General features: G+C 35.2%; 3 protein-coding genes across 4 annotated transcripts in view; 1 reads left to right on the top strand and 2 right to left on the bottom strand.

Annotated features, from left to right (window-relative positions):
- The window catches only part of LOC114294104 (AP-5 complex subunit beta-like protein), a 10,457-nt gene extending 3,958 nt beyond the window's left edge, over positions 1-6,499 (top strand). Inside the window, exons 2-3 of the mRNA XM_028238215.2 lie at positions 3,660-4,099; positions 4,742-6,499. Coding sequence (XP_028094016.2) covers positions 3,660-4,099; positions 4,742-6,236 — 1,935 coding nt within the window. The 3' untranslated portion in view covers positions 6,237-6,499. The remainder of the gene's footprint in view (positions 1-3,659; positions 4,100-4,741) is intronic.
- Positions 6,500-17,056: 10,557 nt separating this feature from the next.
- LOC145802152 (serine/threonine-protein phosphatase 7 long form homolog) lies at positions 17,057-20,757 on the bottom strand. The gene is made up of 6 exons (XM_082894818.1): positions 20,652-20,757; positions 19,621-19,697; positions 18,889-19,512; positions 18,656-18,767; positions 17,746-17,947; positions 17,057-17,060 (listed from the first exon to the last, which is right to left on the bottom strand). The coding sequence occupies exons 1-6, from the start codon at positions 20,755-20,757 to the stop codon at positions 17,057-17,059; spliced, it is 1,125 nt and encodes a 374-aa protein (XP_082750944.1).
- Positions 20,758-30,491: 9,734 nt separating this feature from the next.
- On the bottom strand, positions 30,492-66,195 carry PRP40C (pre-mRNA-processing protein 40C). 2 transcript variants are annotated; one of them, XM_028228481.2, is made up of 17 exons: positions 65,869-66,195; positions 65,439-65,657; positions 65,221-65,349; positions 58,639-58,872; positions 57,433-58,081; positions 57,183-57,346; positions 56,703-56,740; positions 55,918-55,996; positions 51,012-51,476; positions 49,368-49,451; positions 46,087-46,227; positions 45,865-45,971; positions 43,004-43,127; positions 40,876-41,019; positions 37,900-38,046; positions 31,906-32,028; positions 30,492-31,004 (listed from the first exon to the last, which is right to left on the bottom strand). In XM_028228481.2, the coding sequence occupies exons 2-17, from the start codon at positions 65,643-65,645 to the stop codon at positions 30,693-30,695; spliced, it is 3,147 nt and encodes a 1,048-aa protein (XP_028084282.2). In that variant the 5' UTR covers positions 65,646-65,657; positions 65,869-66,195; the 3' UTR covers positions 30,492-30,692. The 2 variants fall into 2 exon arrangements, with proteins under 2 accessions (XP_028084282.2, XP_028084284.2); XM_028228483.2 differs by having other exon boundaries at positions 65,181-65,349; positions 65,869-66,016.
- Between the last annotated feature and the right edge of the window lie 5,894 nt (positions 66,196-72,089).

Below are 72,089 nucleotides of genomic sequence, written 5' to 3'. Positions count from 1 at the left end.
TGCATTGTTCCTTTTAGTTTCCCTCTCGCATTCCAATATCCCATTTTTGTTTTCTTGAGAATCTGTGTGCACTGTTTGTACTTTGTTGAGTACAAACATCATTATGACTACTTTGATGGATTCCCATATAATATGCTAGAATTTCTTTTGATGATGACATTTGGTAATATCTTAAGAAGTGAGTGTAATTATGTAACAACTTAGTTACATAATAATGACTACTAGACTCATGCCAATTGTAATTACCTCTTAGGTTGTTGTAATTATATCAAAAATGAAATGTTAATATTTATTAAAGTAATATGTTTAGCACCGGAACCACTGGGTCTTATTAGGAGGTCAAGGATCACAACAAGACCCCAACCTCTTCCCAAGCTATGACCTTTGATGTACCTAAAAAGGAAAAAATTAGTTGCTCGTGTATTAAAAAAATCTTTTTAATCAATAATAAAATACTACTTTACAACTAATATTTTGATGATGGATATAATAATTTTATAAGAAGGAAAATAATCACGTAAGATTGATGCATATGTTATATGCTCAATTATGATCCCAAATTATTTCATTTGTATGTTACAAAATTGATTAAGAGATTTCAACATTGTAAGAGTCTTTTACTTGTTAGGATAATTGGGGAGCCCATGAATGTGCAACAATTCAATCTGTTGGGAGAAACTCTAAAGCCAACACACATTCCAACATTACTAGGATCTAAGAAGTATGGATATGGACACGGGACACAACACGGACATGGGACACGACACGAGACACGTCAACACGCTAATTTTCAAAAACTGCAAGACACGACATGTGGGGGACACGCATGAAATATATAATTTTATATATTTATTATATGTTATATATATGAATGTATCATTTAAAGATAATAAAAAATGCAATATGACACTAATCCCTATAAATTAGTTTCACATGTATTTGTTCAAACTTATAATTAGTTTCACACGTGTCTAATCGATGGACACGTGTGTTTAAGAGATACACATGTGTGTCCTCCATGTGTCCAAAGAGTGTCCGGATCTTTAAAAAATAGGACACATTTTTTAAGAGTATCGGACACGTGTCGGGGAAGTGTCCAAAGAGTGTCGGTGTCCGATACGGACACAACCCGGATACGTTACCTTCTTAGAAGTGTTCTTGCTTTTTAGACTAGGACCCCCTCCTTTTTACCTTTTTCCCTATAAGTGGTGAGTCCATCCATTGTACACTAGGACCCACTCTTTTTTACTTTTTTCCTGATGTAAGACTCTACCATCACACATTAATGTGTACTATGCTACAGGTTAGGTGTGTACCCAATATTTTTCCTCCCAAACACACATTAATGTGTACTAATTGGGAGTTGTTTTTTTTAAGACTCTACCTTCACACGTATTCCAACATTACTTTGTTTCATGCCTCTACCTCTTAGAGAGAGAAAGATAGCAATGTCAATAGATGTTAAGTATTTGTTTATTATGAGTTGGTAATGTATTGTGCTCAAATGAGAACCTGTATTGTTATATGTGAGCTTAACCTATTATTATTTTTAATTATTGTTTTAGATTATATGTAAATTTTATTTCATAGATCAAATGAGCTCTACTTGTTATATTTCTTTAATGATTTTTTGTTTTTTTCAATGAGCAATGGGATTTAGACATTGGCATTTGATGCACAGTAGTGTCCAACTTAAAGTTTTAGCAATTATTCATTGCTCATATTTCCACTACAAATTAATTATGTTTGATTAAGACTTTTATAATAACATGAATTTCTAATTAGATACGAAATTCTTTTTAGTACTTGTTACGTGTCATTTTTTGTTTTGTTTTGTTTTGTTTTGTGAATGGTTAGTGCAAAAATTAGAATCGATTGGTAAGTGGACCAATTTAAAATGATATTGACTTATAGGGTAAAATACATTGGACATGTTTAGAGAAAATACAGTTTGCAACTCACGATGTTGGCATAATTACATTAGGCTCCCTTAAGATTTTAATTCACATAACACTTACTCCCTTTTCATCAATAATTCCTTGGTTATATGGATAGAAAAATGATGTTTTCATCTTTTTTACACCGAAATGTATATTTTTTTCTTGTTTATCCTCGTGTCTTCACACTATTTGCATTAGTTTCAATCACTTTAGCCCTCCTAAAAGGGAGGTCAATGTAATTATATTAAAATTGTGGGGCTACTTATATTTTCTTCAAACTTCAAGGGAGATTAGTGTAATTTACCCTCATTTATATGAGTTCTCTAACATATTGAGTATCCATAAATTTATTATTATATTGCAAGTTTGTAAATAAAAATTCCAAATTAAGACCACCAAGAACTAATAATGGAAATATTTTGGAATGCAAAGAATCAAGCCAAAAGAATAGATGCTTAATGTATTCCTTTATTAGATTAATTGTATTGTTCGAGTTTGAACAAATTCAATCTATAAAAAAACATTACATCAAACCTACCTTAAACTAAGTGCAAAAACTAAGTGCATTGTGAATTTGGTTTTATTTACATTTTTCATTCTCTACGATTTTTATTTATAAATGTAAAATATTGTTTAGGTATTTTTACTTAGAAAAGATGCTTTCTATTTAAGTAATTTCTCTAGATTCCTATTTGCTTTTTTATTGATTTTTTTAAATTTCTTATATGAATCCGTCCATATGATTATCAATACATCAAAAGTTTACATGAATATGATCCTAATTCAGTTCATCTTACCAACTAGGTCTCATTTTATAAGTTGTATATGTTCCTTTGTTATATAGATACTTTATTAAGCTAAATGCATGAAAAAATTTAAATCATCCCAATTTTCCAAACCTAGAGAATTTGGAACGTTTTGCAACAACCCTATTTAACGGAAGATGAATGCATTTGTTAGATTCTGATAGAATTAATGGCATTTGGGAAAAAAAAGTATGTTTCATTAATCTGTTAATTTTATGCTTGTAATACCAGAAAAACTATATTAAAAAAATATAGATGGACAATGAAATCTATCTTGTGACTCAAAAGAAGAATGAAAAGGTGAATAAGGCCCCACCCCCATATGCGGAAAGATATGATAACTAGATTTATTAATAGACATGGAATTTTAGATTAAAAAAATGTCAATATTCGTTATTTTTCTATTAAGCAATTTCTGAAATTACATGGTGTAATTGAAGATATGTATGCAATACTCTATTTTTGTTTATGGGGCCTTGCTCAAAGCCATGGTTGTAACTAGAGCTACTTGTTTCTCATTTCTACACTTTGTTAAATCTTTTCTTCTGAGTATGTGGCACATATTTTTTGGAGAAATGATAGTTACACAAAATTAAAACACACAAAATGCACAGAAAGTATGAAGTGTGGCTGAGATCCATCTTAGTGTTATGTGAGTCATGTTTAAAACAAATTTAAACCACACAGTGATTCTGTGCATATAGCTTCGTTGGTTGGTTTGTAACATTACTGTTGGAAGGTGGCGGTGACCTCATCCTTTTGTATGTACTTAAGAGTATAGTTTAAGCTATGGGACTCATACTTTTTCCGTTTTTTCTTTCTTTCTTTCTTTCTTCGCCCCACGGGGGTGTTTCCTGTGAATGTTGTCATAAATTCTGCTGTAATATTTGTGTTTCCTACTTTTGTTGCACAGAGGACACTAGTGGAACTGACATTAGAGTTCAAGGGATTGGTTCCAGTTATTGTTGCTTTGCTCGACCGCTTTTTGGGCTGTCATAAGCATTGCTGGTTGGGAGAGCACCTGCTTCAGACCTTTGATGAGCAGTTGCTTCCAAAAGTCAAGATAGATTATCGATTATCATCTTACTTCCCGATTTTTGATAGAATTGCCAAGAATGATACGGTTCCTCCTGGTGGATTGCTAGAGCTGCTTATCCAGTTCATGATTTTCCTTGTTGAAAAGCATGGCCCAGATGTTGGATTGAAATCTTGGTCTCAAGGAAGTAGAGTTCTTGGCATTTGTCGAACCATGCTGATGCACCATCATAGCTCTAGATTATTCCTTGGACTATCTCGTCTTCTTGCCTTCACTTGCCTTTATTTTCCTGATCTGGAACTTCGTGATGATGCAAGGTACAAAAAGGGAGTCCTTTTTGCATTGTTTATGAGTTTTTATTAGTTCCTTCTAGTTTTATGTTTCAAGGGGTATTGAAGTTGACCACAAAAAGCATAAAGATTTAAACGACCCATGAGAAGAAAAATTACCCATCATTAACGCTCCGTTTGTTTTGGCAAAATATATTTTCTGGAAATCATTTTCATATGTTCTGACTTTTGGTGTGACAAAAAACGGAAGGAGATGAAAAACGTTTTCCGTGGTCGATTGAAATCAAGCTTATTTAGATAGAAAAAATTTCACTTTTAAAAGCCGGAAAACATTTTTCATACTTAAATTTTACTAATGCCACCACATTACTACAACTACTATTGCCACCACCACCTCCACCTCCACCTCCACCTCCACCTCCACCTCCACCTCCACCCCACCACTGCCACAACCATTGTCGTCACCCGACAACCCCACCACCACCTCCACTACCACCGCCCCACCTCAACCACCACTAACATAACTACTAGCACATTAGTTTCAAGATTGCAACCAAACATAGGAAGGCATTTTCTTTGGAAAACATTTTCTATAAAAGGTTTTTTGTTGAAAATATTTTCGGTTGGAAAATCCTTTATTTTGTCCTTAAGAAATGTGGCATTTTGCAGGATCTACCTTCGGATGTTGATCTGTATTCCAGGAAAGAAGCTCAGGGACATACTGAAAAGTGGGGAGCAACTCCCCGGTATAACACCATCTCCCCAGTCAAGCTCTTACTTCAGTGTGCAATCTCCTCAACCCTCTTTCGATCTTAAAAAATCTAGGACAATTTCATCCTACATCTTCATTGAGCGGGTGATACCACTTCTTGTCAAACAGTCATGGTCCTTGTCTTTATCGACTCTAAATATTGGTGTTGACAAACCAGCTTATCTAGAGGGCATTGGATACAGTGAACCATTGGCTGAACAAAGTGTGGTTGATGAAGACACTACTAATATCCAAATTTTCCCAGAAATAGAAAAAATAGATCATCCACACGAGCTGTTACGTGTGATGGATTCAAAGATATCAGAGATTATTGGAATGTTGAGGCGGCATTTTTCCACTATTCCTGATTTCAGACACATGCCAGGACTCAAGATAAGGATACCATGTAGCTTGAGATTTTTATCTGAGCCGTTCAAACGCATATGGGGCATCGATTTGGCTGCTAACGGTTTGGATGGACTAGATGCACTTCCTGCCTTCTATGCAACTGTGCTCCGTTTTTCTTCTTCAGCACCATATGGGTCTATTCCATCAAATCACATACCTTTCCTTCTCAGTGAACCCCCTATAAAAGATTATTCTTCGGGCCTTGGGGATTCATTAGCTATTGTTCCTATAGAAGATGGTTCTGGAGAAGAAGAAGAAAGCTTCAAAGCAACTGTGACGATTGAATTGGAACCACGTGAACCCATTCCCGGTCTTGTTGACGTTTCCATTGAAGCAAACACAGAAAATGGACAGATAATCCGCGGGCAGCTTCAGAGCATCAATATTGGCATAGAAGACATGTTTCTTAGGGCTATTATCTCATCCGACATACCAGAAGATGAAATACCCAGTTATTATCTAGACTTGTTCAATGCTCTATGGGAAGCATGTGGTTCTTCTACCAACACCGGGCATGAGGCCTTCCCACTGAAAGGAGGGAAAGGAGTAGCTGCAATTAGTGGGACCCGATCAGTCAAACTGCTCCAGGTTCCTGCGGCCTCTTTGATTCAAGCTATCGAGCACCACTTGGCACCTTTTGTTGTCAGCGTCCTTGGCGAACCACTTGTCAACATTGTGAAGAACTGTGGAATCATCAAAGACGTTATCTGGAAGGATGATGTGGCGTCAGATTCTACCCTCGATGATGCTATCTCAGGTTCTAGTTTCAGTAAGGGCCCACTTTATCTCAAATACGTTGAAGACGAAGGCGAAAGAGAGAATCATGTTCACATTAGCAAGAAAAACATGGGCTCTTTTCTCGTTTTGATTTTCCTTCCACCGAGGTTCCATCTCCTTTTTCAAATGGAGGTATGTGATGTTTCAACTTTAGTTCGAATTAGAACCGATCACTGGCCGTGCCTAGCTTATATCGATGATTATCTGGAAGCTTTGTTTTCTGAGTAGGAGATCCATTCATTTATTTTTTGTATTTTTTTTTTTTTTCTTGTTGCTAGTTTTGTTAGTTACTGCGCTTTATTCTAATTCTTTTCCCTTAATATTTTCTACATGGGAATTACATTTTGACACTCAAAAAAAATATTGTAAATACTCTCTGAAAGTGTTCTGTTCTTGTATAATAACTTCCAGAAATGTATTCTTTTTCCAGGGTGTTTTTCCATTTGCTCTGGAAATTAATTTAGTATACATTTGATTTGAATTTGCAAGAATTTTTTGTTGTTTGTAATCACTTTGCACTAGTCATTTGAATGTAACCATTGAAGAGGGTGGCCCCTTTTAATTTTCTTTTCCGTCATCTTTTATTGAATTTAGTTGCAACAATTAATTCTCATAATTCAACTCTTGTTTCAATGTACTCCTCTCATCACTCACTATTAAAAAAATTGGAAGAAAAGTGTTCGCATGAGGGCTATGTGAGCAAGTTTTAGAGGGCATCAAAAAGAAAAAAGAAAAAAGAAAAAAATTTATGAAAAAATGAATGAGTGAAATTCACTCATTAATTTTTACATAAAATTTTACTTTTGTTTGTCAGGTTTTAATTCCACTAAATTTTGAACAAGGCCCTTGAGCGCTTATTTGTTTTAATCAAAAGGGGAAGGATTAAAGTAAAATTCAATTAAAAAGTGAAATTTACTCTTTATAATTTAATTGGATGGCATAAAGCTTTGGATTTATGAATTATGCATTAGGCTTAAATTGGATGGCAGAAATTTCAAAGAACTGACATGAATTATGACAATGGGATAATGTATTATTGTTGTTTTTTTTAAAATAATATTACACTTATTATATTTTTATATTACATTTTACAGACATTCTCATCAAGCACAACATAATTATAGGTAAATTACAACTATATCTCATGAAATTTAATTAAAATGCGAATTGTCTCTTTAAAAAAAAAAAGAGAGTCAAGCTAAGGAAAAAAAATAATGGGAAAACAATAATGCTATATACCCCCAAAAAATATAATCCCCACTCACATGTGATTGATCCAAGAAGGAAAGAAAAAATAACAAAAATAAATAAATATGATTGGTCCACATCAATTTGAAAGTCATGGGGACCCCAACTTTGGGGTCACAAGCATTTTTGAATGGGAAAAAGCTTGGGACCCCAATTTGAAGACCCCATTATCCCCAAACGTGTGTGATTGGTCCATGTGATTTTTGTTTTTTTTTTCCTCTCTCTCTCACATAGAATAATGTGGGAGTTGTGGGAGTGAAATTTTTGTGGTCTCAATTATTACTCTTAATTTATTTATTTATTTTTCTTTTGAAAAACTACACTGAGGTGTAGTTTCCCCCCAAAAGAACACCAGCAATTCTCATCTTTTTTTATCACATTTTAAATACCATTCACATATTGCACAACAACTAGTAATGCAATGAGTCTCACATGAGCTATACTAATATTCAATGATTACGGGAGTAAATTACAAATATACTTATTAAGATTTATTTAAAATACAAATTATTCGAGAAAATTCTATTTTTACACATCAATTTATCTCAATATACACATTTAATAAAATTTTATTTTAACGACAGTTATACCTTAAAATAAAATAAACATAAAAACGTAGCCAAATTTCAGAGCGTGTAAAAGAACAGAGTGTGTAAAAGCTACCTTTTAGTCTCTCTGTCTAAATCAGTTTGCCTCGCCGGAAATTCGCCGAAGTTCCATAACTCTTGCCATTCACTCCAACTGAAAAAACAAAAGTGTGTGTTTTGTTCCTTAAATCTCTACTACACACACCACACGATCGTTGATTTTCAGTTTTGTTATTTGATTCTCTGTTTCTTTTTGCTATCTCTCTCTCTCTCTCTCTCTGTTCCCTGTTTTCTTAGCAACCAAACAAAAGATTTTCAATACCCTTTTACTTCTTTTGCTTTGGTCTGAAAATTAGAGAGAAAGAAGAGCATATCTTTTGGAAGTTCATGTGGTAATAGAAATATATTTACTGTTCTCTTCTGTGCTGTTTGTTTGGTCTCTAAGAAAATATAAGAACTAGATATACACTGGAATTTACTGGTTTTGTTTATTTGGTTTCGAGATAACCTTTTTTTTTTTTTTTTAGATCACATTTATTGTGGCTTAATTTAACTAATTTAGGAATTTCATTTTCATTCCACTTTTCTAGTCAATCAAACAGAGGGTTAGGTTTTAAATTCGGTGGTAAGACTTCTTTCTACCACCAACAACAAACTCTCCAATTCTCTTATGCTTTGCTCTCCTTCTTCTCCTCTGTCGCGTTGTCTTTCCTCTACTTCATTTTTGCGCGTCTCTCTCTTCTCTCTCTCCCGGTATCTTTCTCTTGCGAGTCTATCCCTCTCCAACATCATCCTCCTATTTTATCTCTCTAAAAACTATTGATTAACATGAGGGGTTTTGCTTCAAAACTTCCAAAGCAGCACCAAAAATTGGGGCTTTTCCCATATTAAGCCAATTTATCATCTTAATTCCCAAACTAGGCCTAGTTTGGACGGAATTCCCAAACTAGGCTAAAGCGCTATTACAAATCACGCTTTCATTGTTTGGGGCCGAAAATTTGATGAACAGTGAAAGCGCTATTAGAAAGCTTTTAATTAAGAAAGCGTGGTTGCAAACCACGCTTTTAACATAATTTTTTTTTTTTTGAAGAAAACGTGGTTCCAAACCACGCTTTCACTCTGTATGTCGTTTAATTTGTTTTCTGAAGAACCACGCTTTCACTGTGCATATTCATTTTCTGAATAAAATGTGATTCACAATTACACTTTCACTGTTCACTAAAAGAAGCATGGATTGAAACCACGCTTTCACTATTCACTACAACAAGCGTGGATTGAAACCACGCTTTCACTGTTCATTTAAATTTTTTATTTTTATTTTTATTTTGTTAATTTTTTTTTCTGTTGTCATTGTTTTGGTGATAATGTAATTCATTAATTTTTTTTTTTCTTTTGTCTTTGTTTTGGATTAGAAGGTGTAATTCAGAAAATTTTTTTGTCTTTACTAAAGCCGTTTTCATGTAAATTTTTTTTTGTTTTTTGTTTTGGGTTAGAAGTGATAATGTAATTCATAAATTTTTTTTGGCTTTACTAAAGGCGTTTTCATGTTAAATTTTAATTTTTTTCTTTTGTCTTTGTTTTGGGTTAGAAGGTGCTATTCATAAATTTATTTTGGCTTTACTAAAGCCGTTTTCATTTAATATATATATATTTTTTATTTTGTCTTTGTTTTGGGTTAGAAGGTGATAATGTAATTCAGAAAACCGGTTTAGTAAAACTGTTTTCTAGCCATTTTCATTAAAAAAATTTTTTTTTTCCTTTTGTCAATGAATAATGGTTACATTATTGGGTTCTCACGATTGAGAAGATGAACAAGTTAAGAGAATGTGTATTTCTCCTAAAATAAATTTTGTCAACATTTTTGTAATAAAACTTAATACATAATATACGAAGTCACTAATTTACTAAATACTCATACAAGCATGAAAACAACATAACTGAAGTTGCAAATGTAACAATTTTCAGTTACATAGGTAGTACAGACATAAGTCTCCCACCATGAACTGAACACACAATACATACATCCTAGACACCCTAAACTGAACACACAATACATAAACGTAACAGTTTGACAGACAAACATAGCACTTAGTCTAACACAGACATTACATATTAATGCATGACCTAATATTGCCGAAGTGTAGACATTAACACCTAATTCGCGTTGAAATCGGCAGGTGGCTCAGAGTCTGAATAATCTGAAAACTCAACGTCAGAGACAAGTTCAGGATCCTCCATGATACCCTTGATAGCCGCAGCATTTGGTTCTATTCTGTTCTTCTGGGTATCCTTCTTAACCTATGAAGCATGGGTACTTCGAAAAACATGACGTACCCATACCGGGTACTTACCGGCGTACCGTACCTCGTATGGTACTTCTGCATACGTACCGGGTACACGAAACACGTACCCAAGTTTTTCTTCTTAATTTTTGACGTACCCAAACGTACCGAGTATATATCCAAGCCGTACCATACCGTACCTCAGTTGAAACAATATTTTCCTTCCACTACAGAGATAAAACTCATTTCACTAAATTTCTTTTTTAGTTTTTGTTTTATGCTTAGCATGATTTTAAAATTAAACTATGGTTTGTAAGTTGTTTAATATATTAACATTTAATTTTGATTTATACTTTTCCTTTTGGCATTAAATGTTAATTATAGGTTGGACCGTAATAAATTAAACCATTTAATTAATTTTTGCAGTACTCTAAATTAAAAATAAATATTTTTTTTACAAACGTACCAACCCGTACCCGTACTCTATTTTTTTTGAATTTTACCTTATCGACGTACCTGTATTGTACCAGTACCCGTACCCGTACCTGTGCTTCATAGTTCTTAACTATGTATAACTGCATATCACGGGCTAACCTACGGCGCATTTGAGAAATCTCACGTTGTAGTCTTTCACATAGTCGATCAACATTATCAGGATCTTCCTTTTGGATCTCAACAGAACGTGCTTTTGGCACCTTCAGTCGATTTTTCCGACATAATCTTTCCATTTGCACTCGCTCTATAAATAGTGCGGGCCACTTCAGAAGTCTAGCATCTGCTAAACCATATCCTGTTTGATTATCTGATGGATCCATACATGAACCTCCTTGAACTGGATAATACTTGGGCATAAAAAAATGTCGCTTCCCAAACCTATCACGATAACCACAAGCATAATCTAAAACAGGTATTCCCACTCCCTCCCATGAATCGTCTTCAGCATCGCCACGTCCCCTTCCCCCTCCTCGCCGTGAACTGTTACCCTTTTGCAAGTTCCTACCACCTCTGCGATTCCCACTCCCTCCCATGAATCGTGTAGCCATGCTATTTTTTTAAAACAAATGAATGATAATTTCGTAGGGCGAAATGAGTTGTAAGATTGTGTCTTCACCTTTAGTCGTTTATATAGTTGGTTATGAACGACTTTAAAAAGATGCCTCTGCATGACAATCCCACATATACGAACAAGGTATGAGTTGTCACTAGAATGAAAAAACAGAGAAGGGCAAATACTGTGTACCAAGTCACGTGACTTGACAATCCATCTGCATATACCGACAAAATAAGGGCATGCTCACTGTAAGGTAAATCAGTGAATTCACTGTTGCCATGTGACTTTCTGAATTGAGAATCCCACATATATCAATAAGAGATGAGTTGTCACTGTAATAAAAAAAATCGAGAAAACCAAAGCCTGTGCACCAAGTCACATGACTTGACAATCCATCTGTATATACGGACAAAATAAGGGCATGCTCACGGTAAGATAAATCAGTGAATTCACTGTTGCCATGTGACTTTCTGAATTGAAAATCCCACATATATCAGTAAGAGATGAGTTGTCACTGTAATAAAAAAATCGAGCAAAAAATCGAGAAAACCAAAGCCTGTACACCAAGTTACATGACTTGACAATCCATCTGCATATACGGATAAAATAAGGACATGCTCACTGTAAAGTAAATCAGTGAATTCACTGTTGCTATGTGACTTTCTGAATTGTCACTGTAATAAAAAAGGAAGCTTATGTAGGCAATGTTGTGTTTCACTTAGCTATGCATCATTTGTTGTTACGACCAACTATTTGTATTTCATTGAAAAGTATGACTATTTGAATTTTTATTGTCATTTGGAATTATTTTAAAATCAACTTTTGAATATTCAATTTGTAGTATTTTGGGAAACATTTACAATCTCAACTTTTGAAATCAACTTTAAAATAATGGTGGATCTTGTGAGTGAAACGTGGGTTAGGTAAGAGTACTTGGCCACCAATGTTTGTGAATATCATGGTGCATTCAAATCTGTCCAGAAAACTGGTGTTACACAGTAATTTCGGAAGTGTTGTTCTCTTTGGGTATAAATCCAAAAAATATCAAATCAGCGTCATTAGAACTGGTTACAAGTCTAGTTCTTACATTTTTGGCCTTGCGTTGATTGCTATTCTATACTAACAGAATCGTCAATTTCTTTAAAAAGGTGCCGAAAACAATTTGTTTGGGTATAATTAATTGTAAATAGTGATTTTGACAAACAAATCAAGTAAAACCAATTGGGTTTTAAACTTAGTCCTCCAACTAGACCAACCACTTGGCTTTGAGCTTGTTTGTCCAGCCTCCCAAGTTTAGTTTTCTGTCAACCCCCTATTCCTTACCAGAGTCATCATTTTGACTGGACTTCCAGGAATTGGAAGGGGACTCTTTCTTCTTTCCTGATGGAGATTGAAATTCTTTACATTGAGAATCCCTATTTCACGAGCCCCAGTTAAGGAAAGCTTTTCACCGAGCTACCTGTTCTATTTTATGTATTGTTGAAGGCGGTAGTTCGTTTGTCTGAACTTTATTAGTCCTCCAACTGGACCAACCACTTGGCTTTGAGCTTGTTTGTCCAGCCCCCCAAGTTTAGTTTTTTGTCAACCCCCCATTCCTTACCAGAGTCATCATTTTGACTGGACTTCTAGGAATTTGAAGGCGACTCTTTCTTCTTTCCTGATGGAGATTGAAATTCTTTACGTAGAGGATCCCTATTTCATGAGCCCCAGTTAAGGAAAGCTTTTCACCGAGCTACTTGTTATGTTTTATGTGTTGTTGAAGGCGGTAGTTCGTTTGTCTAAACTTTATTAGTTCCCCAACTTGACCAACCACTTGGCTTTGAGCTTGTTTGTCCAGCCCCCCAAGTTTGGTTTTCTGTCAACCCCCCATTCCTTACCAGAGTCATCATTTTGACTGGACTTCCAAGAATTGGAAGGCGACTCTTTCTTCTTTCCTGATGGAGATTGAAATTCTTTACGTAGAGGATCCCTATTTCACGAGCCCAAGTTAAGGAAAGCTTTTCACCAAGCTACCTGATCTGTTTTATGTGTTTTAAGTATTCACATAATTCAACATACATTAATCCATTCATTAATCCAGAACATTCATTAACTCATTGCAATTCAATAAAGAAAGTCAGGAACTAATAAATACGCAGTTATAAATATAATTATTTCATAAACTTCAGGTTCATAAAACAAATACTTGAAATACATCCGTACGTTAGATGAATAACAACATTGTCTTACACTCCAGTAACGAAGATACGAGACAACATACAAACATATATGAAAGATAAAGGTGTTTGATTTCTCATTCCTTATCTGACATGTAGTAGTCAGAGAGATATTTTTCATTGTTTAAGACATTATTTCAATCACTGTCAAATCTTTGTTGCTTGCTTCTACCAATTCGATGGCTAGCTGAAGCATAAAATGTCGACATCTCCGCATCAACATTCTGTTGTTCTCCTTCTTAATTCGGTAAACTACTTTTTCATAGTCACTCACATTTCGTCTAGCCATGGTTAATGAACGACAATGAGATACTGGTGCCCCAAAGTTACGTAGATCATTAAACAATCCTTCTTGCTCCGTTACCCTGAACGCCCATTCTGCTCGGATACCAGCATAATAATCCTTTGGACTCGAGTACTTTTCACTCTTGTAGTCATAAGTAAATAGAGGTAGCAGCCACACTTTCGAATTTCTTTGCCGGCGTGAACTTCCTGCACCTCTTGAAGACATTGTTCATAAAATGAACAAACAAATAATAATAGTAATTGTAGATATATTATTATTGTTATGACTTGAACAAACATCATACTGGGGGTATCGCTATTTATAGACATCATAGTGGGGGTTAACTAGAAATGATCTAGTGACGATAATGCATGCTAGGGCACTATGGAAGAAGTGATACCCATGATATTATTTTATGTTATTCATTTCATGCAATCCTGAGTACCCGTGACTTTGTGTACCTGTGATGTAGTCACGGACGTGGTTGTCAGATAAAATTATAATTGTAGGCTAGAGGATCACAATGCAATCCTTTCATATTCGAGCAATGAGTTGTCAAATAAAATAAAATGCAGTGAGTTGTCACATCGCCACATGAAACTATTTTTTCATGCTTACTTTTTTAATACAGTAAGTAGTCACTTGGATTTGATGATTTCAGTACAAATTGGCGTTTTCAAAAAATTATAAATGAAATCATAAAATGAAACAGCAGCTTTAATTTTCTTTGTTTTAAAGTAATATTGTTCATAAACAACTATGAAACAGAGTGCAAGTAAATACACAACCGTTCAACTCACTTCGACCTGCAAAACTATCGTTGTTTTTTTCACCAAAATTATAAATTGGTCACCTGATATGTAAACACGATTGGAACTTTGCAGCCTATATTTTATCTTATTTTCACTTAATGAACTTTACAGTCATCCCATTTTCTCCTCTTTGCATTTTCTGTTTCTTTTTATATTCGGTAAATTACACTTCACTCCTTCAGTCCATCACATAATTATTTATCAACACTATTGCCATGTGGTCGTATTAATGTGACTTAGATGAATTCTGAAATGTGAGGAAAAAACAAAGCATGTAAGTTGCGCTGCACAAAGTCACATGCATCACGTAATGTGAGAAAAACAGTCACAACGTATACAAGCATGGCAAAGTCAGCAAGTCGCATGCATTACTGCATCACTGCATAAAGTGACATGCATTACTGCATCACTGCATAAAGTCACATGCATCACTGTATACTGCACAAAGTCACATGCATCACTGAATCGCTGCACAAAGTCACATAGCATCTGAGGAAAAAACAAAGCATCCAAATTATTACGTCTGTTCAAGTCACTGGCGAGCATCACTGAGAAATGTTGGACGTATCACTACACCGAGCTACAATTTATTATCGTACCATACCTACTGTGCCCATGTGAATTATGCAATTCATAAAAATTTTGAGGGGGTGTCAGAACAAAATAACAAAACAATTAGACCCTTTGTGTTTAAAAAGCCACCCTATGCAGCCCCAAATTAACTTAAATCAACACATAGTTAACTTCAAATTACATTGGTCAAATTTCTCCAATTAAATTAAATGAAATATGTAAGGTAAAAAATGAAATTAAATATGTTGTCAAGGCAAAATAAATTGAATTATATTTGTAAGCGAAAAAATTAAATTAAATTTCCAAGCGGATTTAAACTTTGCTTAAAACCTTCAGATATGCACTGAGTAGTAAATAAAAGTCGAAGTGACAACTCCTATGAAGTTGATGCATAGTTGTTCAAGTCATCAAAGTTGACGTGACAACTCTGATGCATAGTTATTTACAATAATTTCATAAATACAGCTACCATGTGTATATATGGTATAAATATTGCATCATACCACAACAAAAGTTTTATAGCTATTTCGAGCGATATCATCATGAAATATACGGTGGTTGATCTATATTCAGTAATGGGTCGCTATTGGGTTGCAGATGGAGATGAATTTCAATACCCATTAAATCCAAATTTGCGTTACTCACGTGCCACCGTCAATACCATGAGAGCTGAATGGGAATTTCGCATAACTCAAGCAAACGTTCTCGCTGAGTTATGTCGTGAAGTTAATATTAAATTTTCTCGCCGGTTAGCCATGTGTATGCCAACTGACACTTCACAGTTGTTGCAAAGGGCATTGCATCATATCCGCGACGATGTTAATCGCATGACCCAACGTTTGCAAAGGTCCTCACTAATGAAGACCGCAAATGAGCGTGCCGAAAATGAGTTAATGGATGATGCACACCAGTACTTCGCCTGGAGCATAGATGTTATGTATGAATCTGATATTGAGATGTCAGATGATGATGATAATGAATGAAATTGTTTGGATGAATGACCAAACCATTTATGTTGTAATGGATTTGTAATGCTTATCCACGACTTATCAATGAAGGGAGATATTTCAATTATTTTTGAAGAGTTCTTGTAATTCTACAAATAACAAATACCTTTACTTTCTCTCCATTATTGTTATTTTGAAGAACGTTTTCAATACCAGCAACTCCATGCACTCACTCTACGCACTCACTCTTCTCTTCTCTCTCTCTCTGACACACAAACACTCATCCCCCCCCCCCACACACACCAAACCAATATAATTTTTAATATATATAAATTTTATTTTATAAAACGAAGACCAATATTAAATATATATATATATATATATATATATATATAAAATAAAATTTATAATAGAAAATAATAATCAACTATATGAAATTAAGACCAATATTTTCAAATAATTTTTTTTTTCAATTCATTTTTTTTTCTATTAATTTTTTTTCAATTAAATTTTTTTCAATTATTTTTGTTTTCAATTATAATATGTGTGATCCCATTGTTATAAATAATAAATATAAATATAAATATTTTAGGCCTGAACAAATATATTTTTTATTTTATGTTTTTATGGGTTTTTAAACATTTTGTTCAAACCAAACGCATTTGTAATTTATGTTTTTCTAAAAATAAACAAAAATCAGTTTTTAATTTTTTTGTAAACATAAACAAAAAACGTAAACGTTACCAAACGCTACCTTATTTATTTTTATTTTAGGGTTGAGGATTTATAGTTTAATTCTTAAAATTTATTTGAACTTCAATTTTATAAATTGATGTCTCAATTTGTTCGATAATTTTTTTGGTTTATAAATGGTTGTCTCAATTTGTAAATTTGAGGAAAAAACGTAAATTACTATAAATAATGCAAAGACTACGGAGAATGAGAGAGAGGTAGAGATGTGAAACAGATGTGTGATTCATCAAAATAAGTAAGAATAAAAAATTGTGAAATTATAATTTCGAATACATAAGTATGACACATTTACATCATCTGTACAAGTTTGATTTACAAAAACTATAACAATTACTACAAATAAAAAAAAACTATACAGTCCATATCACACCCGCTAATGCCCTAACTTGCCCCCAGTCCCACAACCCCGACCGTGGACCTCCCTCATCGGTCTCCTGCGGTACACTCTCTGAATATCTGGCACTCCCTCCCCTGCATGTGGCCCTCCACTGACTGCCTGTGGAGCCTGTGAGTGTGACCCCCCCTCCTACATCTACTGCCCCCTGATCCTGTCTCTGCCTGAAGATCGGATACTACTGTGAACTGTGAAATTGTATCACGATCTGCAGCTGGACCTCGACCTCTGCCTCTGCTCGCACCCTGACCTCGGCCGCGACGTCCCCCACGACCATAACCTCTGCCTCTCCCTCGCGCTTTGGGGAGGGGGTTCAATATGGGCCTCATCCTCAACGTGGGAGATGTCAGTGAGAACTACATCATGTGTACTCATGGGCGCGGTCGAAGTAGTCCCCAGAAAAGCAGGTGGTAACTGGGTGGGTGGGGTAACAACATCATGCATGTAACGGGGCGATGTCCAATCAAGGTCAGCATGCTGGGTAGGATGTACATGTGGAAAATCTGGAGAAATGTATGGGGTATCATGCGGTGGGTGACTGAAGTCCAAGGACCTGCTGTGGCTGGCGCTGAAGTGGAAGGCACTGACGTGGACAGGACTGATGTGTCTGGAGCAGCTGCTGCACTGTTTACACCGTAGTCCCCAAAATGCTGACGATCTACCCGATGGGCATGCTGGATCCCTTTGTACAATAACTCTAGGATCTCTGCAAGGGCCTGTAGACCAAGCTGTCCATCACGTTTGAAAAGGGCGTCCTCAGCCAAGTGAGATGACCTCCCAGCTCGAACCACTTGAACAAAAAATCAGATATATTAGGCTATAGTTGACTGAAAGTAAATCAATTATGATATTAACAATTATCTGACACATACTATGATACTCACCAATGCCTCGAGAGAAGGCCCAACTCCCTGATATCCGGACTCAGACAGGTGGCTCGGATTACTGACTAGTAGGTGTGTATGTCGCCGATACCACAACATGTAAGGGTCGAGAGATGGGAGGACCCTATCGCTCCAGTCAGCCTGTACAATACTGTCACGACGGGCATCCCACAGTTGTATGTATCGCATATGATACACACTTCAGTCAGTGCCGACTCGGCCACGTCTATCGGTCGCATGCAACCGTCACTCGGTGTCGCACCGATCCGGTACGGACTGGACCCAACCAAATTGTCAGAGGACACGATCAGGGAGATACCACTCAACCACGTCAAAACAAATGAGTGGCACTTTCGCCATGCATATCTCCTCACCTAGTCTACAATAGTCTGGGAGCGTACCGAGGACCCTAGCATAAGGCTGCCAGATAAACTACAATAACGACAAGTCTATTAAAAATCGCTCATGAACATATACACTCCATATGACAATTAAAATTTAGGTATTTAAATTTCATATCTCGCCCTCTATCATCCGGTCAAGCTGGTCTCTATATACGACGACTACGTGGGTCGATACGACCTCGTGGCCCATGTCAACCCTCCACCGGCTACCTCGAGGTTCGGCTGGCAACTGCATGTCTCCCTGGCCGATGGGAACCTCACCAGGAGCAACCAATTGCCGCCTAGACGGGGCAATCCGAATCAATCTCTCCCACGCCCAAATCTGCAATAGTTTGAATGCAATTACAATGCTGATATATGCCATACAATATGAATTGACATGTAATAAAATTATTACTAACCTATAGCAAGACAAAGGGTCCTCCGATCTCCTTCGCACCCACCTGAGCTGCTCGACATAACATCCTATACAAGCATGCCAAAGCCGCGGCGCCCCAGCTGTACTGGCCGATAACGTCCATGTCTTTCAACAGTGGCAAGTACATCAGCTTGAGTAGGTTCTGTGACTTATTAGAGAGAAGTACCCTCCCAATAAGCCACAGAATATATGCTCGGGCATGTTGCAGTACTAACTCATCTGGAGCATGATCTGGAAAATGGCCCTGAAACTGCTCAGACAGCCACCTCACCCTTACTCTACCTGCCTGTAAGTCTGCAGGTGTAGGTGCTACTCCCAATAGCTCAGTACATAGGGCTATCCACTGGTCCCTCGTCAATGGTGGGTCAGGTCCAGTAATTGTTCGCCCATCAATCCCTAGACCATATAGGACAGATACGTCCTGCAATGTGACGGTGGCCTCCCCGGTCGGGAAATAAAATGTATGAGTCTCTGTGCGCCACCTCTCGATGAGAGCAGTAATGAGTGGGTGGTCCAGTCTAATATAGCCTATACGATAAACACCATAGAATCCCGTGCGTGGTAGACACTGCAAGACTCTGTGGTCCAATGGACGCTCCCACAGGCCGGAATCTCCCCACCGGCATGTCACCACGGTGCGTGCCTCGTCCTGCATAACAGAATGAGTAGTTTAAATTATAGTATTATCACGTAATATAAAACAAAATGTAGGGTATTTTCATTGTAAGCGTAAAGTCCAACAAACGTTATTGCATACCGGGTCCTCCCATATACTGTCTGCCCGATGTGGATGACTAAAAAGTGGGACCTCATCAGGTAAATGTGCCATGAAGCCTGTACAGTTGAAAAACAAATACATTTAAAAAAACTGTATTGGTGAGTATGTAATTTAACTATAACAATTAAACTCAAATTATTCCATACATGATGACTTGAAAAACAAATGTGATCGATTATTTTAAAATTATCAATTTGTGTGCCACTAACATGGAAGCAATTCACTAAAATCTAAATTTATCAATTTATGTGCCATTAAATATGATAAGCAATTCAACAAAACCTATCATTATCTATGCTATAACTAATATAGAAATCTTTTACAAAATCATTTTAGGATCTCAGTTACATAAGCTTAATAATGACCAATAACATGTGGATAGTTTTCGTACATAAATATTTGCAAAAAAATTGAATGAGATTTTTTTTTTTTCAACAAGAGGTTGCTAATTACATAATTGTAGGCATATTTGACAAAACTTCATTATTGATTTTGTAATGGTAAAAGTTCCAATAAAGTATAAAATTTGTAAATTACGTAGATCTGATTCATAAATTGTAAATGTAAAAAATGCTTGCAGCAGTCGAAATATTCAAATCTTAAAATGCTAGAAGAACTATGTGATTTTCACTAAAATTTTGTAATAGACATTTTCAATCAAGTAGAAAATAAAAAACATAGGCCTATGTGGTATAGTTAAATGTTTTTGCATTGTCATTTAGTTTAATTTATTTGTTTAGTATGTTAGTTGTAAATTTTGTTAAGGAAATCAAACAATTACAATATATAAAGAATTAAAAAATAGAAATGATCTATTACAAATAAAAATGATCTATTTAAATGTACGACCTCATTTACAAATAATGAATTACAAAATAAAGAATTAAATGATCTATTACAAATAAAGAATTAAAAAATGATCTATTACAATATGTAAGTATTACATAGTCTTCATCGACCAAGTCGCGCCGGACATGTTCGCCTGTCATGACCTGTCTGTTGACACTCACTGCAACGAGCGGTCAAACGCCTATCTGATATATCCATCTTATTCGGAATACGAGACATAGATGTACAACCCTGTTTTACTTCTCGCAGACGAAGTACATTAGGCATTAAGGTCCACTGCGGATCATCCCAATAATCTTGATGCGATAGGAAGCCTATATACTAGATCAACGTACTCGAATGGATTGTCACCGCATTCAGACATTATAGCGAGCATATGGGAACATGAATAGTGTCGTATCTCATATTTCCCACAACTGCACGTGGGTTGATTCATCCGCACAATTTGTGTATTGCAACCTCATCCATGGCGAAAAGATGTTTGCACCTCAAATACGTGACGTGGCCTATTAGAAAATTGTAATATAAACTAATCAAGTTCATGTTTTTAGGTGTACTTAACTTCACAACATAATAACAACAATTTAGTTTATATTACAAACTAACCTATCATACGATATTAACTTGAAAGTATTTGCCTTTGCGATGCCATCCTCAATAGTTTTGCATCTCTCTAGGGTATTGGAACTCATTTTGTACATCTATTTCAGTTTGGGCTCCCATTTCCTCAAAATATTTTACGAGCCGCCGAAATTTAAATTCAACCATAGTTGAGATAGGTAAGTTCCTTGCACCTTTCAAGAGGCTATTGAAGCACTCTGCATCATTGCTGGTCAATACCCCCCACCGATATCCACCGTCATACGAAAGGGCCCACTCCACAGGATTCATCTTGTGAACCCAATTGATGGCATCTTGGTCAATAGCCTGTATCTGTTGTAAGTAACCATTACACTTTCGTCATTGATGAGCACTTCCTACTTTCCATAAAAGTTGTTTCAGCTCCTTATTTTTGAACCTAGTGTTAAAGTTACGACAAACATGTCGAAGGCAGTGCTGATGATATCCAACAAATTGGAGTGAGGGATTCAGCCAATGCCCCCTCACAGCAGCTAAAATACTCTCAACTCGATCATATATCAAAGTCACTCTCTGTCCGTCCATGACAATATGTTCCTTGATATTTGAAATGAAGAATGACCAAGACTCCAAACTCTCCCTGTCGACAACAGCGAATGCAAGCGGTAATACTTTGCCATTGACAGTGACAATCGTTGCTACAAGCAACACACCAGTGTATTTCCTGTATAAGAATGTACCATCTATGGTTATAATAGGCCTACAATGTCTGAATCCATTGATGACGGGCTTGAAAGACCAGAAAACAAAGTGGAAGACGGGCATAATGGTTGTACCTCCGGTATATCTATGCTTCCATTGCACGATGGTGCCAGGATTAGGTGTTTGTAATGCATGTATGAATTTAGGCAACATCCTATATGATTCATCCCAATCCCCGAATACCATTCTAATTACCTTTGCCCTTGCATGCCACGCCTTCTTGTATGATATACTATAGTTCATGGTCTTTTTGATATCTTCGATGACATTCTTAATTGGCATATCAGGTTCATTCTGCATACGACAATACTTATAAGTCAGATTATTTTGGTGTGAACACTGTAAATAAACAAATATGTATATATATGTAAACATTTATTTTGTATACTCACCGCAACTTGTCCCAAAAGATGAGAAGCAATGTAACTGGAGCTAATATTAGTGTGGTCCCTGTTCATTCGTGGGTATAAACAATGGTGAGGACCCCTATACTGTTTTATTTCAAAAAGACCATGTATCCTACTAAGAGATGCACGCAACCACCATCTGCAATCGTGCTTGCAAGCATACACCCAAACGTCTCGCTTGGAGGTTACGACTTTATACTCTCGATTATTTGTTGCATGGTACAATTTCATAGCATGTACGAGTTGCTTCTTATCAATGAAAACCATCCCTTTGTCCAACTCTGGATTTTCAACATTCCAGATTCGATTACGGGGAACGACATCGCGGTTACTAATGTCAAAATCACCACCCATGTGAATGTTTTCATAGAAAGGGATTTCAGGTCTACGTGGAATGGGGGCATTCTAAATATCAATGAGAGCGCCGGCATCATCTTCTTCATCATCATCATCTGATCCGTCCAATAAATTTTCTTCATCACACATTTCATTCTCATCATTGTCTAGGGCGACATCAGGACCGTACATGTCACTGTCAGCAAATTGCACAGAATTAACCGTTTCAGCCATATTACCAGCAACTTCAATTGGAGTGGTATGATGGCTGTAGGTGGGCACATCTTTGGTGTTATTGTGAAATTCAGTCTCATATCCACCACGTGAACTTGATTCTCCACCATGGCCATGAAATGTCTGTTGTGTGTAGCCCGCTGCATAACATTCATTTGATTCATACATAGGAGACTGAAACGCTGTCGTGTCAATCCCATGTGTCAACAATGTAGTGAACGGACGAGAATCCATCTGTGTCATATTCGGGAGATTGTGTACAACCTCTTTATCAATGTACACTTCCAAACAATTTGGTGGTTGGAAATTTCCACCGATACTTAATACGGTGTTCAATGCCTCATCGTCATTGATCGGTAATATTTTGTATTTGCTAGTTGCTTGCCACTGACGATAAGGATATCTATATTTGAAGATCAATCGGACTGTTTCTCCGTAACTTGCCATCTTTGACATAAACATCTCCTCCAAATTGCTAAGTGTGGTGCCAAGTTGCACCCCATATATCCTTTTCGACTCAGCATCATATGACACACCTTCATCGGGATCCCGAATTATGTTTCCCCTCCAGTAGAAGATAATTGGAACAGTTGCCATATACTTGCTTCAATGAAACAATAAACAATAAACATTAAAATATCAACAATATATATATATATATATATCGAATTCTACTTCTAAAATAATTATATGAACTTTAAATCATTTAATTCGAATTACTTGTGAGGCAATAACTTTATCTAAGTAATCAGTAATTGTAATCGAACAATAATTATTCAATTTTTAATTATAATATGAGTTTGGATTTTTTAGCTTTTTAAGAAAAAAGTTTACAATACATAAAGAATGTTGGTTTGTTTGGGCATAACTGTCTATGGAACTCTTGTGTTTTGCTTTTTCCATTATTTATTACGAATAACATAATGCTCTTGTGCACGGTAAACGTAAATTTTTCTTTTTCCATGTTTCTTCTTCTTTATTTTGATAACATTTCAGTGTTGATTTGGTTTTTACAAGCAGATTTCCAAACAAGTTTTTTGTGTTAACAACCCATCCCTAAAATGAAATTTATAAAATATAAATTTCATTCACAACACTTAACAAAATTTCTAGTGTCCCCACTAATTTTGAATGTCATGGTCAGTGATAGAGCCAAGGAATTAAATCAGATGGGACACTTATTAATTATAACTTTGAAATTTTTTATAAAAATATTTCACATAAATTTTTACGATTGATTTCAAGAAAAATATATATATATATATATATTATTTGTAACTAGTATATCATAGATAATATAGAAAAAAATGTCATAGATATAAGTAGATATTGTTTGTATGAAATTGTTTACATAGTGTAAGTTTTGTATGAAATTATTATTTTTCTCATTGAGTTAAAATAACTCGATTGATTTGGACAATATAAAATAGAGGTTTCAAACATTGTTCTTCATTTTTTAAAACTACTGATCCAATTCTTCAGATTTATGGACAATTAAAAATAAGTTAATTTGATTTGCTCAAACTTGTGCCATTAGGGGTTAGGGTTGAACATTTTCAACACATACACAAATATGACACTATATAATAACATGATAAATAAATAGGGTTATGTCAAACCTGCATAATATGAAATTGACACAGATAACCCATTTAATAGATAATTAGTTATAAATTTTAATGTTATTTTCATTAAAGGATGCCAGAAATGTTTAAATCTCTTATGTAACCTACACAATTAAATAAAGAAAATACGTAAAATTGTATTTTCAGGTTAATATAGTCATTTTGTCTTTTATTTGAGAGAATATGATCATTTCATTTATTATTTTGAAGTCAATAAAAATATTTTTTTTTGAATAAAATAGAGTCAAAATTAAATATTTTTTTATAAATAATTTCATTTAGTAGAGATTAGTTTCATGAAATTAACTTAGGAAAAAACGTTAATATTTCCATACACTTAGTATTTTTAATTGAAATTCATATTATGAAATTCATATTTGTCATTTTTTTGAAAGATAAAATTGACTTTAACCCCCTTTGTTTTACTCCATGTGTGATTTACCTCTGATATTTGAAAATAAGAACATAACCCTCTTTTGACCTAGCACATGTTTCACACTTGATGTTAACTTGGATTGAACGTCTGACAGTATACTTAATTTATTCCACAAACCACAAGAACATTATAGTTATTTCCAAATTATATGGGTAGTTTGCACATGCACATTGAAGTGACATTTGCCCTTTATTAAATATGCACAATGTCTTGAATTGAACAAATACACCTAGAGGGTAAAATAGTATAGTGAAATAAATCAGGTGACAAATACCATTTCTCATGTAATATAATATACGGAATATTCAAGTATACAACTCCACCTTCATATTACCAACTGAAATACTGAATAAAGATGTATTATATCTAGTACTATTATAAAGAGAAGTCTTGTCTGGGTGTTTATGTCTCATATTTTGGGTTTTCTATTACATAATTAGATAATTTTCTCAGTTTTGTAAGATAATTTCGCAAACTGAGAAATTGTTAGTTTTGTATAACTAAAAAAATAATATTTTATTTTTATTCAATTTTATATTCAATATTGGTCATGTATGATAAATCTCATTGTGTAGACTCAAAAAATATATATTTTATTAAAAATAATTGTGTATAGTAAAAATTATGAAATTTGTAAGTTTTGAAAAAAAAAAAAAAAAAACAAAAGTAAAATTCCACATCAGCAATACTATTTTGAATAAGAGAAAATATCTAGTACTTTTGAGGCATGGTTAGGTGATTTTCAAAATATTTATGATTGATGGGGAGGGTGGGGCCTACAATTTTGTATTAGGGCATAAGGTATAATGCTTGGTGATTAGTTGATAACATTATCATGTGGTGCACTTGTATCACCTAATAATTTTCTACTAACACTCAAGGAATTGACACAATTCATTCTTCTTTTAACAAAGGTAAAACAGTTTTACATAAATAAATATTTTGAAAATAAGATTTAATGGGCTAACAAAAAGGAAAGAGAACTTAACGGAACATGAACATTACCAATAGGACTTTTAAGTAATTAACTCAATTATTAGTTCTTCCTTAAAATTTAAGAAAGACAAAAAGAAAATTTGATATTGAAGATTAAATTTAAAAACAAACAATTAATAGAGCAGCGATATATACTGACAAAATTTGTATAAATTTTTTGATGCGGATCTTTCCCCTAAAAAAAATGTAGATGATTTTCATTTGTAATAAAAGGCAAATTGAATCCCTAGTCGTGCAGTTTGCTTCTTGTCTCAAATCAATTTGATTCTTGAAGCTCTAATTGCATCAACTTTTATCCTTTAATTTTACACAATGCATGAATTAAGTGCAACGGATAATATCTATTAAGAGATTAGATCAAAATCAAAGGCAAAATAATTCATTCAAAAGGGAATATATCACTCACACTAATCCCTTAATTACTTTGAGAATAATAAATTGACTATTTTATTCTTGATTTTAATCCAATTTCTAAACACTGAATAAAGGTGAAATACAAAATAAAATTGACTTTAAAATTGACTTCAAGAGAACATGATTTTTATATGTGAACTGCAAAGTATCACTGGTCTTACAATTGTTTTATAAATTAACAATGTCAATTTTGTTAGTATCATTGATCACATAATATGCCAAAGGCACTCCACTTGAACCTACTTTGATTCTATTACAGGTGGGAATTTCTAACACAACATGAATCGTACACAAAGTTAGGGGTTAGGGTTGAACATTTTCAACACAAACACAAATATGACACTATATAATAACATGATAAATAAATATGGTTATGTCAAAGTCGCATAATATGAAATTGACATAAATAACCCATTTAATAGATAATTAGTTACAAATTAAAATGTTATTTTCATTAAAGGATGCCAGAAATGTTTAAATCTCTTATGTAACCTACACAATTAAATAAAGAAAATACACAAAATAGTATTTTCAGGTTAATATAGTCATTTTGTCTTCTATTTGAGAGAACATGATCTTTTCATTTATTATTTTGAAGTCAATAAAAAATTTTTTTTTTTAATAAAATAGAGTCAAAATTAATTTATTTTTTTTTTTTATAATTTCATCTAGTAGAGATTAGTTTCATGAAATTTAACTTAGGAAAAAACGTTAATCTTTCCATACGCTTAGTATTTTTAATTGAAATTCATATTATATTTGTCATTTTTTTGAAAGATAAAATTGACTTGAACCTCCTTTGCTTTACTCCATGTGTGATTTACCTCTGATATTTGAAAATAAGAACATAACTCCCTTATGACCTATCACATGTTTCACACTTGATGTTAACTTGGATTGAACGTCTAACGGTATACTTCATTTAGTCTACAAATCACAAGAACATTATAGTTATTTCCAAATTATATGGATAGTTTGCACATGCACATTGAAGTGAAATTTGCCCTTTATTAAATATGCACAATGTCTTGAATTGAATAAATACACCTAGAGGGTAAAATAGTATAGTGAAATAAATCAGGTGAGAAATACCATTTCTCATATAGTATAATAGGCGGCAGATTCAAGAATACAATCCCACCTTGATATTACCAAGTGAAATACTAAATAAAGGTGTATATATATGTAGTACTATTATAAAAAGAAGTCTTCTCTGGGTGTTTACGTCTCATATTTTGGATTTTTCAAAAATACCCCTATATCAGTTATATGGGCAGTTATGCACTAAATTCATTTTTTTTTTTTTTTTTTTTCAAATCTCTTAACTTTTGATTTTTTCAGATTCATTTCAATTTTCAGATTTTGAATTCAATCATACAGCTTACAGTCTTATTTTCTGAAATAAAATAATCATATATATGTAAGCATGTGGATCTCGAATTGAAATTTTCAGTCCACCTTAATTCTCAATTCATGAATTTCATAATATGAATTTCAATTCTCAATTCTCAATTCTCAATTATATGAATTTCATAATATGACATTCACAATTCTCAATTATATGAATTTCAATTCGCATAATTTTATTCTTAATTAAAAAAAATTACTTTTAAAACCCTAATTTCAAACCCTAATTTCCTTTTAATTTTCTTAACAAGCAAAAAATAAAATTTCCAATTCAACAAATATACGTTGGTTTATTCACAATTCAAAATTTCAAACCCTAATTTCAAAAAATATAGACAGGATTTACAAGCATAATTTCTGATTTCTGATTCACAAGCAAAATTCCAAACCCTAGTTCCAAACCCTGATTTCTGATTTCAAAAAATTCCAAACCCTAATTTCTGAAACCACAAGCATAATTTCTGATTTCACAATTCAAAACACTAACATTTTATGATTTCATAATTTCATAACCACACATTTAAAACCCTAATTCAAAACCCTAACACATTAGAACCCTAACATATTTTATAACTGACATTTAAAACCTTAACATTCACATTTTCACAAACACACATTCTCATTTTCAACCACATATTCACATTTTCACAAACACAATAAATAAATACATAAAATTCAAATGAGACAGAGAGAGATAGATGCCATACCACGGACAGAGTGAGAGCAGAGAGAGAGTCTGAGAGCAGAGGGAGATCAAGAGCGAGAGCGAGAGTGAAAGAGTCTGAGAGTAGAGGGAGATCGAGAGCAATAGTCGAAAAAACGTAAGTGTAAAAAACGTGATTGCAAATGAGGGGGCTTGGGTGTTTTATATAAGTTGTAAAAGCATTGTTTCAATCCATGCTTTCATTTATCAACAGTGAAAGCGTGATTTCAAATCACGTTTTCTTAACAAAAAACAATGCATAGTGAAAGCATGATTGCAAATCACGTTTTCTTTAGAAAAAAAAAATTTAAACAATATGCACAGTGAAAGCGTGGTTTGAAACCACGTTTTCTTCAGAAAACAAATTTATGTTAAGAGTGTGGTTTGTAATAGCGCTTTCACTATTCATCAAATTTTGTGTTCCAAACAGTGAAAGTGTGATTTGTAATAGCGCTTTAGCCTAGTTTGAGAATTCTGTTCAAACTTGGCCTTATTTGGGAATTAAGATAGTAAATTGGCTTAATATGGGAAAAGCCTCCCAAAAATGTCCAATTGGAAGGTATCAATTGAAATTATGAACCAACTTACAAACAGATTAACATGATTTCAAGACTAACTCACATCAAATCCAATAGAGAAAAAGTGTGAGAAACACATTTCAAAAAAAAGCCATGAGACAAAACAAACATTTCTCAACAACCCAAGTGACAAAAGGTCCCAAGCAAAGAAAGCCAAAATGAAACAGATTTGGCGGATGAGAGCCCGAAGGGTGCCGGCGGCGTGGTGGTCGGAATCCGCTGGGTCTTGTGTTCTTCTCTCCGGAGGCTATGTGGGTGTGTGTGTTTAGGTAGGAAGTGCGTGTACAATATTTGAATTAAGAGTCATAATTAAAATATGTGCAGTGTGAAATGAGATAAATAATATCTAATTAAATTTATAAATGTGTATTGAGAAATAATATGTACTGAGATAAATAGGGATATGGAAATAGAATTTTCCAAATTGTTTCCTGTAATTTGAAAAATTACAAATACTCCTTATTAAAAAAATTTATTTAACAGAATTAACTAAAAAAATAAAATTCATAATTGCTCTTCTATATAATAATAAAATTATCTAAATTATTAATTGAAATATATTTTTAACATCTTTAAAAACTGTTAATTGACTTGACGATTTATTAATAAAAATAGCGATTTGTTATGAAATCAAAAATCTCAAACTGTGAAATATAATTTTTAAAATTACAAAGAGCGATTTGTATTTTAATCAACCCTTAAGAACATATTTGTAATTTATCATTTTTTAATGGAATTGTCATTTCAAGATCAATGGTTGTTTAATAGTTACATGAACAAATCTTTATTTCAAATCCATACACTTAAAAGAAAGATTTTAAAGTTTTAAATTGACTTAATAATTATAGACCATTGATTTTGATTTCTAATAATGATTGTAACTTAAAGCATAGAAATTAAGATCTCTATTCCAACCAATGTAATAGGGTCTAAATCCACTGATTAAACCTAGGAATAATCTTAACCTTGTTTAAATCTCGACCAAGATTAATTAAGGTGTGATTTAGGCCAAGTTTGGCATGTCTTGAAAAAGATAAAAAGTCAAAAAGTCACTATCCTATTTAAGTCACATCTTCTTATTTAAGTCACATCACCTCTCTAACACATTTCTTCAAACCCAACCCAAACCCAACCCATATTTCATAAAAAGTCGAAAAGTACACTTATTTAAATCATCCCAAACAACCCCTTAGTGGTATGCAGGAGACTCTCAATCAATAGAGAGAGAAAAACACACAGTAGCTTTCAATCCCTCCAATCAAATGTGTGAATGACTTCTTCAAATTGAGAGAACCCAACTCTGTAACTTTTAAAAATCTAAGATCCAAACATACTCTTATTGCAGTAGTATCTTGATATAACTATAAACACCGCTATTTTCAAGCAACTCATTTTAACACTCAAAAATGTGAAACCTAGAAAAAAGCTCTCCAACACGCTCCCTCGATCAAAAATCCCTTCAACGGTTCCGTGAGTCGAGGTAGACAAACAGTCAATGGAAAATTGGCAAAGCAAAACCAGTGATGCAGTACAAAACAGGGATATAGATTCACTATAACTGATTAAGTTCATAAAAATCAATCTAATTACAAAATATATAGTACAGTATTGACTAGCATAAAGGAAAGAATCAGCTCATTCTAAGATCAAGAAAAGAAGACTCACCAGGATCAGAAAAAAAGAAGAGTTAAATCACTAGTTTCTCACCAAAAAAAATGCTAATCTTCACTCATGATTGCCCCGAGATCCCGATAGATACTTCCCATAATCAACAGATCTTCTACTTCTTGTTTCTGCTTGCTTCTCTCCCTCTTGATCAACGGCTAACTTTTGCCTCCGCTGCATCTCCTCGACATGTCGGTGCCACAACGATTCCCTTTCTTTCCTCGGCATCTTTGTATACCTAGGGTCAGACTTTAGAAGACGTTTAGCTGTTGACCAAGAAGTCATAGCTGTTTTACCATCTTCTGTTTCTTGAGCGGCAACTTCTGAAGTTATGACATCAGATAAGAGCACCCTGAAATCGTATACACACCTCTGAAAAAAGGAAAAAGAAAAAAAACACAAAATAATTAGTCACCTCAAACAGTGCCTGATACCTTCACAGGCATAATTAATGACCTTGAAACAAAATTCCTAAATATAAATGAACTAAAATACTCAAAAACAGCAGATTCAATAAGCACTGTTTTAACTACAACCAGTTTCACACACATCAGATGACCGATAGCAAATATACAATCTTCTGCCATCTGTAACAATTGATTTAGGTATTAAGGAAATGGTATTTGCTACAATGGGAATCCAAAGATATCTCCAAGCATGATGGCAATGGCAACAAATATCTATGGGTGTTAACATCCCTCGAGCTAAAAGAGAGATTTTTTAAAAAAAAAATATGAACTAATGACAATAAGATTCTTATAATAACTCCGGAGGTAACTTACGCCCACTAATTTTATAACTGTTTTCGTGAAGATCAAATTTAGAGTCATGATTGATTCCAATATAATCACAATATTTTAATAAACACATGGCTACATATAAAACCGTACTGAAATTTTAATTGATCACAATGGACTTGCGAGTGATTTGGTTTGTGAAGAATAGATGTCTTTCAAGCCAACTTTCTCAATCTCCAATGATGTAACCTCAAGTCAACACTTCACAACACATTGAGCTCAAAAACACCGATGGAAGTGATAAAGCTTATATCCATAACAAACAAGGATTTAAAAAAGGCAAGTCAGAACAACCATAATAATGTCAGTTCCACAAACACATAAACATATATGGAAAGGAACACTCCTGTCACATACAATAGTTGGGAGGGGAAATGTGAAGAAGACCCAAAACCTCCCGGAAGTAGTTCATTGCACAAAACCAATAACGACCATGCAATCATTGAAAGAGAAGACGTAAGAGAAAGTAGCATTACCTCATGCAACACCTTCACATGTTCCCGGAAAAGCTTTTCCAAGTCAGATTGATCTAAATAAGGATTTGCTGCACGTCCTTGAGGATCCTTCTCCAGTTTAGGCTTTGATTCTGTCCAAGATGCCTGAGTGTGCAAGTGAAGTGATTTTATTATATAAGTGTAATCAAATTCCAACCCCCTTTGAAATGAAGCTACTAAAAATGAAGTGATCAAATAACCATTAAAAAAAAACTGCACGTTTGGTTGCATGGAAATGGTATTGACATCCAAACAAAATATAAAATGAAAAACGACCCTAAATCATCGTAGCCCAATTAGCTCTAGAAACTTAAATCAGGCATTCACATACCCCTTTATCAGGAAACCCACACAAGTGGCCAATGGTAAGGGATTTACATGTAAACTATGCAATCCTACATTTGACTCTCGCGGGCAACACCTGGACTTGCCCAAAACACGTGGTTTGCAGTGTGAGAATATATTGTGTATTTTCTATTATAGTCCTATTAGAGGTATGATTGTGTTAGAGTCCTATTAGAGGTATAATTGTATTCTCCCTTTTGGTTTAGGATTTAGGACTATATAATGTAAGGTCTGATTGTAATCATTCACACATTGAATATATGAGATACAAAAAGCTATTCAGAAATCTTACATGGTATCAGAGTTATTCTCTGATCCGAAACCCTAGAGCCGTCTCCATTACTCTCTTGTTCGTGTTTGTGCCTCATCTCAGTCGACTCATCTGCTCATTCTGGTTCGTGACCCATCTGCTCGTGGTTGTACCTTGTCTCAGTCAACCCATCTGGATTTCTACTCTATTTGTGCTATTTGGTAGTCGCACCCATCCAACGGTTCGACCCATCTAGTCATCGCCTCCTCACAGCTCGTCTTCTCTCTCTGGCTCTCCTTCGTGGTCAACCCATCTTGGTTTTGCAAGGCTTCGACCCATCTCTAGTTCAGTCTGTCAAAACCACTAGTTCTCTCTCTGGTTCGAAGCTCTCTGGACAAATTTCACGACCTAGCTGATTCGCAAGTCTTTGACTCGCGACTTCTTCTCACTGCTCTCTGCCTCGCGATTGTCCTGGTGTATGGTTCTCTGGTTGCTTCGTCGCATCTGTTGGTTGCATCGAAGTGAAGTTACCTCTCAGCTTCTCTCACTCAAAAGGGTTATGTTTGAGGCTGGTTCGACCCATTGGATTTTTGCATCTGAAATCCTCTAATATTGGGTTATTGTCATATTATTACATTTAGACCTCATACTCTCTTGGTTCTTACACTGTGATGTTGGATATATTGGTTTTGTTGCCCCCATTAGCTTTTAGTTTATTATAATGATGACAGTTTCTGCTTCTGTAAAACCCAAGAAAGGGCTCCTTGCTTCAGATGAGTGTGCCTACTACTGCCATCGAAGGGATCATTGGAAGTACCATTTTCCCAAGAATGGATGTCTGTCTGTTCAGTCTCCTGCCGATTTTACTACATCTGCTCCGACTCCTGATCCTGACTTGACTTCCTTGACTGCTCAGATTAGTCAGCTTCGGCATATATTGTCTAACTCCCAGCCATCCCCATCTACCTCCATTGTTTCCTCTCTTCATTCAGGTTTGCTTGGGTCTTTTTCAGGTATTTCTTCGTCTGTCTGGCTTTTTGACTCTGGTGCCTCTCATCATATGACTCCCCATCTCTCCTTACTTCAAAATTGCACTCCTCCTCCTTTTCCTATTACTGTTAATGCTGCTAATGGGTCTGGTATGTCAGTTATATCTGTTGGGTCTGTCCTACCGTCTGCTATGTCTGCAGTCTCTATTCCATCTGTTTCATATGTTCCTCAGTTATCTGTCAGTTTATTATCTATTAGTCAACTTGATACCTCTGGTTTTGATGTTATCTTTTCTTCTTCTATTTGTTCTGTACAGGATCGGATGTCCAAACAGCAGATTGGGATTGGCCGTAGAGTTGGAGATCTCTATGTGGTGGAAAGCTTGCATCTGCCTATGACTACCTCTCCGACTACCTTTTCTTCTTTTCAGTTAGATTCTCTGTCCAGTCCTTTCTATTTGTGGCATTCCAGATTAGGGCATTTGTCTGCTGACCGCTTACGGTCTTTAACTCAGTCAGGTATATTGGGCAAAGTTTCTCCTAGTCAACTTACCGAGTGTCGGGGGTGTAAACTTGCTAAAATGACAGCCTTACCTTTCCGTAACAGTACTTCTATATCTGCTACACCATTTTCTTTAGTTCATACCGATGTCTAGGGCCCTTCTCCTGTTCTCACCAAGGGGGGTTCTGCATACTATGTGTCATTTGTTGATGATTACACTCGTTACACTTGGGTTTATCTTATGACTCATAAGTCCGACTTCTATCAGATATATTGTACCTTTCAGTCTATGATTACTACACAGTTTGGGGCCACAATTAAAATACTCCGGTCTGACTTGGGTGGGGAATACTTTAAAATTGAATTTTGTGAGTATTTGGCCAAATTGGGCACCATTCACCAAACCTTTTGTACTGATACCCCTGCCCAAAATGGTCGAGCCGAGCATAAACACCGTCATCTCCTTGAGACAGGTAGGTCTCTTCTTCTCTCTGCCTCAGTTCCGGCTCCATTCTGGGGGGAGGCAGTTCTTACTGCTACTTTTCTTCTCAACCGCATGCCTACTCCTATTCTTTCTGGTCGATCTCCTTATGAGGCTTTGTTCTCCCAACTTCCTAACTACCCCCTCCTTCGTGTGTTTGGGTCTGTTTGTTTTGTCCTTCTTCCCCGCAAGATAGGACCAAACTTAGTGACCGGTCTGTCCTCTGTGTCTTTTTGGGTTATAGTCCTACTCAAAAAGGCTATCGGTGTTACGATCCTGTTTCCCGTCGTCTTTATGTCCCCCGTCATGTTTTTTTTCTCGAATGTCTGCCTTACTTTCAGCTTCCTCCTGTCACTGCTCTAGTTTCCAAAGAGGATTTGGTTCACATTGTCCCATTTCCTTCTGAGGTACCGTCTGATGAGTACATCTCCACAGTTCCTCTTGAGTTTCTTTTATCTTCTCCTCTTACTTCACCGCTGGCTGTTTCTCCTCCTTCAGTTTCTTCTCCTCCTCCGTTGTTAGTTTATTCTCGTCGTAAGGCTCCTCCTCCACCAATTGTCTCCACCCCTACTGCTGATCCTCCTGCTTCTGACGACTCTAATCCTACTGCACACTGATATCCTCCTCGAGCATGTCATCCTCCAAACAGGTTGGGTTGGTCTAATACTTGTTTTTCTGCTTCATATCGTACTTTTTTGTCTGTTATTCACTCTTTTGTAGAACCTCTGTCTTACAAAGAAGCCTGTCAAGATCCTCATTGGATTCAAGCTATGAAGGATGAGTTGTCTGCTTTACAGAAAACTAGTACTTGGGAGTTGGTTCCTTTACCTGCTGGTAAGAACCTGGTTGGTTGCAAATAAATTTACAAAGTCAAGACTCGTTCTGATGGCTCTCTTGAGCGTTACAAAGCTCGTCTGGTTGCCAAAGGTTTCTCTCAGGAGTATGGTATTGATTATGAGACATTTGCTCCTGTTGCAAAATGACTACTGTCCGTACTTTGATCTCTGTCACTGCTGTTCGTTCTTGGCCTCTTTATCAGATGGATGTTAAGAATGCTTTTCTTAATGGCCATCTCACTGAGGAGGTTTACATGCATCCTCCCCCTGGCCTTCGCCATCCCTCTGGACAGGTTTGTCGTCTTCGGCGTGCTCTGTATGGTCTGAAACAGTCTCCTTGTGCTTGGTATGATCGATTTCATATTGTTGTTACCGAGCTTGGGTTTCATACTTCTACTTCCGACTCTGCTTTATTTCTGCGACATACCTCGGTTGGTTTTGTTGCTCTCTTGCTCTATGTGGATGATATGATCATCACTGGCTCGGACTCTTCTGCTATCTCTGAGGTCAAGCAGCATCTCTTCCGCACCTTCGAAATGAAGGATCTGGATCCATTACGGTATTTTCTTGGTATTGAGGTTGCTTCTTCTCCCAAGGGCTATTTCCTGTCTCAGGCTAAGTATGCTAATGAAGTCATTCATCGTGCTGGTCTTACTGATACTAAGGTTTCTGATACACCTATCAAGCTTAATGTAAAGGTTAACTCTACTGATGGTGTCCCTCTGGATGATCCCACTTTATATCGCGAACTTATGGGTTGTTTAGTTTATCTGACTGTCACTCGTCCTGACCTTGCTTATGCTGTTCATGTGGTTAGTCAATTTGTTTATGCTCCTCGCTCTACCCATTGGGCTGCTTTGGTTCGCGTTCTTCGCTATCTCAAGGGTACTATCTTTCAGGGCTTATTGTTGTCCTCTACTTCCTCTTTGGACTTGGTGGCCTATGCTGACTCTGATTGGGCTGGTGATATTACTGATCATAAGTCTACGTCTGGTTTCTGTATGTTTCTTGGAGATTCCTTAATCTCTTGGAAAAGCAAGAAACAGTCAGTCGTTGCTCGCTCTACTGCCGAAGCTGAGTATCGTGCTATGGCTCATGCCACTGCTGAGATTGTTTGGCTTCGTTGTCTCTTGTCTGATTTGGGTGTCTCTCAGTCTTCTCCGACCTCTCTCTATTGTGACAATCGCAGTACTGTTCAGATTGCCCACAATACTGTCTTTCATGAGCGGACGAAACATATTGAGATTGATTGTCACTTTGTTCGCCAACATCTACAGTCTGCCTCTATCTCGCTTCCTTTCATCCCTTCGGCTTTGCAACTTGCGGACTTTTTCACCATGACTCACACTACCGCTCGGTTTCAGTTTCTTCTTAGCAAACTCTCAGTGTTTTCTGCTAAAACACCTTGAGTTTGAGCAGGAGTGAGAATATATTGTGTATTTTTTATTATAGTCCTATTAGAGGTATGATTGTGTTAGAGTCCTATTAGAGGCATAATTGTATTCTCCCTTTTGGTTTAGGATTTAGGACTATATAATCTAAGGTCTGATTGTAATCATTCACAAATTGAATATATGAGATACAGAAAGCTATTCAGAAATCTTACATGATGCAGGTGATTGCACATATTTGGGGTAGACACAACGCATACACTGGATGTGTGCAATGGGGTTCCTCTTAATAAAAATTTAAAACAAAAAAAAAAATCTATTTAAAGGCAGACTGTAAATTAAATTTCATCAGCAAAAAATATGGATAAGAATTTCTTTTTATAAAAGAAAGCACCAAAACACAGTCATGTATTGGGTCATCCAGGTACAGTTCTGTGCTTATAATTTTCCTTTGTGAGTAAGGATTACCAAGCGTTCGATCTTAGGTATCACTGAATTTCACCTCCAAGAATGCAGTCTGTAGTCCTACTACCATTCAGGTATGTTCCTTAACATTTTGTAGTAGTTTCTCCATGGTGCACAAATATTAGTGGCATTCGTGGGTAAAATAGACCCTATGGTTTAAAACGCTATTAAAACACAAGCTTTGTCTGGTAATTGCAAATAGTAAGATTCTTTTATGACTTTCATAGATTCATTTAGATTCCTCCATATTCCATTCAGACTGAGATTCAATCAAGAGCAATCCAACCATAAATTCAAATATAAAATCATAAGATTATGATAATTATTATCTAATCCATATTTGTGCAGAAAAGAAATTTTCTTGTAGATAGCATATCCTTTTGTAATATCCACCTTAGACATTGCACTGGTGGGGCGCATCTAAGCTTACAATGCTATATAAAAATTAATGAACCAATGTACAATATCATTACTTTTAACCATTACGCCTCTATTAGCACATACCATACGATAGCCCAACCTTTCACTTACATCTCATGAACAAAAAAGGCCTCCTTCGTATCAGGTAATGGCACAAGAAAATCATGCATCTAAGAACTACTATGAACTTCCTATTAGGTTCCTATAAAAAGCTAAGCATATAAAACAACATTTAATACTCAAACATCAAAAACAGTAACTCCAAAAATTCTACAAAGAGGGACCACAAGACACTACCTGAGGGTCTTTAATTGTTTCAACAAGTAAAGCTTGATAAGACTCAACAGCTTCTTTCCTCCTAGCTTTGGATCGCACCCTCTCCACTTCTTGTTCTTCCCTTTCCTTCCGCTTCCGCAATACTCGCTCTCTTTCCTTCAGCTTCTCCTGAGTACAAGTATGCCAGAAAATTTAATTTACAAATAAACAAGTGGATGAATCGAAACACTACACATTCCAAAAGGTGATCTGCATATTGAATAAAGATAATCACAAAAACAGGAATGTATTATTTTATCTAACAGAATTAATTTCCTTGTTAATGTTGTAACAATAAAATTAAAACTAAAAAAATAAAAATAACAAGTGCATACACATCATGGACATCCACATCAATCTGCCTACACAATTCAGGAGCACAAACGGTGAAGTAATAAGGGGAAAAAAGGAAGAGACACTATGATGCAACATCTATTGCATGGTTAAACAAGTACGATAGGCTTTGGAAACCCAAAACAAAACCGAAGGGTCCCATGATCTATGAAACATGGACACCTCTCCGGAGGTTGTGCATCAGTGTTTCACACGCGTCAAACACGGACACGCGCTGAACACGTGTCAAACACATTGGACGGAGTAGGACATGTTGTGTCCCATTTTTTTTGAATAAAAATTTAAACCAAAGTAACATACCCAAAGTTGATGAATTGAATGAAATTAAATATTTGACGAAAAATAAATATATAATATTAAAAAAATTACATAAAATAAATATATAAAATTATGGGCTTGTTTGGTTTGTTTTTGGAAAAAAATTCTCTACAAACAAATTTTCAAGAGTAATCAAACCAAACAAATTTTTCTAAAAAAAATCTCAAAATTTTGTTTGGTTACCTACTTTTCAAAATCACTGTCTCTCTCATACACATCAAATCAATCACTTTTTTTAAAACTATCTCCCCAAAACAATTTTCCAAAATCTTTTCTTAAAAAAGACCAACCAAACAAGTTTTCGCACTTTTTATCTCAAAAACTACTCTACAAACACAAACCAAACAAGCCCTATATGTTTAGCACATATCTCCAGCGTGTCATGCCCTGCATTTTTTGAAAATTTTTGTGTCCACATGTGTCGTGTCAAGTGTCTATGCTTCTCATGATCATCAAGATGCTGTTTTGATCCAAGGAGAAGAAGCCATGTTAGTGTTTTGTGGTTAAGAGTACTACAGTAATTTTAATAATTACTAGACATGAGTTGCAGGGGTGGCCATGGGGTTTGTTTTTAGTCAAATTATTAAATGGGTCATTACATATGGGTTTTATTATGTCTAAAGTAGTCTTAGTGGTTAAAAAGGTGAAAGTTTCCTATTTTGAATTCATGTCATGATCAGAGCAGAATTAGAAGTCATCTAAGTTTCCTATCATAGTTGAAGCTATAGTCATAATTGGTCTAGAATATTTGTAGTTACTAAATATTCTTAGTTTCTAAATTTAAGTCATAGTTGTTATAGAAGCATGAGTCTTTAGCCTATAAATAAGTGTAATCTCAATGATTCAATAGGGTTGATATTATGAGAATTTGAAAATGTATTTGTATGTGATTGGCCTAACCCTTGCGAGGGCGAAGCACCTCTTTCCCTCTCTTCTCTTTCTTCTTCTTCTTCTTCTTCTTCTTCTTCTTCGCGCACATACCCCAGTTACAATTCACAGCCCTCTAAAAAGTGCACTTTTTAACCCCAAAACCCCAACCCATAACCCCCAAATCAACGCTAATCCCTTCTACTAACTACTTGCCTTCAATTTAACCATTTCTTACAGAATTGAGTCCCCCCTGAATGAGACTGTTTAATCTTAGGCTACAACTTTTACTCTTTCAGGTGCTTATATTCACTGGCAATGCATTAATGCAATATTAAGCCAGTAACTTTGAGTGTATAGATTGACATTGGTCATGGACTATTATCCCTCTCTTTCTGCTAAGCTAAGCTAATTCATTAACCGCTCCAGTTCCAAGACAATCTCTCAGAAACTACTTCTGCTTAACTTGACTTTGAATCATTTACTCGTGCCTTCCAATCTTAAACCTTCACAGATCTGACTACTGATCAGCTATAGACAACACCAACAAACTCAAATAATAACCACCTTAATCAATTAAGTGTAACAATGTCACATAGTTATTGACATCTCAAGTTTGTGTGATACAAAAAGTTGGTCACTGTTTACAATCAAGAACCCAGCTAGGTCAAGATATGAGAAAGAGGCAGGCAGATTGCATGAGGTGATGCATAAGAAAGAATATCAGAGCAATTAGCAAATTGTACGCTACTGCACTGTCATTAATAACTAAAATCCACTAAGACCATTAGCGACCATAAATGTTCCCTCAGCAAATATACTATTGTTTGCAATCAAATCTAATCAAAACGTTCGACCGTAAGAACAACTTGCAACACAGTGAGCACCTTTAAAATCTTAAAAGATTCTTACAAAACTGCAGTTATTTATAAAGCCACTATTTCATGTTTCTATTAATGTTACACAATTAAGATCATTCTATCATAATTCTGGTATCAAAAACTAATTGCAAATTACCCCAGTATTCTTATGGCAGCGAAGTTTTCAATTAGCCCAAGCACCAATAGTAACAAAAATGGGGAAAATGTAACAAACCTAAAAAGTGAAAGTATCTCAAAAAAAAAAAAAAAAAAAAAAATTCAAACCATTCCCAAACATGAAACAAAGACAAAGAACCATATGTGTGTGCGTGTGGAGAGAGAGAGAGAGAGAGAGAGAGAGAGAGACCAACAGAAATTCAGCAAGAACTTGAAAGAATATTATTACCCTTAAGAAATGTTGACAGCTACATAAATAGTTCAATTTAAATGCACTTTGCGTAAAACATCATAATCACATTCAATAATCAACAATAACAAAAGAAGAAGAGCAAGGAAAACACAAAGTCTCAAAGAGCGAAAAGGGAACTACTCTTGTTACCTGCTCCTCCTGTTTGACCTTTGCTGCTCTTTCCACTTCCACTTCAGCAGACTTTAGTTCAGATATATATTCATTAAACAAAATCTCCCTATCCTCGTGCTTAATAGATTTGTATCTGGGGTCGTTCCTTAGACTATCCTTCACCTATCACAACCAATTATTATGAATTTTAAGATATATTTGGAAAAACGAGAAGAAAAAAAAAAAGACCTAATTTGATTATTGAAAGGTTTTAGAGACCACAGCATCCCACTTGTATATAAATTCGGCAAGATAACAAAACAAAGGCTCCTTACCAGATTTATGTAACCCAATTGTGAACGTTATGTTTATTTAGAGAAGGATGTGAAACAAAATAACAATAGCAAAAATCAGTTTCAGGTTTTCTGAAGCTAATTATCAATCTTCAAAATCTACATAATTCAAGGTTTTTGCATAAATGAGGTGACATGAACATTATAGTTTCACCAATAATCTTTTTGATATGTAACAGTTCCGCAAGTAACTGAGTGATATATTTGAAACTAATTTAGGTCTCCAGTGGAAGAAAGTTGAGATGATGCCAGTTTTATGGTTGAGAACTATGAGATGCCCAATTTTTCTAACTAATATATATACTCTAGTTGTGCCTTAAGTAATAGCTAAGACCAACTCACATCTGAGTGACAAAAATATACTATGCCTTAACTATCAAGTGCAACCCTCAGCAGTACTGAACTAAAAAACATGTTCCTTTTTTTACGTAGGAAATAAGAACTTCATAACTGAAAAGAAAAAAGCTTAAAAGAACTGGACAAATAAATGAGCTACTATTCCATCAAAAGGCAGACACAAACAAATGGCCCAACTGTCCAAGTCGATAATTCCCAAATTATCCCATGTAACATTTAAAATTTTCTTGCCCAAACACCTATCAAAGCTGTGTTATGGCCACCATAAACCCAAAGATTTTATAGGTAGATCAAATGAAACTATATATATTCTTAGAATGTTGATGGCTGTTTTTTTTTTTTTTAACACAAGCCATGGGATTTTTGCATTTTGGCAACAGAAGTGATATGGTAGTTGTAAGGATATGATTAGTTTCCAGAGTTTCACCAACAAATTCAGCTGCTGGAATCAAGCTTGACTGAACTACATTCTCCATTCCAGTAAACAGACGAAACTCCCAATGATCATGAAAAATAATAAGGAAGCAAAGAAAAATGGAGGAAAAAAATCCCACAACGAACATAAGAATTCACACTGCATGGACATTCAGATAACCTGATTTACCCATGAAGATAGGAACACCCCATTCGAACACAAGAATTCACACTGCATGGACATTCATATACACTGAATTATCCATGAAGATAGGAACACCTTCTCCTACACATTCTATCGTATTGAAATGCTAACCACCAATTCATCTGTCTTCCTATGTTCAAGCACGGAGTCTGAGTGCTTGAGCACTTGAGTTGCTAAAGAAAAGAAAAATCAGACTCAAGTGTGCTTGAGCACAAACACAGCATGCTCGAAAGCACGATTATTATTTTTAGGGTTATTTTCAACACTAAAAAGAGGAGGCTTGTGGCTTTTTTGGGGTGAGTTACATATTATTGAGAAGTGTTAGAATAGATTGCTTTGATACCAAGTTAGAATGTAAAATGTAGAAAATTAGAGTAAGGTTTTGAGAGGAAGAAAGAGAGAAGAGAGAAGAGGAAAAGATATATTGTGACTAAGTGGTTTAGAGTTCTTGAATTACTCTACACCAGCAAAACATATTTATATAAAACCAAACATTACAATATATAAATATGTTTTGCTGGTGTGCAGTAATTCAAGAACTCTAAACCATATTAGAGAGTGGTTATTGAAGGCATGAAACCTAGTGGAAATGGGTGGAGTGATAATACTACTGACCACTCTCGGCAAATGCATTTTATATATTGTTGCAAGATACCATATTAGATTTATTGAAGGCATCCAACCCAAACCAATTGGTAATGGGTGGAGTAGCCTCTAGATTATATCAACTGAACTTGGGTGGCTTAGAGAAACAAGGGGCAAGTCTCTAACTTATTGAAAATGCAAAAATAGTCCAGATCTCCCAACCCAGCAAGATTATTATAATAGATGAACCAACCTTGGACCAACGAGAACTTGTAGTGATATCTGCTTTCTCACGAAGCATGGATTTAAAGCTAGATGAAGCAGCTGCACGTATTGCTCGGGCCTTTTCTTCAGTAGCCCTCTTCAGAGGAAGTATCCTGCAAGTGAAGCAGACAATTTGTGTAACCTATATAACATAGCATGGAACAAAGAAAAGACAGTGTATTCAACAATACAATTATACAAATCCAAAACAATTTAAGAGCTCAAGGACACAAAAAGTGAACATCAGTATCTGGACCAGAAGCCTACTACATGAAACATGATGCCCTCAACGGGTATCAAAAGGAATCAATTTCTTAATGGGACACAATTATATAAATCGACTAGCAACCGCAAAGCAAATAAACACTAATCCAACAAGACTCATAACCAATGATCAGGTCAATTTTAAGCCATATGACTTCTATGGTAAACCTAAGTTCGGAAAAGGTTTCAAAGTATTATATTCATAAAAAAACAAGGAAAGCCATATTTAAAAAGATATTAGCTTCTTACACTCCTACTGACTCAACAACTCTCAACAAACAATATCAATAACATTAAGCACATGATTCTCTTGAAAAGAACTCACAACCCAAGTGAGATAAAACAGATTTAATTACCTCAGTATAACACCATGGGTAGTTGACTTTACATAAACATGGCATGACCGAAACTAAATTTATGTTTTCAAACTTGCAAGAACATGAACTAACCATTGACTCATTCGATAATATATCTTAGGCCGAGAATAATGTCATAGAAAAGGAATCACATATGTATGCAAATATATTTATTTATACATGTAAAGGTAAGGAAGAGGCAAGGCTGTTGGACAGCATTATTCTGGCGGAAGAGATCCAATACCAAATTTTTTCAGAGACTGGCAAACTTGTACAGGAGGCATAAATTTATAGGCAGTTTTGTGATTGATGGCACAGAGTCGAGGGACGAAGAGGTAATCCATGATGTTGTGGTTGACTTCTATGAGTACGTGTTCTCTAAACGTGTTCCAGGAGGTCCAGACTTGATAAGCTAGAGTTTGATGCTATTTCTGAAGCAAAAAGTGTTGGGTACGAAGAGCCTTTTGTTGAAGAGGAGGTTTTGGTAGCTCTGAAAGCTTGTAATGGGATAAGAACCCAGGTCCCGATGGATTCACTATGGTTTTTCTTTTAGCGGAATGGAGCTTCATTTAGGAGGGATATTATGACTCTTTTTAACCATTTTCATGAATCATGTGTTTTGAAAGAAGTCTAAATGCCTCTTTCAATGCTTTAAGTCCCAAGAAAGGTGAAGTTACCCTTTTGAAGAATTTTTAGCCAATCAAGTTCGTAGGATGTGGTTACAATTGCTAGCTAAAGTGCTTGCGATGCGTTTGCAGAGAGTGGTTAGTAGTATTATTTCTGAGAATCAAAATGCATTTGTGGGAGGGAAGAAAGCAAATCTTGGATGCAGTTTTGGTAGCAAATGAGGTAGTGGACTACAGAATTAAGAAAGGCCCCCAAGGTGTCATTTGCAAGTCGGACATCGAGAAAGCATATGATCATATCAACTTGGATTTTCATTTATAAATTACAATAGAATGGGTTTTGAGCAGAAGTGGAGGAGGTGGATTAGATGATATGTTGCCTCTGTCAGACTCTGTCTTGGTGAATGGGTCTCCCTCAGATTTCTTCTAAAGTTCCAAAGGTTGACACAAGGAGATCCTCTATCTCTTCTTGTTCATTATGGTTATAGAAGCCTTGACAAGGATGATTAACAAGTTTGTATATGGAGGTATGATTAGAGGGTTCGGGATTGGAGGTAGAGCAGGAGGAATGGAAGTAGTTTCCCGCCTGTTGTTTGCAGACGACGCAAATTTTTTTGTGAGGTGGATGTTGTGCAGTTGAGGTAGTTGCAGTGTACTTAAATTTGCTTTGACGCTGTGTTAGAATTGAAGGTTAACACTAGGAAGTGACTCATTCCAACGGAGAAATTTAAAATATGTAGTTGTTGGCAGAGGCTTCGGGATTTATAGTAGGATCTTTGCCTTTGGTGTATTTGAGCCTTCCTCTGAGATCATCAAACAAGGCAACTACAGTGTGGGATGGAGTTGTGAGTGTTTTTTCAGAAGAGACTCGCTGGTAGGAGAGGAAAGGGGAGGTAAAATTAAAGCTAAATTACTAATAGGTCCTAATATTTGAACTTACTTCTCATTAAGTCCTATTGAAAATAAGTCATAGTATAATCATCACTAAAAATTATTTTGTGACTTTTTTTTTTGTTGCTAAAAATTGACAATTAGTGACTTTTTTGTCACGGTTTTTATAAATTGTCGCTAAAACTTATAATTAATGACCTTTTTTTATGACGAATTTTCAAACTGTCGCTGAAAGTCAAAAATTAGTGACCTTTTTTTTGACAATTTTTTTAAACTATCGCTAAAACTTATAATTAGTGACAATTTTTGTGACAATTTTCAAATTGTCGTTGAAAATTAACAATTAGTGACTTTTTTAATAGTGTTTGATGAAAAATATCATTAATTATCATAGGACCTATTGGACAATAAGTCCACCTATTAAAACTTACACGTAAGTCTCCCTAAAATTAATCATATTAAAAGACTTTGGCGAGTTTTCCCATCTATTTCACGTCCCTATTTGCTATTCTTGCATTGGTACAGAAGAGGCTGGTTTCAAGTTAAAGAACTTGGACTGTGAAACTACACAGATTGACATCATCAGTTAGATGATCAAAGGTAAAGCATATCTCCTAGGTACTTCCCTTAGCATCTAGACTATAACTACAAAAGGATCAGATATACTAAACTAATGTCTCTTCCAAGTTACAAGATTCTCTTTAGTGATATACCTTTCATTCAATAGAAGTTCACGCTCCTTTCGTTCTAAGGCCTCAAACCGCGGGTCATGGCCCCATTTCTTTTTGAATGTTTGATAATCAGTGTTGTGATCAATATCCTGAAAAACATAAACTGGTTAGAAAGCAATCTAAAGCTCCACCATACAAAAACCAGACAGATATGGTGATAATAGATTTCTCACAGACACTATGGTTAAAATAATTGCACTAAACCTCCTTTGCTTCTTCTAACAACTGCTTGAACCCCTCCATTGCAGCTTTCTGAGCTGCTCGTTTTTCCTTGCGTTCTTCTTCAGCTCGTGTACGAACATAGTGCTCAAATAGGGCTCTCCGAGCACTATGATTCTGAATAGCCTGCAACATTAAACAACCACCACAGTAAGACAAACAGTAACAAATTAACTCTCTAATACAATCACAGAGAACCCCAGCTCCTCTTTCTACCCTCAATGATGAAGCATGAATGCACCACAATACAATCAACAGAAAAAATATCAACGAGCAAAAGGCAGAGAGTCATAACGTGTTTGTCATTACAAGATGCACCTAAAAAGTAAAGGTATTACGAACATAATGTTGGAAGTCTACCTCACAAGAGATAATAGTCACATTTTGAAACAATTATTTGTAACTGATGTTCATCTACAGGGAACTTCTCCCAAAATGACACCATTCCAATAAAAAATCAATCTATAGATGGGGTATGTTGAAATCCCAACAAAATGTATATAATCATTGGGCTCAAATAAGAACTTGCATAATATGTGTGAGGCTAAAAAACTCTAATCATATGGCATTAAGGATTATTGCTTCATCCAAGCCCCAACAGAGTGGAAAGAAGTTTTAACAGATATGAGTAACCAAAACCAAGTAGTATGGCAGAAACAGGAGTGTTTATCTTATTTCTATCCCTACGCAAGCCATTAATAATTTTTATTCAGGTTTCCAACAAGAAGAAAATGTCCATCCACAATGAGCTCCTCCAGAAATGTGAGTAGTCCATTAATGCAAAAAAAAAAAAAAAAAAAAAAAAAAAAAAAAAAAACCTATAGACTGGGATGAAGTAACACACACCAGACGGGATATAATAATTGGGCCTCAAACAGTGACTTGACACAGGATGACATTATTAAAAATTCTAATCCTAAAACACCAAAAGTTAAAGCCTCACCTAAACCCCAAAAAGGGTAACATAAGAAATATGCATTCCTGAAACACAATAAAATAAAATAAAAAGCAGATACACTCCTCTTCCCTTTTTTTTTTTTTTTTGCCATGCCCATTTCTACCGGAAGACATTATAGATCCGTTCCGTAGTTCACTCGACCCTTCCATGGTTGAAGCTCTTATATGTACTCAAAATTGGCTTTAGAAGCAACCTTCCAATTTCTCTTTGAAAGAGGATGGATGATATGGAGGAATTTGAGCAATATCACTCAAGCAATATGTGATTTTATCTTCATTTTTAATTCTATTGTTATCTTTACTATGCAAGTTTTATTTATCTTCTCTTATTGACTCATGTTTAGGTACTTTGGAGTCAAGTTAATCTCCAAGCCCAAGCTCTAATGTAGATGCTCTAATGTAGATGCTATGATTGAACTTAAATGTCAATTGGTAAGTCACACATTTTGTAGCTAGCTTGAGATGCAACATGTACATTCATTTTACCTCACACTATCTATATTTCCACCTCTTTATTCTTAGCCTTACTTTGAATCCTGAATTTGTAAAAGGAATTATTTATTGTGGACCATTGCTCCTATTTATTTATTTTTTTATTATTTATTTATTTTTATTTTTTTGTGGTGATTTATAGTGTTTTTTGATATATTGTGTTGAGAATAAATTTATCATGCTTGATGTCTGGCCCTTTGAACAGTCTTCTAATCTTTTGTACTATTTGTGGTTTAGTGCTTTGCATTCCTTGTAATTTGATTCTTTTGGTTCATAAAGGGTGGATATCAATTTTTTGGCATTGCAAAACTTCAACAGTAATGAACAAATTTAAAGCTATCTATATTTATGTTTAACCTCTCGAGTTTCAAATTATTTATATTAGGATATCAAAAGATAGTTCTCTTGTCTCTTCTACCTATGCTATCTTGTATATGTAGGCTGATATTTTGGACAATTTCATAAAGATTGAAGACTAGACAAATCGTATGTTTTTTCTGTGCAAGGTTCATTGCGGATAGTCGAATGTAGTGAAGCTTGTAAATATTTCTGTTATTATATGGATTTTGGATGAAGTTTGAGAACATATCATTTCAGTTCCTGACTAGTGTTTTATTATTATTATCGCATTTTGGCTGAATGTAAAACTTAATAGAATTTTAGGTAAACTATGGATTTTGGATGATGGATGGGGATTGATTTTTGTGTGAATTTTATTTTTTTGTCCTTACGTTATTAACTGTTTTACGCCTGTTATTTTTACATGTGTTTTGGTTGTTGGGCATTGTTTTGTTTTAAGCCTATTATTTGTACATGTGTTTTGGTTGCTAGGCATTGTTGAGATTGATTTTGGTGTGTTTTCATCTGGTAATTTTTAATGCTGTGAGTTATTAATTTTAAATGTGTAGAGCTTTTAAATATTATGGCTAATAGTTTTACATGTTTTGGCCTATCAAAACTGAATAAATGGTAGTGAACAAGCCCAAGAACAAAATTTGTCCAAAACAAAAGCCAAACAAATCTAAAGAAAAGCAAAAGCCCAACCCGTCCAATAGATCTGGACCCACCTGCATAACTGATTGACCCCTGCACATGTGACCCACATTTCAGGCAGCTGTGGTCCAATTCCCACAACCCGTATCACTTTGGTTGGGATCAAACTCGACCTTGGCAAGAACCGGCGCATGGCCAGCCCTACTCTCAAAACATGCTAAATAAATACAAACACAAAAGCAAGCTTGAACACTGTTTTACCAGTGTTAAACGGGAGCTTCTATTTCCACACACCACATTATCTTAATTCACACAAGGCTGCTTGGGGAACATGAAATTTTAGCCAAAAAGTTAAAAAAACAATATAAAAAAGTAAACTATTCTCTTCGCTTTTTTCACATCTTTTTGTAAAAAATCAAAAAAACACTAAAAAAGCCAATTCCCAAAACAACCCTTACTTCCCAAATTTTTGGTTCGGAAGTTGATTTCCAAACAAAACTATTTGGTTTGGAAATCAACTTCCGAACCAAACATATAACCGAACCAAAATAGTTTTGTTCAGAAGTTGATTTCTGAACCAAATAGTTTTATTCAAAAGCTGATTTCCGAATCAAAAAGATGTGTGCACTAAGACGAAATATTGGGTGAAAATAGAAGCTCCCATGTTAAACAAATGACAGTAGAAGAAAAACACATAAACAAGTGCACACTCATACAGGCAAGCAGAAACATGAGCCTAACAAACCTGTTTCAAGGAGTTCCAGTGGTAGGAAAGGTCCCTAAATCCCGAACAAAGTAATGCAATATCTTTAGACTCAACAAACCTTGAAACGCGGATCAAAAACTATCTTCGGAAGTTCCTTCTCCCATTTTGAGAATGGTGCCACTCCACGTTCCTTGAGCATCTCCTAGAAAATTTACACGTAATAAATAATTAATCAGCAGGCATTTCATTTCTATTGAGGAACATTCATGATTCTAAAGCAGAGGACATGATGACGATAGCAGAAATATAATGTTCTAAAAATTTGTAAAATGGGAAAAGGAAACCTTAAGGGCAATAAAATTCACATAATCACATTTCCACATTTTTCATCACACTTTTACATAAACTATGCATTTAAATTACATTCTTGGACAAAAAATTGAGTTTATAAGGCTAAAGTTTAAATTTAAAAAAAAAAATGCATATATATACATACTAGAATGGTCAGTTATGATGCAAATGCATGCATGTGTGAGAGAATAAGTAGGGAAATGAGAAACACAATTAAAAAGTGGGTGAAGCTGTGGGAGCCTTGGTTCATTTGGGCTGCCCAAGGTTAGGAATTTGAGGCAGTTAATGCTTCTTTTGAGCTTCACTACACAGTGAAGGTATCTAGGAGAAGGGAAAATGAGATGACATGGAAAGATAGAGGCGGTTGCTTTTCGGTGAAATCCTATCAATTTTCACTAAGTAGAGAGGTTAATGGACAATGTCCCGGATGAGCTTGTTTAATCCAAGGCGCTTACTAAGCTGTCATTTTTTCCGACAGCAGTTCTACACAAGCTGGCTTGTGAGCTCCTTAATTTGTGCATTGGGTGCCAAAAAGCAGAAGAATCAGAAAATCATTTGCTGCTTCATTGTGACGTGACTATAGACTTGTTGAGCCTTTTGCTTTCTGTTTTCTGGAGTATCACAGGTAAGACCAGTTTAGATTATCCAATTCTATAACTGTTGGTCTGACAGATTTAGTTCCAAGAGGATGAAAACGTATGATAGGTGGCGGCAATTTGCTTTATGTGGTATGTACAGTGAGAGATGAACCAGCACACCTTTGAGGATTTCGAGTCAATAATTTATAGATTCAAGTCATCAAACTTGATTGCTTTCATTTTTGGCTCAAGATGGAGTTTTATGGATCGGCCTTTTCTTTTATCGACTTTTAGGAGAGCATTCGGAAACAACTGTAAGGTTTAACATGTTCACACTGTAAATGCGCATACCAGCTTGACTCAGGATCATCATACACCTACCAATAGCTACAAGTTTGAACAACAGCAGTTTCAGGAAAGTGAGTTGTCTAAAAAAAGCTTTTGTTATTTTCACAAAAAGAATGCTATAAGATTGAATCAATATATGTCCCAGCTAACCAACTTTGTCAATTTGAGAAGTACATCAATTTATTTAAATATTTTTTTCTGTAAAGACTCATTTAACCCAAGGTTTTAATTAAAATTTTATATTTTGCTGCAGCTGATCTAAGAATAACAAAAGCTAAGAAAGGCACATAAGTTTCAAACAGAGGGATCAAGTAATACTAATTTTTGCAACAAGTTCAACTGCAGTTATACGTTTTTATGTAAGGGCCCATATTTTGCAGGTTAGCTTCACAAAAGTAGCATAAATCAAGTTGGCGCCAATATAGGAAGTGATCAATAAATAGATTTGTCCTTCACCCATAAACAAATCATTTTCTGTTAGTTACCTTGAATTGGATGATACACTCCTCCTTCGTTGGTCCACTATCCACATCCTCAGAATCAGAAGAGGAGTCGGACATATTACAATCATTAGTATCTTTTTGCTTATCTTTGCTGTTCTCATTTTGCGGCCCCTTAACAGTAGCCTCACCTGCTCTTGAGCTATTCAATTCTGATGCAACTGGTCCAGACAAAGCTGAAACAGGTGATGAAGTAGCAGGAGCTCCTGAGTCCTGCAACTTCTTTTTTACCAGATCCAGGGCAGATGATGATCCCACGGCAGGAGCTCTAAGAGCTGTGGCATCACGACCACCTGTATTAACAGCAGGAGCACTCAAACTAATAGGAGCAAATCCTTTTTCAGTCAATACATTAGTACTTAGCACTGACATTGATTCTTCTTTTAAAGCATCACCATCCTGCTTCTTTCTCAACTCCGTAACCTCAGTTGGAATCTGCCAGCTGCTCAACTGATCAAGAAAACAATGAAAAAATGTAATTTAATAAGCATCATTAAAGATCTGTAACAAATCCAAGAGGATCAATCCAGACAATAACGCAACCATCTGATCAAACTTTTCAACCAAAGATACATAAAGAAATCAACTTGAAAACCCACAAATAATCTGTTAATAGAACTCAATAATTTAACTTAAAAGTGAGGCTTAAACACATTTTGCATCCCTGCACTTTACTCCAAATCCAACATTGTCCCTTATTTTTCAATTCTAATCATCAACCCCCTACATACACTTAGTCCGAGTGGAAAGAAAAAAAAAAGAATTGAGCTTAAAATCTTTTCTGGAGATCTCCATTTTCCTGGAGAGACAGATAAGATATCCCGACACAGTGGCATCTTGATACCACCAGGAATAGGAAAAAAAAATGCTAAAGCATCCAAAAATTGGATCTATGTCCAACGGATCACACCCACCAAGAAAAAGTATTTTGTTTTGGTTCGACCTGTAGTCACATATGAAATAACGGACGGTATTTATTTAGCGACACTTTTCCCCCCGGATCTACTCCAGGAAATGGATAATGTGCAACTTCAAGTTGTTAATCATATCCTTTATGACGACAACCTTTTATGAGCAGTCATTCCATGGGCAGAAAATGCCTAATAAGAGAACAATATGTTACCATCGCTTGATTATATCTTGGAGGCCTAAAACTTAACACTAGGCCCGAATATATTCCAGTATAAAAAATAAAATAAAATAAGAGTCCACAGTAGTGAGCCTTGTCTTTTTTTCTCTTCTTTTTTTTTTTCTTTTTTTTTGAGAAATCTGTCTTATTTTTATTTTAAGTTATTATGATCTAGTCAATCTCTTATTTATGTTTACTTGTGCTTTGTGTGTTGAGGGTATTTTCAAATTTTTTATAATTTCTACAGTTGCAGGTAGTGGGCTGTTCCTGGTGGTCTATTGGTCATGATTTGGGTCTTGGCATGTATTATGTCTTATTACATGATCGTTAATAGCTGCAGAAAATATCTAAATCAGCTGAAGTTTTAATTTTTGATTCTAAAGTATTCATCAATATTTTTCTGGTTTTGCAATGAAGGTGAGAAGCTTCTCAAAGACGAAGAAGAGCAGACAAGCTGGAACAGATACTTTGTCAAAAAGAGCGAGCCAATTTGAGAAAGGCAAGAAATAAACCACAAAAAAAATGTAGAAATAAACAACAAAAAACAATTAAGCAGCTCCCAACAACCAAAAGAACCTCATCACTTCTCATGTAGGGTGAAATGACCAATCTATTTTTCCCACACAACTCCCGTTAGCATGCAATAAAATGGCGTTTCTTCGACATTTGGATCACGAACATCCCTAACACCCTCATTAACTAGAACATCAACATAGCATCACTTGCATTAGTATCAGGGCCAACATTCTTCCTAACCCATTTTTTGCCACATGCACCTATTAAGTCACCAATTTTCCCAAAAGCTTAAGCTATTAGGAAATTGACCCAACAATGTATATCACGCTATCTAACACCCTCCCTTGCGTACAACCTCGTCTTGCATGTGTAGAGACAAACAGAGAACCAAACAGAAAGAGAAGCAACAAAGAGGGAGAAACCAAACAGGGACAGAATATTAAATGCAACCGAGAGACTTGAACCCAAGCACCCTTCTCTAATTTTCCATCGTCTTCAACCTCACAATGAGTGTACGAAGACTTTGTACAACCACAACTGCAAAACCTCACCCCAACCATCACCTCTGTCCCTTTTCGGATTTGACACTATCATCAACTTCACTGGAATAGTGACTCCATCAACAGAAATGAACATGATTGCCAGAATGAAAACTAATTCAGACTCTTCAAATTTGATTTGAGCCTCAAACAGGTTGGAAAAACCTCTGGTTCTCTGATCAAATATCAACCAAGCCACCGTAAGCCTTGCCTATCTTTTTAAAAACCTCCGTTTTCCAGTAAGTAAATACACATGCATCACTTAGAATTCTAGTTTCAACTTTTCTATTCCCACCACAACCGAGCCTTCTAAAAAAACCTATTTCCCAAGACCTCCAAAGTCCTTGGCCTGCTTCCAACCATTACAGAATAAAACCACTTTGGTTTACAAAAGAAACATTTCTCAAACTGCTTAACCAAAGCCTTCTGAATCTGAATCAAAGAATCGTGTAAATTTTCTAGCACAATCCCAATCCCCTCCCCTTGATAAACCCCTAGCATCCCTCACACATGGGTTTTAAAAATCTGAATATAAATATACTCTTTTTGCCCTGTTTTTTTTATACTGGAATCCTGTGGTGTCCCTCCCCTGCTTCCTTCCTCCACAATGTTATCTCCATTGGAAACTCATTTCCCAAACAGAACTGGATGGAAAAAATCAGCCATAACCAACCATCCTTTTAACTGACATCCTGTAGAATGATAATATCCGATTTTTCTGACCACATCCACATCGAAAACTCCAAAAAAAACAAAAAAAAATCTGTAATTTGAAAAAATCTCAGCCCGAAATATGAACCTACTACTCCGGTGCTTCTAGAACAAATATCCATCCTTAAGAAACTTCATAGCCTCCTTGCAAGTCTGAGCCAAACAATGAACCTATTTCGCTCAGTTATTTTAATTAACTCACCTTTGGAATCCTCATCAACCTGAATTATAAATATTTTCTGCTGAATCTTCAATTCCCTTGCTCTATCTTTGTATAACCTCATTATTGTAACCAGAATACTAAAACAAAGCATGAAGAAAAATGAAAGTAACAGAGATGAAGATGATGAAAAGAGTACAAGAAAAGGACAACAAATAGGACTCAATGGAGAAAAAAATAATTGAATGATAAAAAAAGAGTAGTGAAAGAGGAGTAGATCACAAAGAAGATTGAGAGCTGATTAGACTCCCCTCCTCCCTCTGGTTAAAAAGCAATCTACTAACAAAAAGTCTCTCAAAGGAATCAAATCTTTCAACTACAAGCAAATGGTATGACCAACTATCACTAAGAATATGGAAAATGATGATGTCACAAAATAATATATTTTAATGAATGCCCAATTATCAAAAAAAAATTGTTTTGGAAATATCTTAAATTCTAAAAGAGTAATTCATACAAGTCAACCTATATTGTACCACATTTTAGAGCATATACACGTTCCCATCTCAACCACTAGAACAATCCGCATTCTAGAGATCTCAAGCATCAAATATTAACCCTCATAATAATTGTTTTACTTAAAACAAACAATCTTACCACAATTGGGATGTCAAGCGGGAGAATGCAAATTCAAGTATTCGAATAGGAGCCAATGCATTCCTCTCAATAACCCAATTGGCAAGACCAACACTAGATTAGTACTATTACAGCCTTCTATACCATAGAATTTGGCCTTCGAGGTGAACCAGTGGCTTCTATGGCAAAGGTGGCTCAAAGAAGGCCCAAGAGCTTGTTAAGGAAGGCGGTAGGGGCTGAAATTGGAAAAATGAAAGATGCTTTCTGGCCCCCCATTGAGCCACCCATAGTGGGGGGGAGGGGTTGCACAAAGGCTGCTTTGCATTGGATGCTCTTTACCTACCCACAATAATGGCTTTATTGTTATTGAATGTCACACTTTTGAAAGCGAGTAAAGCTTTAGAGTGAAAAGCAAGTTGGGAAAGATGAAAGAAGTTGAGCTAGTCAATCCACACTTTGAGCAATCAAAAGCATATCAATAAAAAGATTTGATCTTGTTGTACACAAAAAAGATAGCATTTTTTTCAGGTCGTTCAAATTAAGAGTAGCACCTGTATGGAATTATTTTTCCACTCAGTATGATCTCTTATCGTTGTCTCTATTCCCCTTATCAAATTCCAGTGGCAGAGTAGTGATCAATAGGCAAACCTGCTTTCATTTTAAAAATTATACTGGTAGGAGCATTCAGGCTTGTAGTTTAGGGGCTCCAGCCTGCTGATAAAACTTAATTTGGCAGTGCCAAGGCTGATTGTTTGAATCATGATAGAGAAGAAAGTTTACACGATGTTGAAAATGAACACACTTGACAAAGAAGGCACTAACAATCAGAACTTACCAAGGCAAGCAACTCCTTGAATTAAGATAAGGTAAAATAATCCTCAAGAAAGAAGTTGCTTCAATTTTGATAAAGATACAAAAGTATGTATGTAACCATTTATCACTTAAGAAACTATAGCTTTTTTTACCATCAATAAAATAATAAATAAATGCATCATATACAACCTCAATATAGTAGAAGAAAGTGACAAAACATCTTAATAATGATAATTTCTAGAACAAATTATGTTCAGAAGCCAATTGATATCAAAATAGGTTTCATAAGATAAAAAACAAAATGCAACATCGAACAATTATACTAAAAGGGAAGCAGAAAAAAGAAGCAACAGCAATAGCAGCAAAGCATAAGCTAATTTATCATACCTTGGTTTTAGTGTTGTGATAATATCTTTTGCCATCATTTGTGGTGACCAACGCCCAATCTGTGCCAATTAACTTCTCCCTAACCATGACAACAATATATATGTTAAAAAGTAAAACAATAATACATACACACACACCTTAGGAAAGGTGGGAGGGGGGGGAGGATCAAATTTTAAGACATTTTCTCGAGATAGGAAAGATCTCTTGGAATTAAGTTAGAGACAAAACAGAAGTGCTAGAAGAAATATTGTTAAGGAAAACAAAATGTTACAAAAATTAACAAAGGATAATGCAGTATATACTATACTTCTTCCCAAAATCAACTAAAATTGCATAAAAGCATGAAAATTTGGTATTACATTCTCAAGATGAAAATTTTCATGGAACTTTGACAATTTTGAAAGAGAGACATGTTCTGCAATATGTAAATATAATTCATGCATGACAATTGTAAAGGCCACCAAAGACATGTTCCAAGCATAGTCACTCCTAAAACCTGCAGAGGATAATATATACTGCTGTATTTTCCGTTAATATAAGCACATGTGTTTATGTGTGCCTTGCAGAGTTTAACCTACCAAAATATCACCATCAATTACATTCTTTTTTCAGACCATTAAATAGCAAATTCGCAGTGATAAACAATCCAACTCTAACATGTGAAAAGAAAGTACCAAATAACTGAAGCAGTTGACTCACTCAATTCTAGGGCTTATTCTTTTTTGACAGCAAAACAAATTTGATAGTGACAAATCAGTATTCCCCGAGAAATAAAGAGAACTCACCATGATACTGGAGTTGGCTGGGCAGTTACTTTATCAGGCTGCACTCGTATAATATAATTTTTAAAAAAAAAATAGAATAGGTTAGTATATCAGGTGGCACGACAATATTTTGATGAGACAAATATTAAAACACACATGGCAGAGCACAGAGCAGGTGTGTATATATACAAATAGAGAGAGAGAGAGAGAGAGAGAGAGAGAGAGAGAGAGATGATTTTAGTTAGAGCCTGGTAAAATAAGTTTGAACTTCCATGTATTTCAAGGGTGGAAAACAACTAAAAAGAAATGTTTAATTCATCAGTAAAAGTCATATCCAGGGACAGAAAGCAGAAAGATAATATGTGTGACTCTATTAATGCCTGTGGAATTCTCTGATTTCCATCGTGCTTTAGCATTATGTTTTGGATTGCAACAACTACAATTAAAAACGAATTAAAAAGAATCATGCAAAATAAGCAAATATTTAAATACTACTTATACCTCTCCCTTAAAACCTTCAGGTTTCTCATAAGTAGATTCTCCAGTTAAAGCATTATAGTAGTACACGACTCCTGTTTCAGTCTTGTGGGCCGTCCAAGCATCTAGTTGTTCGCTAACTGCAGCTCCATCCTTGAACCCAACATGATTGACATGCTTACTATTATCTGCAAACCCCATGTATTGCTTAGCAAAAAATAAAAAATCGGGGGATATCAGTGTATTAAATTCTTCACACAAATTTTAAACATACCAATTCCTGGAGGTGATTCTTGCTGCATCCCTGAACCAGTTGTCAACAGAGGACCAGAAGCCATAGAGATTGTGGGGGTTCCACCAGGAGTTCCCAAAGGAGTGACACCAGGAGGTTGGGCATCAGGCAAGGGAATAGACGGAAGAGACATACCACGAGGAGGCAAAGGAAAGTGACCAGGAAAAGCAGCAGGGTATGGTAGAAATGGAGCTCTTGGCAAGACACTCAACTGTGGGGGTGGCAACCACAGTCCATGAGAGGGAGCAGCCACAGGAGGTACAGATGGATAGGGAGGATATGCTTGATGCTGAATGGCTGGATTTATTGGAACAGGAGCAGCCGGCATAATGGGTCTTAGGAGTGCAGAAGAGGAAGAATCTATGACTGCAGATGGGACAGTCAGATTCGATGGCAATGGTGCAGAAGAAGATATTCCAGGGGGGCCAGGTGTTGCAGGAGTTCCAGACATGCCTGGAGGCACATGAAATGATGGGGCAGTGGGTATCCGTAAAGTAGACGGGCCCAAGTTATGAGATGAAGATGCAGCTGTTGCAGAACTTGTAGTGTGAGCAGGTTGTGAAAAAGACTCAGAGACAGATGGTGAAAATGATGAAGTTCCAGTTCCTTGTGCAATATCAACCGAAGAATTCTGCCATCAGTAGGAATCCAAAAAAAACAATTATACGTTCAGGTATGGCCCCAAAAAAAATTAATCAACCAGGCATGGTCAAGTAATCACTTAGCATCGCAATTGTTCATAACTTCTATTAGTTATCAGATTACGAATACAAGGCAATCATTCTTCAAAAGATCAGGACTCAATAATGAAACCTCATTTAGTAGGACACCACTTGTGCTCATTTTAAAACAGCTTATTCAAAACAAGTTTTATGCCTTTTTTCATAGGCACCAATTGTAAGGTAAGTATCCTAGCTATTAGCATGCCAAAGTTGAAGCACGAGACAGAAAAACTAAACACAGATTTCCTTAGTAAATTCACAACTAAATACATGTGCACAGCAAAGTTTCCAAGTAAGTTTTGAACCCTGCATGTCCCTATTTGGCAGTGAAAGGAGACTCGACTCAAGCAAACGGTTAATGGTAAATTTAACCTCTATGTATAGTTTTTAATTTAGACTCACTGCAGTTTCCATGCACACCAACTCTGTACAAACTTCAATATAAAATTTTAGGTAATCCACATACAGAATTCATGGATTGATCACTCTGCATCAAGTGATGATTCCCATTAAAAGAATAACTCATAGAATTTGATGAGGCTCCTTTTGGGGCACAAACAACCGAGGGAACTGGAGATGGCATAATTTGTGTAGTCATTCCAGGTGGGAATGAATTAGGATGTGCAGACTGCCCAGGAACAGGAGGTTGTAAGGATGCTGCAGCAGTTGGAGAATTTTGTCCTGCTTGAGGAGCAACTGGCTGTCATTTGACAAAAGAAAACATCACAAACATGTAAAGTACTCCAGTAAGGATATAATATAAAACTCTCAAAACATCGAGTATAATCAACTCCCAAATTGTGATGACTTATAATGACATCCAGTTAAGAGACATGGCCCAACTGGAAACTCCAATTCCAGAACATTAACTAAAGTTAAACAAGAAAAACAACAAACAGCATTGACAACAAAAGCCAGAAACAAAACAAGAATGAAATAAGCTTATCACAAAAATTAATGAAATAAGACGACAATACAAAGATGTCTAGGCAAACTGTTCATATCCAACAAATTGGTGGTGTACGCTGTCCATATGATGGTATATAACCTGCCATTGGGCCATAATTTTTTTCTTGCAAGGGAGGTGACAAAGGCTGCACACATCATGTGCTGTTTAGCTTATGGCTTGCCTCTTGATGCCTCAAATCAAAAACAATTTTTAAACTAAACTATGATATTGCAGTAAACAATTTGTAAAAATAATGGAAGGAATGTTAAATTATTGGGCCTCTTTGCTTTTCTCATATCAAGAAGTTGTCAGAAGATCAAGGTGCCAACTGGTTATTTCAGGGGCGAAAAAATGAAGAGAGAGAAAGACAGAGAGAGAGAAGAAGAAGAAGAATTACAGCCCTGGGCCACCATATAACTTATAAACCAAACCAAACCAAACCAAACCAAGCCAAGCCTTAAAATCCTATCAAATGAGGTCGGCTACATGAATCCTTCTTCTCCACTTGACTCTATCAACGGCCATTTGGTTAGTCAGATTAAGGAGATTCATATATCTATTTACTACACTAGACCACGTCAATCTAAGTCTGCCCCTCCCCCTAACACTTCCATCTACTGTCACTGTATCGCATCTCTTCACTACTACCTCTGTTGGTCTCCGTTATATATGACCAAACCGTCTCAGTCTATTCTTTATCAACTTATCTTCTATTAGTACTACTCTTACCCATTCACGAATATACTCATTCCAACCTCTGTATTTACTAGTCTTGCCACACATCCATCTTAACATCCTCATCTCAACAATACTCATCTAATCTACATGTTGTTTCTTAGTTGCCCAACATTCCGTCCCATATAACATCGCTAATCTAATAGCCGTTCTATAGAACTTTCCTTTTAGTCTATCGCACAGTACCCTAGACGCACTACTCCACTTAAGCCACCCTGTCTTAATTATATGGACTACATTAGCTCCAATCTCCCCAGCCGTTATGATAATCGATCCTAAGGGGTTATTTGGAGTATCCTAAATAAGTGTACTTTTTGTCTTTTTAGACTAAAAAGTTGAGGAAAAAAATATAGATGTTTGGGTTAATTTTTTGACTTTTTATGAAAAAATGTGTATTAAAAAATTGTATAAATAAATGTGTAGGAGAAGATAAGGTATGAGGCTGTACGGAATGGCAGTGGTGACTGGTTAGTGAGTAGATGAGAAAATATTGTCTCCTTCTCAGGCTTTGATTGGATGGTGTTGTTTGGCCCGTGAGGGCCCACCACGGGTCCCGTTTTTCTAATCGGAACCGTTCAATGTGTAGAACTCGTCGAGTACTATATGCTAGTAAAAATCACGTTGATTAGATATCGATAGCTATCTAATCATATTAGTTTTTTTTGTTAACTGTTAACTATAACACCATCCATTTTTATACAAAACTGATTTGATCATATAGTTAGCGATATCCGATAGGCATAATTTTTTACAGGCATATAGTACTAGACGAGTTCTACATATTGAACGGTTCAGATTATCAAAACGATACTCATGGTGGCCCCCACGGGCCCAACTTTACCATCCAATTTAGTGAATATTTTACTTTTTTCTTTTCCCCCGGTCACTGGTTCCACCATCACGTCTAGGGGTGTGCGCGGTGCGGTTCGAGCGGTTTGAGAGGAAAATTACAAACCGAATGGCGGGTTAGCGGATTGACAAATTGCGGTTTGGGCGTTTTTTAGCGAATTGAAGAATATTCTAACTAATTATCATACATTTGCATAATATATAACACTAATTTGTATAATATTTTTTAGATATATAACACAAAGTAATTTTACATAAGATGTTCCATATATATAACTACTAATTTGTAATAAATTTCATATCTTAAATCTCTCTTACACTCATTTTTACATTGATATTTTATTAGAAGTTAAAAAATATATATGTATTAACTATAGCGGAGTGGAGCGGAGCGGTTTGGTTGGCAAATTATAAATTTTAAAGTTTAAACCGCGGTTAACGGTTAGAGCGGTGCGAATCGGTGCGGTTTTAGCGGATTATGCGGTATTTTGCACAGCCCTAATCACGTCAATACCAATCTTGGGGGGTTTTTTTTATTTGTATTAATATTTGTATATTATTTTTTTAATATTTTTTTTTGGGTGAATAGTGATAAATTTTTAACTTTTTGGCTAACTTTTTGACTTTTTCAAGAGTTGCCAAACCAGCCCTAAACAACGAAAATATTCTCTTAGATAGTTCTTGGTTCTCAATCTTCACTTCTCTTCTGCTTCATTTGTTACTGTTACTAAAATTACACTCCATGTACTCTGTCTTAATTCTACTTATCCTAAATCCTTTAAATTTAAGTGTTTCTCTCCAAAGTCTCCAACTTAATGTTAACTCTTTCTCTAGTCTCATCCACTAACACGATATCATTTGCAACAAGCATACAGTATGGTACATCATCTTGAATATTTCTTATCAACTCATTCATAACTAAAGCAAAAAGATAAAGATTCAACGTTGATCATCAGAGTAACCCCACATGAATTGGAAATTCATTTGTTTCTCCAGCAGGCGATCTAATAGTGGTTATCCAATGTTATTAAAAGCGCGCCTAGGCGCAAGTCCCAACCATGCCCACCCCCCGTGCCTTGCAATGGTCAAGGCGAGGCGACTTCACTAAGGCGCGATTAAAGCGCACAGATGGAACAAGGCGCAATTAAGCCCAAGGCGCAAGCCTTGAGGGCTTTTTTTTTTTATTTGAATTAGACCACTGAAATTACATGGGTCAGCTACAGCAGATCATATCCTTAAAATATACATGCTAATATTGTCGATTTAGTTGACCTTTAGATCGTGGATATTCGTGTTAAATGTTGAACTTTGGAACATTACTCATTTGGCTATGTTAAATAGCGATATTTGTTGATATTTATTTTTTAAAATGTTCAACGTATCAATTTGTTTATGTTAAACCAATTAGTTATTTGCTTATATGTCTCATATTAAATTATATTATTTCAACCTACCATGGTGCGCCTTACTTCAATGAAGCCCGCGCCTAAGCCCTCAGGAGACCTTGGCGCCTTGGTGTGCTTATCACTTTTAATAACACTGTGGTCACCACACCTTCATACATCTCCCTAATCACAACAATGTAACCTTTATCACCCCTTTCTTCTCTAACATTCACCAGATTATATCTCAGGACACTTTATCATATGTTTTCTCAAGATCGATAAAAATCATACTACTACCTCTTTCCTTCTCTATACTTTTCTATTACTCTCCTCAAAAAATAAATTGCTTCCACTATTAACCTACCAGGCATAAATCTAAATTGATTCTCCAACACCCCTGTTATATCTCGCAATCAACATTTCATCACTTTCACCCACACTTTCATTATATAACACATCAGCTTGATTCCTTTATAGTTGTAAGGAAAATATAACTTCCTTTCAATCCTATCCCTAATCCACTTCATAGAGGGGCATATTTCCTTTCAATCTATAGCTTAGGGGGTTCAGTGGAATCCATGACAATCCACTTATTGATCAAATCAAATTGCATATTTAACTTTTCAAACAACATATTTGATTGTGTCACGGCTTTTATCCTCAGTCTCTCAGTCAAAGTTGAGATCTTAGTAGCAGGAATCGTGGAAGGGACTCACGCTTCTGAGGAAGAAGCGCGATTTTGCGCTTCCAAGGAAGAATCGCACAAGAATCGCGCTTCTAACATGAGAGAATCGCGCTTCTAATGCGAAAGAATCGTGATTAGGGCTGAGACCTCTCACGGTCGATCTCGACTGTCTTTGTCGCTCTCTCTTCTCTCAGTCTCGATCTCCTCTCCGTCTCTCTTCGCCTCTGTTTGCTTCGTCTCTCTCTTCGTCTCCCTCTCTCGTCTCTGTTTGCTTCGCCTCGCTGTTCGTCTCCCTCTCTCGTCTCTGTTCTCCATCTCGCTCTCTCTCTCGATCTCTGTCTCCCTCCCTCTCCCTCTCCGTTTTATATTATATAATATAAATATAGGCCTAGTTTGGGAAGACTAAATAAGTGCACTTTTTGACTTTTTATGAAATATGGGTTGGGTTTGGGTTGGGTTTGAAGTGATGTGTTGAGAGGTGATGTGACTTAAATAAGATGATGTGACTTAAATAGGATAGTGACTTTTTGACTTTTTGTCTTTTTTCAATCATGCCAAACTTGGCCATAATATATCATATATATATAATATAATATATTATATTTAACATATATAATATTTATCATATATAATATAATTTGTCATAGATAATATAATTCTTTTGTCTAAAATAAAAAATTATTTATTAAAATTTATTATTCCTAACTTTTTAACATATAATAAATAAAATAAATCATCTAATTAAAAGAAATCTATTTAAATCATATATAATAAAAAAAAAAAGTTAAAAAAATTATAAAATAAAAGATCTAATTTTTATTTTTTATTTATTTGAACATAATTTATTATTCATTATTTATTATAATAAATAAAATATAATTAATAAAAATAATATATAAGCGCTCCTAATTTACGACTCCTCTAAGTGGCCACGTTCCCCCGCTCCCGCTCCCGCTTCGTGCAACTATGGTTGAGATTTCAACACTTCTAGTGGTAAGCTACCTTTCTAGATAGATCATGCACTTTGAACATAGAGGAGGCTTGAACATAATTATGCTCTCACATAAAGAACCACTATGCCACAGTAGCTTTCCTCAAGTTCTTTTATATAATATAAAACATTTTGAGCCTAAAACTGCAAGTATGAGTGTGGGAATTTCTACAGTTCACTAATCCCCACACTACACTATGCTAAACTAAGAAGCACGGATGCTTCGAAGAAGGTCGTGTGCCCATGTCAGACCCCAACACTCATTAGACACTTCCGACATTGGTTGGACACTTGTCCAAGCATGTCCTATTATTCTTTTAATTTTTTAAGACCCAAACACATGCTTAGATACACATGAAATAAATTATAAGCTTGAACAAAATAACTTAGAATACAATAATAAAATAAAAAACAATGTAATTTTATTCCTATTAATTCCTCCTGTTTTAAATTTTAAAAATTATTGTTATGTTGCACATTTTTATAATATTTAAGTGTTATATTCATATAAATGAAATATGATGAATCTATAAAACTATATATTTTGTGCAGCCCCCCTACATATTGTGTCCTACATTTTTTGAAATTTGTCATGTCGGCATGTCTATGTCATATTCATCGCATGTCACATGTTCATGTCTATGCTTCTTAGCTGCTAAAGTATCCTGCTTAATTTCTTCAACAAAATGCATACCCACCGTTTGATATAACGATAACCTATGGTTGTTAAAATCTTACAATTCAATACGAGTTTCAAGCAAAATGACTCATTCATGCAATTAAATATTAAATTGAGTGAATCTTGCGACTCAATTGTGATTCACTACGATTTATTGTGATTCAAGCGATTCGGTTCTATTTGCATAATACATGAAACAACTTCCATTCACAAAATTAGAGAGAGAGAGAGAGAGAGAGAGAGAGAAATTAATTATATTGATATATTAATACATGATATATTTATATTGATTTATTGCGATTCAAGCGATTCGGTTCTATTTGCATAATACATGAAACAACTTCCATTCACAAAATGAGAGAGAGAGAGAGAGAGAGAGAGAGAAATTAATTATATTGGTATACGTGTTTTTATATGTATATATATAATTTAGTTAAATATTGATATTTATTTCATTTTAAACATGTGCCTGCACAAGACATCACCCACCCTTCATCTGCTGTCTGTGTTACATATAGGCCAATTCTCATCTACAATTTTGTATAGAAAACAAACTTATAATAAGTTTATGCCCAGCACGTATTTAAACCATAAAGAGCGAAATCTATCTTGAAAGGTTACGATCATCTTTCATGTAGATGATTAACCTGGCATATCCAGGTGGGTCTCATCAAATTGACACCACCACCCTGATTGTGTACTGCTGTTCCACCGCATATGGTACTCACAGTTTACCTGACAATATTATCGCTTTTGTAAAAATTGTGACCCTTACTGTGCTAGACTGGGATTGCTGGCTACTGGGGATTCCAACCCCAGCATTTGGAATGTTGTACGAAAACGAAGGACCGGGAACCATGGGTTGGTGAAATGCTGAAGAAGCAGGTGAATTCGACTTCATAACCTGCACTCAAACCGCCAATTCATTAATTAATTAATTAAATTATACTACAAAATAATATAATTCCACAAATTATGGCCAAAAAAAATCACATTGTATGAGAATGTGGGTGTGGGTGCCGATGTGGGTGTGGGTTGATAGCCAAATTTTGCTTGCTGGGAAGGGTCTTGTGCAGAATCACTGCCATTCGAACCCACAAGTGAGGAAGCCGATGATCCTCCAGCAGACGCAGAAACAGTGGATTGGGATGTTGAAGAAGACTGCATTTCCTGCTGTAACCAAGCTGGCGATGACGCCATTAATCAATTGATCTGCAAAAAAACTGTGTAAATAAACGAAATTCACAAAAACACAGTGATTGTTGTTATACAAATTACTTAAAATTACTACATAAGATCAGTACTGAGTCGAATCAAAACAAACAAAGAAAAGAGAAAGAAAAAAAACACGAATCAAAACAATAGAGAAAATTGGGAGATTAAACAGAGAATTTAATTATTGCATAGAAGTTATAGAGAGAACCTGGAAAGGAGAGAAGAATCAGAAACAGGGAAAGTGTGATAATCTCTTTTGGAATCGCAAGTTTTGAATTTCAATCGAGAGAATTTGGAGCCTGTGTTTTGCAACCCTAGCAGGACATAGCAACTCGATACTCTCTCTCACCTTCACTGGATGGGGAGGAGAGAGAATGTGATTTATATAGAGGCAATAAGTAGTCCGGTTTATGTGTGAGTTGAACCGGGGACGGTTCACCGGGTGGTTCATAACAATTTCATTGCATGAATCATAAAATATATTTGCGTTAAAATCAAATTTTCTTTGAGCGTTTATGATTGGAAGTGTAAAAATGGTCTCTAGTCCAATGTGGGCCGGCCTCTTTAGATTCGTTTGGGTTAGGGCTCGAGTCCCTTGACTTGATCCATCATTTTTAAGTCTGGCTCAGCTTGTGACCCAGCCCACTGGCCCGCTTTAAGGCCCACTCAATGCTTAACTCACCCCAAAGCCCAATATTTTTTTCAGTAGAAAATAATAAAATTTTGATAGAAAAAATTTTATAAAACAAAAATAAATGGTCAAGCCTGCCCATAGCATGAATACCCTCAACATATGCCAAATTTTTTTTGATCTGTGGGTGGGCTCGGCCTGGCCCGAATTTTTGAGGGAGCCAGCAAGGCCCGACATAGGCCAAGCCAGATTTACACCCCTATTTATGATATATACCCCTAGTTACGAGTCAGATTTTGGATTTGCTATTTAGAAATTCGTCCCCATCCCATATTATATCAGGGGTAAGCCAAATTAAGGAGCAACGAAAGTGAAGCGAGAGACAAATTAACTTTGTAAATTGAAAAATAAAAATATTAATAAAAATTATAGATAATTTAGTATATTACAAATAATAATTTATATTTAATGGGAATTATATTATATAAAATATAAAATAAATGAATAAAAATTAATATTAAGTATAATATTTTATTATTTTAACTATGTTATAGTGAAAAATAAATAAATTATATATATTATATGCATATAAATATATTTAATAAATATAATTGTGGCGGGTTCCGGTGGAAGGGGGCGGTGGAAGCAAAATCTGTCCCCGCCTTACATCTTAATCAGGGCGGGAAAAATTCGTACAGGATGGGCCAAGGATTGCGGGTACGAAACATAATAGGGGAAAATGAGCATCCCTATTTACGAGGTTTGTATGCTTTTGTTATCATTTATTGTAATGCTAATTATGATTCGCTATGATAAAATCTATGATATTATTTTAATTATGATCCACAAAATTTTATATACTTTATGTAATATTTGATTATAACTTTTTTTTTTAAGTTACAACTCTCATAATATTGAGTTATGGCATTTATGACAATCAAACTCACAAAATGCATAACTTGCATATACTCTTTGATTAATTACATTTTTCACCCATATAATTTGATCCAAATTTTACTTTAATTCCTATAGTTTGTCTGCATGTGCATTTAGAAAATTGACAAATGGTTCTATAATTTTAAATTTCACTTTAGTTCCTATAGTTTTAATATAGTCATTCTATCTAATTTAAATGATAATGTTATCTCAGGTAGGCAACCCAAGAGGGAGATAAATTGGGTTATTAAAAAAAATTTACAATATTAAATTTTATAAACACAATATTCAAAATTTTAACAAATAAAAACAGAATAATAATTATCAATATAAAAGTAAGAAAAATAGGGAGAAAAAATCAAACACTGAGATTTATAGTGGTTCGGCACGCCAGGCCTACGTCGACTCCCCAAGGAACCTCCTTGAGAATTTCTTTACTATCAAAATGAAATAATACACCACCAAGTCTTCACCAAGTTTGTGGATTTTGTACAGGATTTACTCTTATCAGTTGAGTCTCACTCAACAATAAATGCCTTACCTTTACAAAAAATCTCTCACAAAAATAATGAATAAAAATAAGTGGTACTTAAACCCTCTTTTACAATAATTATCTCACAAATAGTAGATATGAAAGTGTAAGAATAAAGGCTACACTTAGATTTGAAAGTGAAAGAGGAGAATATAATATACTCAAAATTTTAGAGCACACATAAATTTTTTTCTCTTCAAGTTCTTGATTTTTCTCCATACACAACACTTATGTTTATACTCAAATATATACCCGTTGGAAGAGACAGACGCTCCTCAAGACGTCAGCTAAATCAATTTAGAAGAGAATCACATGGAAGGAAAATTTGCAATCTTGCAAATTTGAACACTTTTAAGCTTTAGTCAAAAGTGTACAAAAAAGCAAAAAGAAAGGTTAATTGAAATTATGTCATGTATGACTTTCCACATGTTAATATATATGATACAATCAATGTTTTCACATACTAATATATATGATACAATCAATGTTGTGTAAAAAAAAAAAATCTAATTGCTCCTACGGTGTATGCTATTTGTATTATATGCATTATATATTTGTATTATTTGCTAATATATTTGTATTATTTGTATTATATGCATTATATATATAATGTTCTGATCAAATATTTGCATGCATAGAAAAATCTCTTTAAATAATATTTATGATGGATCTGAAAATATATGCCCTCTTTAAAATATTATATATGCTATAGAAATTTTAAACTAAATATATCCTACAACTTCATATCAATTTTGTCAAAACAAGACAACCCATCAATATCAAATTTGTCAAAATAATACAACCAATTAATTTGTCAAAAGATAAATAGTGATCAGTCTAAAATGTGTGGCCTTTGAGTATATTGTATTGTATTTTGAGTATATTGTATTTTGAGTATATTGTATTCTGCTCTTTCACTTTCAAATCTAAGTATAGCCTTTGAACTTACACTTTCATATCTATTCTTTGTGAGAGAATTATTATAAAAGAGGGTTTTAAGCACCACTTATTTTTATTCATTATTTTTGTGAGAGATTTTGTAAGGGTGAGACATTTATTATTGAGTGAGGCTCAATAAATAAGAGTAAGTCCTGTGCAAAATCCACAAGCTTTGTGAAGACTTGGTGGTGTATTAATTCATTTTCATAGCAAAGAAATTCTCAAGTAGGTTCCTTGGGGAGTGGACGTAGGCCTGGTGTGCCGAACCACTATAAATCTCAATGTTTGATTTTCTTTCCATATCTCTCTTATTTTTATATTGATAATTATTATTCTATTTTTTATTTGTTAAAATTCTGAATATTGTGTTTATAAAATTTAATATTGTAAATTTTTAAAAAAACCTAATTCACCCCTCCTCTTGGGTTGCCTACCTAGGATAACAATTGGTATCAAAACCTAGACTCTAGTTTGTATGACTCAACTATCTTAGAGTATATCATGGCAAATCTTAGTTATTCCTTACCTGAGGGACAAACATCCAATAGGCCACCACTGTTTAGCGGCACAAATTTTAGCTATTGAAAAACTAAGATGACCATACATGTTCAATCAAAATGATTATGAATGCTTGAAAATTGTTTGCAATGGTCCAAATATTCCTATCAAAATCGTATATGGAGTTAGGATACCAAAACCTGAAGATGAGTGGAATGAATCAGATACTAGAATGACCCAAATTAATGTCAAAGCCATAAACATGTTGTACTGCGCCTTAGATGCCAACAAGTTCAACAGAATTTTCACATGTAAAACCGCAAAAGAAATTTGGGATAAACTTATAGTAACTCATAAGGGAATCGAACAAGTTAAAGAATCTAGAGTCAGTTTGCTGATCCATAGTTATGAAATCTTTAAAATGAAGCATGATGAAACTATTTCTCAAATGGTTACTCGCTTTACTGATATTATTAATGGTTTAACTTCTCTTGGCAAAATATATACAATTGCAAAAATTGTAAGAAAAGTGCTTAAGTGTAACAACCCGATCCGCAATTAGCTACTAATTCGTAATTAAGGATGTTAATTAAGTGGATAAAATAAATTATGTGTTTATTATGTATTTTGCATGATCTTTGGCTTTCTATCTGTTACTTGTAGAAATATCTGTCTAGAATTCCGTTTTAGTATGGAAATTGAAAACCTTATCGGCATCCGAAATCGGAATTGGTTACATTAATACGTTATTTGGAATTGTTAGAATCATTTGGCAATTTTTATTAAAATTGATTCAGAACGATTAATAAAGTTGTGTTTGGATGGACCAAATGCTCTAATTAATGTATTAATACGTCACAAGTATATAAAGTTGCCTTATAAGCTCATTTGTGCACAACAAAACTTGATTCAAGTGCAAAAATCTAAGATTTGTATTCTAGAGAGAGAGACTCCATTCTAGAGTGAGAAATGAAGAATTTGAAGAAGAAACTCAAAGATTCATAAGTACTCATCAAGATTGTGCAAGTTCTTGGCAAGATCAAGGCTCTAGGTATGAATCTAAGCTATAATTCATATAGATAATGTGTTTAATTGTTGAGTTCATGAAGGTACCTTGATCATTTGCATGTATTTCATATTAGTGTGTCAAAAAGATGAAGAAAAAGGAAGTGGATTCATATGCATACTTATATAAGTGCTTATCATCATTTTGATCATGAGTTTAAGCCATCAAGTAGATCAATTAAAGAGGAATTTGTAATTATGTACAAGAATTGAACTAAAGATGATGAATTTAGAGTTAATTCATACATGCATGCTTAGTTTAGTTTAATTTCATCATTTTGAACATGATTCATATCATCCATGTTGAATTTCAAAGAATTTGGAAGAAAAGTCCACATGCATGCATGAATATATAAAGTTTTACCATGTTGAGTTGAGCTTGTGCATTCAAGGTGTTATTGTGAATTGATTGGTACATGCATGTTTGAATTATCATGTTTCATCATTTGAATTCATGTTTTGAGAAGGAATTTCTTACATACATGGAGCTTATAAGCTCAATTTGCTAACTTCATGGGTTTTGGAGAAAAGAGTTTGAAAGATTTTACATGCATGCTTTGTTTCTTAAGTCTCAAATAAATTGTGAGCTATTGGCAAACTCTTGGGCCATAATTTTATGAAATAATCCTTAATTCATCATATTTTACAAGTTCACAAATGTTATCTCAAGTTTTGGGGCCCAAGAGATGTGTTTTGGAGAGTTGAATGCGAGTTTTGAGCTTGGAGATCAAATATGGGAATTCCATAATTTGCACCTACGCTCGAGCGTAGGAGTTCACGCTCAAGCGACCACTCTGAATGCGTGCACTCCTGCTCGAGCAACCAGAAGTCTGCTCGAGCGTGAAATGCAAGCTCCCAGAAGTTTCATATCTTTGTAGATCGCTCGAGCGAAGGGATCTGCGCTAGAGCGACCATTCACATTTTGCATGTTCGCTCGAGCGAGGAAAGCTACGCTCAAGCGGGAACCCTGTTTTCAAAAAATTGACTAAGTGTTTTCCAATGCATTTTGGCATCCTCATTGCATCTTAGGCATCCCTAAGCCTTAATTTAGCCATAGTAATGAGGATATGAAGTAGAAACACACTAAGAAAGGAATGTACTAAGTTAAGAAATTACAAGAGTGTGTTTTAATCAATGCGTTAAGCAAGAAACTTATGTATAGAGAACTAAGCCGTAATGGCTAAGTACATGTGTAATGATACGCTATGTTTGTGGTATGTACTTTGTGGTTGTAAATCAAGACTCGTAGATTGATTGACCGTTTACGAGAACCACCGTGAGTAACGTTATTGTAAAGATATGTTCATATGACTTATGTTCCAAATGTCATCTGACAAGGTATGATTTCTGAATTGATGATTTACGTGAACGAATGTCCTATGTTTGAAATCTATTATGGTATCCATAGATATTTTCAAGTCATGGGGGACAGCATGTTAATGCAAGTCCATGACATATATGTGATTACGAGATCTCGTTAGCCACTTCTTCGTGGTGATATGTGTTTAATCGGTATCCGAAACCGATTACTCTAGTTGGAAGACGATAAGTGATGTGTTCTATGGGATGTACCATTATTATCTTCAGATACGAGAATGATTATGCTATGATCTGTTTTACGCTTGTGACATGTTCGGATTTCGTTCACTAACTCCTTTACCTTAATGTTATTCATTGAGCTTTAGCTCACTGTGTGTATATACATATATAGGTAGGCATTTTAGAGATCGAGCCTAAAGGGCTTTGTTTGGATCTACAGTCTGTTGTCAGCCAACCATTGCGCCTCACGTGGAGGTTCCCGATGTGTCACATGTTATGAGTTTCGGTT

The sequence above is a fragment of the Camellia sinensis genome, chromosome 11 (assembly GCF_055761805.1).
Source record: "Camellia sinensis isolate YWXY chromosome 11, ASM5576180v1, whole genome shotgun sequence".
Lineage (NCBI taxonomy): Eukaryota > Viridiplantae > Streptophyta > Magnoliopsida > Ericales > Theaceae > Camellia > Camellia sinensis.
Note: the sequence above shows the minus strand (reverse complement) of the source record. Positions and strands in the feature narration are given on the sequence as shown.

Excerpts from the sequence above, each read along its gene's own strand:
- LOC145802152 (XM_082894818.1), bottom strand. The coding sequence starts at position 20,757 with ATGCCTAATGTACTTCGTCTGCGAGAAGTAAAACAGGGTTGTACATCT. Across the intron at positions 19,698-20,651 it reads GCGTTTGACCGCTCGTTGCA|GCTTCATGGCACATTTACCT; the intron begins GTGAGTGTCAAC and ends TCAACTGTACAG. Across the intron at positions 18,768-18,888 it reads TGTTATGTCGAGCAGCTCAG|ATTTGGGCGTGGGAGAGATT; the intron begins GTGGGTGCGAAG and ends AAACTATTGCAG.
- PRP40C (XM_028228481.2), bottom strand. The coding sequence starts at position 65,645 with ATGGCGTCATCGCCAGCTTGGTTACAGCAGGAAATGCAGTCTTCTTCA. Across the intron at positions 46,228-49,367 it reads TTTTTGATCCGCGTTTCAAG|GCTATTCAGAATCATAGTGC; the intron begins GTTTGTTGAGTC and ends TTAATGTTGCAG. Across the intron at positions 32,029-37,899 it reads AAACAATTAAAGACCCTCAG|GCATCTTGGACAGAATCAAA; the intron begins GTAGTGTCTTGT and ends TTGCACACTCAG.